General features: G+C 35.9%; 4 protein-coding genes and 1 pseudogene across 4 annotated transcripts; all 5 read right to left on the reverse strand.

Moving 5' to 3' along the window:
• Positions 1-26,414: 26,414 nt before the first annotated feature.
• Positions 26,415-28,329, reverse strand: LOC149234896 (la-related protein 1A-like). The gene is made up of 3 exons (XM_089461259.1): positions 27,293-28,329; positions 27,023-27,176; positions 26,415-26,609 (listed from the first exon to the last, which is right to left on the reverse strand). Exons 1-3 carry the CDS (start codon positions 27,378-27,380, stop codon positions 26,471-26,473), a joined length of 381 nt encoding a protein of 126 aa, XP_089317385.1. The 5' UTR covers positions 27,381-28,329; the 3' UTR covers positions 26,415-26,470.
• An 831-nt stretch (positions 28,330-29,160) lies between these two features.
• Positions 29,161-33,395, reverse strand: LOC149234897 (uncharacterized). The gene is made up of 3 exons (XM_089368405.1): positions 32,077-33,395; positions 31,281-31,678; positions 29,161-31,181 (listed from the first exon to the last, which is right to left on the reverse strand). The coding sequence occupies exons 1-3, from the start codon at positions 33,393-33,395 to the stop codon at positions 29,161-29,163; spliced, it is 3,738 nt and encodes a 1,245-aa protein (XP_089224531.1).
• Positions 33,396-34,024: 629 nt separating this feature from the next.
• Positions 34,025-34,555, reverse strand: LOC149234898 (replication protein A 70 kDa DNA-binding subunit A-like). Its single transcript, XM_089368406.1, has 2 exons — positions 34,433-34,555; positions 34,025-34,315 (listed from the first exon to the last, which is right to left on the reverse strand). Exons 1-2 carry the CDS (start codon positions 34,553-34,555, stop codon positions 34,025-34,027), a joined length of 414 nt encoding a protein of 137 aa, XP_089224532.1.
• A 24-nt stretch (positions 34,556-34,579) lies between these two features.
• On the reverse strand, positions 34,580-35,587 carry LOC149234899 (replication protein A 70 kDa DNA-binding subunit A pseudogene; annotated as a pseudogene).
• Positions 35,588-52,715: 17,128 nt separating this feature from the next.
• On the reverse strand, positions 52,716-54,093 carry LOC149234900 (zinc transporter 1-like). The gene is made up of 3 exons (XM_089461260.1): positions 53,385-54,093; positions 53,145-53,294; positions 52,716-53,046 (listed from the first exon to the last, which is right to left on the reverse strand). Exons 1-3 carry the CDS (start codon positions 54,021-54,023, stop codon positions 52,732-52,734), a joined length of 1,104 nt encoding a protein of 367 aa, XP_089317386.1. The 5' UTR covers positions 54,024-54,093; the 3' UTR covers positions 52,716-52,731.
• Between the last annotated feature and the right edge of the window lie 17,996 nt (positions 54,094-72,089).

Genomic DNA, 72,089 nt, shown 5'->3' on the forward strand with positions numbered 1-72,089 from the left:
ACAAAGGTCAGGACTTGATTTTGGTTGATGGGCATGGAAAGCTTCTTGTATTTTCTGATGGTCGATAATTGATCTTTGAGGAAAAGATAGGGTAGTAGAAGAGGACCCTTCTTGAATTTGTGCAGTCGTAATATTTTGGATTGTTGGTGACTAAGGGAGATCTATGACCCAATTTTCAGGAAAACTCAGGTCTTCCCATCTGATTGTCTGATGCTCTATTTTCTGGTTATGGGCATCAGTAATCACAAGAGTGCTTGATTTGGATTCTTGGCTTGGAGCATGTAGTATTGTCAGGTACAATGTGTTGGTGTGTCTAAAACACCCTCTAGTATGAATTGCAATATTTGTTCTTTTTCTTTTCATATCAAAACCAGTTGTTTTGATTTTCAATTGTAGGATATCTTTTATACATTCATCGAACACATATACAGAAAAGTTCAGATGACAGTCAAACCAAACAGGGCCATTTGACAAGGGAGCAACAATACCTCCAATTAATGAATTTGTATATTTGTTATGTGTGAGATCCCTAATAGTGGCCAACACATATCTATTTAACCCTTTATGAGTGAGGGAATTTGTGCTGACTCTTATACGACCAAGATGAAGATAATGATTGTCATGTCTTCTAGCTTCTTCGGGTCTAAGAGAGGAATAGTCTGGATAGACTCAACATTTTCTTGAATTTGAGACACACATTCTTTTACAGTTACTCTAGTGACTGATTTAAGATGAAAGACAGATAGATTTGAATATACAGTGGACAGATTTATAGATGGTAAATCCCAACGAGCTGAAGGCTGACTTTCAACTATTTCTAATTCTGCAGAGTTTACTTCCCTAGAAGATGCAGAATGAAAAATATTTTCCATATTAAAGTCATCTTCTTGTTGAATCTCTTTGAAAGAAACATATTTTCTTCCTGGATCCATTTTAAAAAGAGTTTTTAAGGATAAATACCTGATAGAACCAAAGTTATGGCTTTGATACCAATTTTATTTGCAGGGGATTCCTCCTCAGAGTTCTCGAAGATTGTTGATTCAAAATATCATTTCTTCTATCATGATACATGAACCTCTGTGTCGTCACGTATCAATGCTCTTAATGGCCTCCTTGCCTCAACAAGCAGACGTCTCTAGACACTTGACAAACCTCTGGCAAACTTCTCCTCACACAAAATTTAAATATTTTTTACTCAGAAACAACTCAATACTCGTAAAAAATTATTACTCAGAGTTAAGACACAAATGGGTATATCAAATGCGGAAATATCTCTTTCTATTGATTCCAAAAAATGGTTACAATTTTGAGATTTTTAACTTTTCAAACTAGAGATTGACTGTGGGGGCATTTACCAATTATATCATCTGTTAAGCAGAAATTTCTGCAGATGAGATTTGGAGGCTTCCTGGCCTGACACAGACTCTATCTTTGAAGAAGTATATGAAAACATAAAGACACTACTTATAGAGTTCAACCACTTCACGTTCTCACCAAGGTTTTTAGGCCTTGATGCGCAGGCTTCCAAACTCGACTCTAAAGAGATCTTGCTCCATGATGGAAGTAAATCAAATAGATTGTTCGCAGATGCAGAGTAGGGAGATAGCTCTCAGACTCAGAACACACAAAGCTAGAAATCTATCTAAGACTCGAACTCAACTCTCTCCAAAAATCGGGTGTCCAAATGATCCTTACTCTTCTCCTTATATAGGATGAGAAGGGGACAACTTTTTGACAACCCGGTAGACCATACTTTTTTGTACAATAATTCAGAGATGTGGATCAAATCACACCAAAAGTCAGAGAAGTGCTCCAAGTCTCGAAATACTACAGGACAACTATACAAAGTGGAGATTTAAGAGAATCCCATGAAAACTATAATTTATTTATACATATATGGGAGATTGTTTTTGGGAATCTCAAGAAAGAAAACTCGGTCTCTATCATAGTCAAGAGACAAGACTTTATTGTACATTGTGGATGCTTTATATCGAGAGCCCACGTGAACCCGTGAATATTTAATTATGTCCCTAGTGTGTTTGTACTAGGGAATCTCCCAAGTGCTGGATGATCATATGCTCCACAGGTGTCCCAAGCCTTTGAGTAAATTCTTCTAACAATCATTGGTTTGCCCAAGACAATCTGATGCTTGATTTTGGTTAACACAATCCATTGGAAGTGTCCACTCATAAAAGTCTTCATTATCTAGTCATCTGAGTATGAATTTAGACCTGTTATGGTTTTACAAGGGTAGTGGAAACAATCATGAGAATTTTGAGCACATGTCATGCAATCTCTTTGAGTATAATTTTCAAAATATCTGGGATCCATAACAGTCTTATTGACTCTGAACCACATCCACCAAGTTTTCAACCATTCTAGTTGCCATAAAAGTTGATTTACAAATGTTGGCCCAAATTTTAAAATGGTGTAGTGGATTTCTGTTTTCTCATCTCGGCATAAAATCTCCCACCATAGATTAATGTAGCCTTTGAAATTATAGATGGTAGTTGGAAATAATATTTCTGGATCTTTTTGTGGCCACATGTATTTTGAGAAAAGGTTTTGGTCTTGTGTCCTGTTTATAGTGTAATTTTTATGATAGGCCTTTGTCTTATCACTCCCTTCGGTCCAAATTACACTTATATCTTTGAAGATTTCATATAAAGCTTCTTATGCAAGATTTTCTGCTAGTATAGATCTTTTGTAGACCATGTCATGAATCCATTTACTGGATTTTGGATAAATCTTCCTTTCAGACACTAGATGTTGTAAGTCTGTGTGGGGCTACAAGTTGGCATCCATGACCTTGGTGTTTCTGAGTTGCCATGTTGGCTTCCATTGTTCTGTGTATACTGGCCAAGGAGTGTCATCTAAAATGTTTCAGAGTTCTTCTTGCTGAGTGTTTGGATTCCACTTGGTTACTATAACCATCAACTGGTCATTCTATTCCAGATATTCTCTGCTTAGGAAGTCAAGCAAGCAGTTTTGTTCTCCTTTGATATGTTCAACCTCAAAATCAAAGTTAGCAAATAGTGCCTGCCATCTGGAAAACTTGGCTTCATCAGGCTTCTTTATTTCTTTAGTTAGTACCTTTTTCAAGGCTGAAGCATCAGTTCTAAGAAAAAAAAAATTATGTACAAGGTGTATATCAAACTTGTCTATACAGTTCCAGGCAACTTTTACCTCTTTTTTGATAGTGGAGTAGTTTTTCTCTACTGGGTTCCATGTACTTGAGGCAAATTGTACAATTTTCTCAGTCCCTTCTTTGGCTTGCTTTAGTATTCCTCTCCATCCAAGGTTGCTAGCATCACTCTCAACAATTTTGGGGAGATCTTAATCTGCCAAATAGAGGATTGACAATGTATGGACTTTGCTTTTGATTTTCTGGATAGCTTTAGTGTGATCATCTATCCATGGTGATGACTCTTTTTTCAAAATTTGGTTAAGAATCTTGCAGTCTGCTGCACATCCTTTATAAAAATTACTAACATAATTCAAGAAATTGAGGAACCTCTGCAGTTGTGTTTTGTCTATGATTACATCTGGAAACTTATTAGCAAAATATAGAGCATGCTTCTACAAATTTATCTAGCCATATTCTATTGTATGTCCTAGAAACTTGATTTTGGTCTGGAACAATTCCATCTTCTTTTTGCTTAAAACTAAACCACTTCTTTTCACAACTTGAGTGAAAGTATGGACATGCCTGAAATGTTCATCTATGGTGTTGGAGAAAATTAACACATCATCTATGTACATGATTAGCCATTCAAAATAGGGCTTGAAAATTTGATCCATCACCTTTTGGAACTTAGATGGAGAATGATTTAGTCCAAAAGGCATTACATTCCATTCATAGTGCCCTGTTGGAATGCTGAAAGAAGTTTTGAATTTGTCCTCTTCCTTGATAGCAACTTTCCAAAAACCAGACTTCATGTCGAATTTTGTGAATACTTTGGCTCCTGCAATTTTTGCAATTAAGCTTCCTTTATGTGGAATAGGATAAGAATCATCTGCTAAAACAAAGTTTAGAGGTTTATAATTTATAACAAGTCTAGGCACTCCTCTAATCTGTTATGAATGCTTATTTACCTAAAATCCATAGTAGTTCCATAGACTATTGGATTCTCGAATGAGTCCTCTTTGCAAAAGACTGGAGATTTCTTTTTCACAGAGATTTCTATAGTCTATGTTCATGGGAATTTCCATACTCTTACAAGGTTTTCCTTCATATCTTTCTTTGAAAGGCAATTCTATTGTGTGTTGCTTTCTGTGCCAGAAAGCCTTTGGGTTTTCTGAACAACACTCAATCTCTAGGTGCTTTCTTAGCTCTGTAATTTTCTGTATGATTCTGGGAAGTTGGAGTTGTTCTTTGATTCTGATTGAAGATTTAAAGTCTTTAAGTTCTTCAATTTTTTTCTCAGACAGTTCTACTTCCTGCATTGTCTGTACCATTGTGGAAATCTACGAGCATAAATATATGGTAAGGTCAGTGTTTCTAGAAATCCTTTATGATTTGGGGCTGAAATGAAAAATCATGCTTTGCCATCACACAATCTGGTTGACCCATGGGGTTCCACTGCTGCTAGAAACACATTCCCCAATATGCAGTCTATGGGAATTTCTCCTACTGCAAATTTTAACTTCATACAATATTTTTCAAAAAAGATGGTGGAAATAGGAACTTCATAACTAAAAGACTCAGTTCCAACCCTAGTTACTTGTCGTGTAGTCGCCTTCCAATATTTAGCTGGGATAATATTTTTCTTAATAACATTGATGTCTGTGCCTGTGCCAATCAACTTTCTTAAAGTGAACTTTTCTCCTTGGATATCGATGGTCAACAACGCATGATGTTGTTGATATTGGATTATCATTATTTTCATTTCTCCAAATCCCATTCCAGAATAAGATTTGTCTTCATAGATCTCTACATTAGCAATCTCAATTCTGGCTCCACAATAGTGCTCAAGAATGAAGGAGGTGAGGGCTCCTATCATATTGCTTTGTGGAGTACCATCTTCATGGTATATGATATCACCTTCTTCTTCCTTAACTACTTCAGCTTCCATTTCTGTAATAAATGTAGGAGATGATTCAACATCCCACGATCTTTGCAATGTACCAGTAAAACATTGTATGATTGTTTTACAGGATTCGACTTCTGTTTTACCCCACATACACATAAGTTTATATTGAGTAAACATTTGATCAATCATTTTCCTGATTTGACCAGTGTTGAGATTGTCAATGTTCCATTCTTTATAAGAGCTAGTCTGGAAGGTATAATTTTCTGGAAGTTTACCCTTACCAATTGTAAGGACAATAATCAATTCAATTAAGAACTTTAATTGTTTTTGTTGCTCAAAAATGCATTCCATCAATTCAAGATAGCTCATGTTGCATCTTTGTTAAATCGCATGCATTTTTGTACTCTTGCTTTCATGAATTACCATATTAAAGAAAAAGTACTACACACAAAACTGTTGGCTTTTAAGGAACTCAAAGCATAATCGTAGGGCACATTGCATGCCATGGGTTTAGTCATTTCTTCTTAGCTTCATATGCCAATACTTCATTCTAGCAAAGTAAGCAATGTGAAGGGAGCATTTATTGGGCTAACACAACTCATGTTGGATTATAGAATGTGCAGGCAAGTTGGTGGCTTCAGCCTAGGCACAAGTCATTTTCCCAAAGAAAAAATGCTAATATTAATATGACCATGTCTTATTGTTCTTGTCCTCACCATCATCTTTATACTCAAGTTCTTGCCATCATATTTATACTCAAGTTCATAAAACACATAGCAGGGGATAAATTCAGCTTTTGACTTAGGCACCCTGAAAGAAAAATGAGATGGAAAATCCATCATTATCTAAACCTGAAGGGAAAAATCAACACCTGTCAGTAAGGAAAAATATTCATTCGATCATCCAAATACAACATGGATTAAATTTTTTTGTTCATTACGCGAGTAATGAATAATGGACTCAATTCTGCCACATAGAATTCTCCCAATCACTACTTCCCTCTTTGCTATTAAAAATAAAACAAAATATGCCAACACCTCGCAATCTCTCTTCACGACATTGAAGTTTTTGAACATATTAATGGTGCTTTTTTCTGGTCACTGAATAATAAAAAGAAGCTTGATGCCACCACCATAATGACCTACCAATTACATTCAGAATCAACCAACATGATTGCATCCAATCGATAAACTTGGAATTCCAATAAGTCTAATTTATTTATGAGATTGAGCATGTGACACAATTGCCAAATATAGTTCACTACTACAATCTCCCCCTCTTGGGATGGCAGGATGCCTTTCTGGCTTTCCAAATCTATTTTTTCGAACAAAAATGGTATCCACACTCACGGAGCTTCACTCTATGAACCTCTAACATATCATGGTATACTAAAGAATACCCCTAATTTTACTACATATTGGAAAATACCTCTAAAAATCACATTATTTACCCCCTACAAATATGAACTCAATACACCTTCCCAATTTGAAAAACCCTTACTTTCATTAGATATTCTAAGTACACCCCTTTATATTTTTTTATTAACTTTGAGCTCCATTTTTTTATACCTGCCTATCTAAAAACTCTTTACCCCTAATATATGCTCAATATATTATGTCATTTTTTCCTCAATACATATCCCCCAATATGAATGCACCTAGTATGGTATTGCTTCCCGGTAAATCCCCATGTCCACACTAAAATTGTGAATTCTAAAAGTATTTCTGGGACACCATTGGCAATGTTTTTTTGTTCTATGGCTTCAAAAGTATTCGCCTTTGGTTGCCTTTCTTAGTTTATTAATCAAGGGTCGATCAAGCTCATTCGCAAGAATGCAGCTAGAGATTCCATTGTGAGTTGGAGGCCTATCACTTTGCTCACATTTTCTTATCAAATTATGGCCATTGCTTCAACCAATTAGAAGATGACGATAAGAAATATGTGTGGTGGTAAAATAGGGCACGTTAACTCACTCCTTCTCCTAGCACGAGAACTTGTCAATGGATCAATACCCAATCCTAAATAGTTATAACGTATATAGAGGTTTCAGGACATGAGAGAAATCAACAATTCAGGTACAACATAGGCTTCACGTATAACCTTGAATAGTGAATGTATCCCCAAAATTCCTCTTCAGTGTAGCCCACGAACTAGCTAGCAAGGTCGAGATCATGACCAACCCAATAAGAACACTATATTTGAACCCTATATATTTCTTCTCCATGAGTATGATAACAAGCCATGGTTGACATGATAAGCTTGATTTGGGATGGAACTTACCCCTCTGTCGCTAAGTAAGTCCGATGCAAGCATTGAAGAGAGAACAAATATGTTAGAAAAATTTACGGGGGGTAGAGGAGAGGAGTCTCACTCAAAAATTCGATTGTGGCAAAGTTAACTAGCTTAGAAATAGGTTATGGCAAGGATATCGCAACCACACAAGGGCTTAATAAAATACAAAACTCATTCATGGCAAAAACAGAGTAAAACAAAGGAGGTTTCCGTAAATATACTTGCAAAGGATTAATGCCATAATGCAACTAGCCACACTTTATATTATATGTTAAAACATAAATAAATACATTCGCATGATAAATGGAGGCTGCAACTCCAAGTGAAAAACACAACAAACTTACTACGATTTACGCATCACTGGGTTGCGGAGTAAACTTCTGTAAAACTGGTTTTCACGCACCCACCAATATTTCCTCCATAATTTTCTCCTCACTACCTCACAAAATCTCGCTCCCAAACTTGCCCCAACTTACAAAATGACTTTTACATTGATATTTATCTCAACATACAAATTTGACATTAATGCATGATAGAGAAAATAATTAATGTTCAACATGGGCGAATTTAGACAGTAAATGAATTTCTGAACTTGCAAGTGTTGTGGAGTGTGGGCAACAGTTGCGGAGTGGGTGCTTACCTGTATCTATTTACCAAAATACATTAAATTCCTTAACTTTTGTGATGTGTTGCGGAATGGTCAGCAGTGTACTTCTGCTCTGACTTCACTCCTTTCACCTACAAACAAAATCGCAACCGTACATTGGTTAACTGGGCAAGCATGGTGTCTGTCAATTTGTTTAAGGCGGTGGTTGGGATTACTATTTCCAACACTCCCCCTTAATCACAACTGCTACCATTGACAATTCCCAAGCAATCTTTGAGATAAACAAAAATTTCATGTGCCAATGGCTTTGTGAAAATATCAGCAAACTGTTCCTGTGACCTACAGTGTTGCAACAAAATTTCATCATTGTTAATCAAATCTCTGATAAAATTATATTTAGCATCAATATGCTTGGTCCTCTTGTAAAAAAAAAATCTTTGACAATGCAATTGGGGATGTGTTTTCGCATAAAATAGTTGTCGTTCCCTCTTGGTTGTGACAAAGATCCCTAAATGTTCTTCTCATTCAAACTTCTTGACGTGTTGCTGTTGTTGCGATGACATAATCAGATTCTGTTTTTGACAATGACACTATTGGCTGCTTCTTCGAGGCCCATGAAATGGCTCTGGAAACCAAATGAAAAACATATCCCGATGTGCTCTTTCTGTCATCGACACTTCCTACCAAATCACTTTCGGTGTAACCAACTAGCCTGAAGTCATTTGTTGCGGTGTACAAAACACCATATTGTTTTGTCCCATTGACAGACCTTAGAATTCTTTTCGCCGCTTGCCAATGCATCTCCTTGGGTGTCTCCATGAACCTCGACACCAAACTCACTGCATACATTATATACGGCCTAGTGGCAGTCAAATATATCAAGTTGCCTATCATACTTTGTATAATGTTGGATTGACATTGCTACTGCAAAATTCTTTGCTCAACTTCAATCCCATGACTATTGGAGTTGGTGCGGGCTTGTTGTTCTGCATCTTAAACCTCTCCAAAATGTCCGCTACATACTTTTCTTGAGAAAAAAAATGTCATTTACTATTTGTTTCACTTCTATGCCCAGAAAATATCTTAACAACCCCAAGTCAGGCATTTCAAATTCATTCTTCATGACTTGTTTGAAATCAGTGATGAGGAAATCATCACTGCCCGTAAAAATTAAATCATATACATATAAGACAATAATGAGAATCTTACCATCATTCTCTCTAATGTAGAGAGTAGACTCATTGTCACATTTGTCGAAACCATTGTCCAACAAGTAGGCATCTATCTTGTTGTACCATGCACGCAGTGCTTGCTTCAGCCCATAAAGAGCTTTCCTCAACCGATACACTTTGCCTTCTTTGCCTTCTTTGCCTTCTACCTCATATCTAAGCAATTGCACAACATCCACTTCCTCTTTTAGCACTCCATTCAAGAACGTCGATTTTACGTCCATTTGATACACTTTCCATTTATATTGCGCAGCAATTGCCAAAACTGTATGTACCGTCTCCATCCTCGCGACTAGCACGAACATATCCACATAATCTCTTCCATGCTGCTGCTTATATCCTTTGACAACTAGCCTTGCTTTGTGCCTTTCAATCTTTCCCTCAATGTTGCTTTTGGTCTTATAGAGCCACTTCACTCCAATGACTTGTTTTCCTTGCAGAAGGTTCACTAACTCCCATGTGTCATTCTTTTCTATTGCTTCTATTTCTTCCTCCATTGCCGCAACCCATTTTTCTTCTTTGACTGCATTTTCAAAATGGATTGGGTCATCTACATGACAAAATAATGCAAATAAGGAATTCAGACCAGTGCTGCTATCAACCTCATCTTGCTTATAAGTTTCATTTAAATTTCTTAATTTTGGTCATCTTATGCTTCCTGAAGATGAGCTTGATATGTCACTTGGTGTTGCGCTTTGCCACATGCTTGGAGAAGCACTTTCTTGACTGCATGACACTGTCTTATTATTTTTTGATGGTGTTCCTTGATGTCTGCTTTCTTGCGCTTGAATAGGAGTAGAGGGAATCACTATTGAGGAATTGTTTGTTGCTGTCAATTCCTCTTTGTCCTCATGTGGTATACATGCTTTCACATTGATTGTCTTCTCTAAACTTCCATCCCATGCTTCCTCTTCTATGAACTGCACATCTCTGTTGATTATGACCTTCTTGGTTGATGGATTGTAGAGATTGTATGCTTTGGATTCATCACTATATCCAATAAATATACATTTCTCTCCCTTGATATCCAACTTCTTCCTCGACTCATCCGAGACATGTGCATATGCCACACAACCAAAAACTCTCCTGTGAGTGACACTATGCTTTCTTCCACTCCATGCCTCTTCAGGAACTACCTTCTGGACACTTTTGGTTGGAAATCTGTTCAAGATATATGTTGCATATGCGATAGCTTCAGCCCAATAATCATTTGGTAAATGCTTTTCCTTCAACATACTCGCCATTTCCATAATTGTCCTATTCCTTGTTTTCACCACACCATTTTGCTGAGGTGTATATCTTGTTGTAAATTTCTTGTGAATTCCATTCTCCCTACAAAATCGAAGGAAGTCCTTTGAGATGTATTCGCCACCTCTATTAGTCCTGAGGACTTTGATGTAGTGTCCACTTTGCTTCTCAACAAGAGATTTGTATTGGCAAAAGTGGTCAAACACTTCTCTTTTATGTTTGAGGAGATATAGCCATGTCTTCCTTGTGTAGTCATATATGAAGGTCAATACATAGTGCTTGCCACCAATTGATGGTGTCTGCATTGGTCCACATAAATCTGAGTGGACAATATCCAAAGGTACCTTTGCCCTTACTGACTAACCTGCTAGAAATGTCTCTCTATGTTGCTTGGCCAAGATGCATCCTTCACATAGGCTGTCCAGTTTTTCTATGAGAGGAAGTCCCTTCACCATGCTTTTTCTATGCAGCAAATTCAAACCTCCAAAGTTGAGATGTCCAAATCTCAAATGCCATAACCAGTTTTCATCGTTGACCTCTACTTGATAGTTCACTTGTGTGACAGCTACCTCTTTTCTTCCATCCTTTTGTGAGTTCATTGATAGTTGTGCTTTTGCACCTTCTACCTTCAAATCTAATCGTATCTTTAGGGGAAACATTTTGTTTCTTGTCATCTGAACCTTTGCAATCAAATTTTTGCTTGGAGGCCTATCCAAAATTGTGCACACATGATTTTTGAAGAAGACATTGTAGCCCTTTTGCATGAGCTGTCCAATGCTTATGAGGTTATGCTTCAGACCGGGGACAAAGTAAACATCTGAGATGTACTTATTCTCTCCCTTATTTGTTAACATATTAACTCTTCCTTTTCCCATGACAGTGACTTTGCTATCAGTCCCTAATGTCACTTCAGATTTCACAATTTCATCTAGATTAGAAATCATTTCCATGTTCCCTCACATGTGGTTGCTACAACCTTAATCTAAACACCATATATCACTGTGTTTTTCTTGTGCTACATTACAAGCTAAAAACATGCTATCATGGTTTTGATTTTATTTTGTGAAATTTACACTTAGTTTCTTACTAATGTCATATTGCTTCTTTCTACATTCATTTGCAAAATGACCATACTTCTTACAATAATGACCTTGGAATTGAGATTTATCATACCTCTGACCTTGTGCTTGATTTTTGCTTGGGCCTTGATGTGGATTTTGATTACTTCCCCTTCCACTTGAGCTTGAAGGGATGCTTCTTCCACCTCTGTGTGGGCTTCTTCCTCTTCCTCTAGTGATGCAGGAGCATTCAGCCCAAGGAAAATCATTGTAAATAGTAGACATAAGGGGTCATGCATTTTAGGAAATAGTTTTCCTAAGTCTCAAGTCAATGTAATATTTAGGCTTTTAAGTGTGATTAGATAATGGGAGAATATGTAAATGCTCTCAAAATGAATAAATGATAACATGAGTGGTAGAAGTCAAATCCAACTCTTAAACAGTTCCATGATTCTAGGAACAAGAGAGAGTTTTTAGGTATTAAATGGGAACTGATAAGAAGACTTTTCTATTTTAAAACAAAGGAAAAGATGGAATGGATAAAGTCTCAAGGGGACTTATTTGCCACATATGCATGCTATAGAGCTTTGGGCTTTTGTTAGAGGATCGACGAGACCCTCCAATGATCCAATCCAATGCATTCTTATAAATAAGTGAACCTGCGCGTTCAATAGGAGGAGGCCACAAGTGTTGAGAATCAATCCTATGCGAGAGCGAGGAGTCTCGGGTGTAACCTGTGTTTTTTTATATTAATATATGTAAGATTGGTTCCTATTTGTGTCAATATGCTTATGAAGTCTTTCATATGTGATTATAGTGAATTCGTAGGCTTTGTACAGGTATAGATAGAATTCTGAAGGACGTAGAGGGAGAGCATGATTCAGAAGAATCGAAATGGATCATTGAAGCCATTAGAGCTCTGCAAGAAGGACAGAGATCAAAGGAGTGTGAGGAGTTTAATCTCAGAAGGAAGAGCGAGCTGCGAATGAGCAGAGGGTTAGAACCTTTTGAAGAACCCAAAGAGCTGTAGAAACCATTGAAAATGGTGTAAATTCTAAGTAAAAGGAATTACAAAGAAGTGAAGTATTGATGCTCAGCAACCTTTGGATCTCATAGATCAACAGCTGTGATTTAATCGCATCGGCGGGAGACCATTTTAAAGTGATCAGAATGAGCCTTGGAGAATTGCAAAGAGCGAGCAGTGATTAATCATGGACTATTGGTTCATGGCCAGATCAACGATCATGATTTAATCGCATATCGGCGATCGGAGGTGCCAAGGGTCGGCATGTTATGATAATTGGTGATCGGAAATTCAGAGATCAGGAATTGGTGTTGGAAAGCGATAAGAAATGGAACCATGGATGTTTATAAACGCAGGTGTATAAATGTTGAAGTCTGATATATATATGTTTGGCGGTGTTTTCCTTTATAACCAAGATATTGAAGAATGAAGCACGATAGTGTATTTTCCCGATTTTGAAGGGAAATCACATATTTGAAGGAGGAAGGCATAAATGTATGTATGTCCAAGGGAAGAAGCGAATGCCAACTGTGATGAGGTTTAGCCTCAGAAACCGTGACAAGACTGTACGGTACGTGGAAAGGGCATGTTTGGGATTAATTCCTTTGTAATTCTTTATAAAGTGGATAAGCGTGATAGTAGGATATATATGTTAAAACATATATGAGAAGATGTGTTAAGGAGGTTCTAATTCCGAATTAAGGAAAGACTTTAGTCCAAGGTTTCAGGGTTCATATAATCCCGATAGGGGTTTCAGGTGGGGTGATTGGGTTCCTATGACAAGAACTGATGAATGGGCCACTTGACCATTTATGGTCTGAAGATTTAACTCCATTGTAGAGTTAAATACCTGGGATAGTTGTGGATGCATTCTTGAAAGAATGCATACTGTGGGTACGTGCGGGTGGTTTACCCTGGCATCAATTTGGCTAAGGATGGTTATATGCCAGGACCTGCACCATTAGTGGTGTCAAAGAAGATTTGTAATCTGTAAGGGGAACTTTTGAAGTTCTTGGAAGACTGTAGCATTCCAGCAGAGGCTTGGAATAAACATGAATAGAGGATTCCTTGAAGGAAAGAAAAAGCAAGGTTTCTTAATGCAAGTTTTGAAGTAAAGAGGACTTGAGGGACAAAATAGAGGACAATCCATTCAAAGTGCAGAAGAATGGGTGAAATAAGATCATGTTGAGATCTTGAAGTTGAGATAATATGTTCTATTTTAAATTAAGAATGTGTGTTTTTATACTAATGCACAGGTGACAACAAGAGAAGCTGTGAGAAAAGAACAGATGTGTTCTTGAAGACAGAGTAAGGAGAATACTCTAAAAGAGAAGTGGCAGTGAACCTGAAGAATCCAACAAGAGATTGGACAGAGAGGATAGCTGAAGTGTTCTCAAGAGAGAGTGAGAGATTGCAGAAGCCTAGAAGGAGAAAAGGTGTTGCTCAAGGGGAGGTTCCAGACATAGGACCCGTGCTTACCAAAAGATTGAGTGAGGAGAGATTAGTGAGGTAAGATTGCGGCCAAGAGGACTAGATGTTGCAAACACTTGTTGCAAAGGATCTCATGAAGAAAGAAAAGAAGAAGATGACTACTGATAGTCATAGCAGAGGTTGAGAGAGAAGCCACAACAGAGGATATAAGAAAGAGGATGCCAAATAAAATGGTAAGAGGATGAGTCAAGAAGAAATTGACAAAGAGGTTGCTAAATTAAAAGAACAACTCAATGCATTAAGGAGAATGCTTGAGGAAAGCCAGAGACAAGGTTGGGTCTTGAGGAAGAAGCCAGTGGAATGGCATGAGATGCAGAGAAGGCTACAACAAAAGAAAGTGAAGTGGCTAATGGGAAAACTCAAGGAAGTTGAGTTAGAAACGGAAGAATCCATTTGTGAACCAGAACAAGGAGAAATTTTGGGAGAAAGTGAAGACTACACTGAAGCTAAAGAATGGGGATCAAGTGAAGATCTCATGGACTATTGGGATAGTTCAAAACAACATGAGAAGATTTTGACTGAAGATTCTGACTTGAAGACTGAAAATTCAAGTGAGACCAAAAGGTCTGATGATTTTAAATCTAACAATTTTTGTATGTTTACAGGTGAAGGACAGTTGGCTGATATTGTCATGAAGAAGGAAAGAGACCAGTAGAATCCAAATTCTATTTTGGAAGAAGATGAGGTAGATAGATCTCATATACAGCTGGAGAAAGATGTTAAGCAACCGAGTGAAGGGTTTGAGGAGATTTAAGAAGAGACAATCAAAGAATTTCTAAATCATATGAATGATTTAGAACATCAAGGAGATATGATGGTTGAACCATCAAGTGAGACCATAGGGTCTTATATTTTTAAAACTGATAGTTTGTGTAAGATGGCAAATATTGCAGGAGAAAATCAACCATTTGAGGATATATTCAAAGAAGATAATAGCAAGGGACTGAGGCAAACTTGAGGAAGAGACTATGTTAGCTGAAAACATAGTAAAGGATCATCAATTCACTATGATGATAGGCGCAGTGGAGATAGCCATGGAAACTATTGAGACAGAAAGTAGGGAAGAAGGACATCTACTGAAAGATGTTAAGAAGGAGGAACCCTATGCAAAGGATTTAACCTTGGAAAAAGGAACAATAACAAAGGAGTGTTTTGAAGAGGATGGACAGTGTTTTGAAGATGTTGAAAGTCTGGAGGAGTACTATAGGAGAACAGAGTATAACAGAGAAGACCTCTTGAATGAGGGAAGTAGTGATTTTCTACAGCAGAAAGACCTTGAGAGTACAAGGGTCAAAGGAAGACAGTGTTTTAATACTGTAACACAACATGTAAAGGATGAAGCTAGAAGAAGAAAGCATTGTGATGAAGTCCTTGCTAAGTGTGAAGAGGAGATTAAATTGTTGGAGGATCTTATGAGAGAACCTGATGGTAGAACAGAAGTTGCAGTTACAGTTTCTGAAGAAGAAGATGTGTCTCAAGTAGCCATGGAGACAGGAAGATGTAATAATTTGTTTGCAGGTTCATTAAAAAACATGAATGAGTATGAGTATGTGATTAGAGAGATTGAGTAGAGGTTGTTTGAAGATGGTAAAGAGGCGCTAAGAATCAAACAATTTCAAAGTAAAAATAACCAGCAGTAGGTTAAAGGAGGAGAAGTTCACTACTGTGAACCCAAGTAGGAAGACATCATTAGAATAGATGGTGTGAAAAAGAGAATAACTAACAATCTCATGAACTCTCTGAGAATTCGAATCAGCATACTGATGTGCTGATAGAGGAGAAGGAGGAAACTAAGCAGCAAACTCAATTGTTGCCAAAGGAAAATAAGGCACAATAGCGTTATGTTTTTTATTCTAACAAGTGTTTGGAGTGTGCAGGGTTTGTTGCAAATTATGGAGGAGATTTGGCACAAGTGAACAGCCAAATAAAGATGGAAGAAGGAGATTTTGTGGAAGAATTCAATCCATGGAATGGAGAAATTAATTTGCTAGAAAGAATGTTGAACAGTCATGATTTAATCATGAAAGAGGGTAAGGATGATAGGGATACAACAAGTAGACCAAAGAATGAAGAAAGTAAACCAAAAGTTGGAGCAAGAAAATAAAAAGTTAGCATAGAAGACAACAACAGTAACCTGAAACAAATAAAAAGAGACAGAAATACAAAGCAAAAAATGAACCAGTTCAAAGATATGCTGGACATAGAAATTGAAGAAATGTGGGAGCTAATGATGAAGCAGACCAAATGGAGAAAAATGGTAATAGCAACAAGCAATATCAATCAGAAGTTGAACCTTATTGACAGGAAGAAGAAAATGGAGCAAAAGATAGCAGAAATGCAGCAACAACAAAGGAATAAAGCATCTAGATAGTTATAGAACAAAGTATGGATCCAGAAAGACCAAGACCAAAAGACAAATGATTAGGAGATCATGAATATCTTCCACTTTAGGAGTCTGATGCAGGAGCATTCAGCCCAAGGAAAATCATTGTAAATAGTAGACATAGGGGGTCATGTATTTTAGGAAATAGTTTTCCTAAGTCTCAAGTCAATGTAATAATTAGGCTTTTAAGTGTGATTAGATAACGGGATAATAGGTAAATGCTCTCAAAATGAATAAATGAGAACATTAGTGGTAGAAGTCAAATCCAACTCTTAAACAGTTCCATGATTCTAGGAACAAGATAGAGTTTTTAGGCATTAAATGGGAAGCTGATAAGAAGAATTTTCTATTTTAAAACAGAGAAAAAGATGGAATGGATAAAGTCTCAAAAGACTTATCTGCCACATATGCATGCATGTAGAGCTTTAGGCTTTTGTTAGAGGATTGATCGAACCCTCCAATGATCCAATCCAATGCATTCTTATAAATAAGTGAACCTGCGCGTTCAATAGGAGGAGGCCACAAGTGTTGAGAATCAGGCCTATGCAAGACCGAGGAGTCTGGGGTGTAATCTGTGTTTTTTTTGTATTAATATATGCAAGATTGGTTCCTATCTGTCTCAATATGCTTAGGAAGTATTTAATATGTGATTACAGTGAATTCGTAGGCTCTGTACAGGTACAGACAAAATTTTGAAGGACACAGAGGGAGAGCACGATTCAAAAGAATCGAAATGCATCATTGAAGCCATTAGAGCTCTACAAGAAGGACAGAGATCAAAGGAGTGTGAGGAGTTTAAGCTCAGAAGGAAGAGAAAACTGCAAATGAGCAAAGGGCCAGAACCTTTTGAAGAACTCAAAGAGCTGCAGAAACCATTGAAAATGGCGTAAATTCTAAGGAAAAGGAATTGCAGAGAAGTGAAGTATTGATGCTCAGCAACCATTGGATCTCATAGATCGACGACTGTGATTTAATCGCATCGGCGGGAGACCCTTTTAAAGTGATCAGAATGAGTCTTAGAGAATTGCAAAGAGCGAACAACAATTAATCGTGGATCGTTGGATCGTGGCCAGATCAACGGTCACAATTTAATCGCATATCGGCAATCGGAGGTGCCAAGGATCGGCGGGTTATGAATGTTGTGATATCACCGAGAGCGATATATTGGCAATTGGTTTTGGGATAATCGGCAATTGGAAGTTCGGAGATCAAGAATCGGCATTGGAAAGCGATAAGAAACGAAACCGGCGACGTTTAGGAACGCGGGTGTATAAATGTTGAAGTCTGATATATATATATGTTCGGCGATCTTTTCCTTTATAACCAGGATAGTGAAGAATTAAGCATGATAATGTATTTTCCTGGTTTTGAAAGGAAATCACATATTTGAAGGAGGAAGGCATATATGTATGTATGTCCAAGGGAAGAAGCGAATGTTGATTGTGATGAGGTTTAGCCTCGGAAACCGTGAAAATATTGTACGATAGGTGGAAAGGGCATGTTTGGTTTGTAATACTTTATAAAGTGGATAAACGCAATAGTAGGATATATACGTTAAAACGTATATGAGAAGATGCGTTAAGGAGGTTCTAATTACGAATTAAGGAAAGACTTTAATCCAAGGTTTGAGGGTTCATATAATCCCGATAGAGGCTTTAGGTGGGGTAATTGGGTTCCTACGACAGGAACTGATGAATGGGCCACTTTACCATTTATTGTCTGAAGATTTAACTCCTTTGTAGAGTTAAATACCTGGGACAATTTTGGATGCATTCTTGAAGGAATGCATACTGTGGGTATGTGTGGGTGGTTTACCCTGGCATTAGTTTGGCTAAGGATGGTTATATGCTAGGGCCTGCACCATCTAGCATATTATCTTCCCCTGCCTCGACCTTGACCAAAGGAAACTTGTGTCTTGAAGGCAAGCTCCAATGAGGAGCTTGCTGCTCTATTCTGTCTATGCTCATGAGAAATCAGTGATGCATGAAGCTCATCCACTGATAACTGTGAGAGATCCTTTGTCTCTTCTATGGCCACAACAATGGCATCAAACATTGCAGCCAAAATTCTCAAAACTTTCTCAACTATTCTTATTTTCTCAAGTGTCTCACCATGAAACCTGATTTCAGTAACCAACCCAATTACATGTGTAAAAAATGAGTCTACATTCTCAGACTCTTTCATACAAAGTGTTTCAAAATATCTTCTCAACATTTGTAGTTTCAATGTCTTGACTTTTTCCATGCCTTGGTAGGCTCTCTAGAGGGTGTCCCATGCTTTCTTAGACTTCATTGCTGCTGCAAACCTTGGGAAAATACTTTCATGAACTGCTTGGAAAATATAGAACATGGTTTTGAATCCTTCTTCCTATTATCCCTTAAAAAATCCCTTTCTGCTTGAGACAAGGCGTTGTATGATGTTGCATCTCCTGGTTCTTGAAAACCATTCTCCACCAAATCCCAAATGACTTGAGATGAAAACAGGGCCTTCATTGTAATAACCCAATAATCATATTTTTTGCCATTAAACTGAGGTATCTGAGGATTAGTCAAGCTTGTGCTTAATGTTGCCCTTTTTGAGTGTAAAAAACTTTCTACCTGCTCATAAATATACTAAAAGACAATCTGCCCTCAAACAATTTTCACTGTTATTAAAAATAGTTATTTTTACACTAATAGAGTTCAACCCGCTCTGATACCATGTTAGAAAAATTTACGGGACAGAGGAGAGGGGTCTCACTTAGAAATTTGATTGCGGCCAAGTTAACTAGCTCAGAAATAGGTTACGACAAGGATATGGCAACCACGTAGGGGCTTAATAAAATGAAAAACTCATTCAGGGCAAAAATAGAGTAAAACAAAGGAAGCTATCGTAAATCAACTACTTACTGCAATTTATGCATCACTGTCTGTAAAACTTCGGTTTTCACTAGCCCACCAATATTTTCTCCACAATTTTCTCCCCACTACCTCACATACTCTCGCTCCCTAACTTTCCCCCAACTTACAAGATGAGTTTTACATTCATATTTATCTCAACATATAAATTTGACATTAATGCATGATAGAGAAAACCCCAACTTACAAAATGACTTTTACATTCATATTTATCTCAACATACAAATGTGACATTAATGCATGATAGAGAAAATAATTAATATGCATCATGGGAAAATTTACATAATAAATAAATCTCTGAACTTGAAGGTGTTGTGGAGTGTGGGCAGCATTTGCAGAGTGAATTCTTTCCCATATCTATTTACCAAAATACATTAAATGCCTCAACTTCTATGATGTGTTGTGGAATGGTCCGTAGTGTACTCCTACTTTGACTTCACTCCTTTAGCCTATAAACAAATTCACTCCTTTAGCCTACAAACAAAATTGCAGTCACTCATTGACTCAATAAACATGGTGTTTGTCAGTTTGTTTAAAGCGGTGGTTGGGATTATTATTTCCAACATAGTAATTCTCTATTCTCTTCTATGGTTCCTATAGCAGCGCACAACCAATCCTTTTGTCTTCATTTTACCGCTTTCGGCCACATCCCTTATTTAATAATCATGCCCGACACCCCGACCCTTTAAAGAAAGTTGTTTGTACGACTGATCGGGCCCGGTAGCGATACAAATGAGAAAGAATCAGAAAAGCATCTGAGGACCTTCGGTCGATCTAGCCATGAGCAGGCCTTGGAGGACCGAATCGTAGTGCCCAAAACAGACATATATTTCCCAGATATCTTGGGGAATGTTCTTTCCCTGCTGCTCCATATCGCTAATGAGGGACTATTGTAAGGTTCGATGAATGATAACCTATATGGTGTTGAAGGCATTGAAGTGGTATTATTGTCTTCGTCCTTATGGAGCACCAAAGAACAATGGTTTCAGGATATAAACAATCTTATTAACGTGGTCCTTTTTAATTCATTGGTATAAGGCTTTAACGGTTCAAACTAACAATCCACAAGTGCTAATGCATCATTTTTCCGAATGCATACTCACGGGTAACATCCCTCAACTGATGACGTTATTCAGACATAAAAAACAAAGAATCAATGTGCACAAACAAATCATTTAAAGGTGGATTTTCACACGAAATATGATAAAGATGACCTAATAGTTGGACATCTAAAATATAATGTTTGATCATATTTTAGCAGAATATTTAAAATAGTTAACAGTCTAAAGGATCATTAGCTTGTGCTATTAATATTTTAACCGTTTCTTTATATTGTAAAGTCAATGTGCGGAGATGTGTGGATGAACAACTATTGCAGTTCAAACAACGACAGATGTGTGAAGCTTTTTGCACGGTCAAAGCTCCGCACTTACCATGCCACACCGAAAAAAAAGATTCCAAACACATTTTAGCGGAAGATTAGCTCAGAGCTTTCTAGCCATAGGTGAAAGAAATATAAAAAAATAATTGATTTATTCTTTAAAAATCAATAATAAAAAAACATGCCTATCCACAGTGGCAAACCTTGCCTTCCCATTTATATATATTTGATATAATGCATGTAAACATAATAAAATTTAAATGCATTAATCGTGAACAAACATCATACACTTACCTCGACAATTGCGAACTTTAATCTAACATTTTTATATGGATACTACAGCTCAAACAGAGACGAATGTGTGGAGCTTTTGGCATAGTCAATGCTCCGCACTTACCATATACATATACATATACATATATATATCCGTTACCATGCCAAATACATAAACCGTCTAACAAATATCATGTCGCAACCATAAACATCATAACATGTGGCGTGAATTAATACTACTCAAAGAAATCAAGGATGACCATAAAATATCACCCTGAATGTGAATGACTGACCAAAAAGAGCTATTGAGTGTGGAGGACGGTGTGGAAGGTGTGTGGAGGTGGTTGTGTGGAGAGATTATACTATGAGGAAACCTTAGTGCGTGGAGAATCAATTAATTAACTATAGATGAAGAGACTATGGTGCAACACAATTATTAATCTTGTATTATTATAATATTTTCAATTTCACTATTTCAATAAACTCAACTTTTCATAAATTAAAAATATAGAGCATATAATAATAAAACAATCTCAAATTAATAAGATACTTTATACAATTACAAATAAGTAATAAAATCATCTTAATCCAATGTTTCTATAATTCTAACATTAACATTTAATTGAATTTTTAAATATCTTCTTGAAAATATTAATGTATCTTACTATATAGCTGCATAAGATATTAAGAACATTTTATATAATATTATCATATTATTTTTATCTTTTAAAATATTTTTTTGGTAATTTAAGGGTTTTCTTATTAAGAAAAGGATTATATTATTGATGACACTTTTACAAAATTGTACCACCCTAACTCTAATTAGCTCTGTTTTTCGGTATGTGGTATATCAAAAATTTTATATCCAACAAAAGTGACAGCACTTACCAAAACCTCAGATCTCCAAAGGTCCACAAAAACAACATAAACACGTCAAAATAGAAAACCATTCTAGGAATGAGATGATGTCACACGAGGTGGATTTTCTACCCAGGTCCTTGGGGGAGTAGGGAGCTTAAACATTGAATATGTTTTTTTAGATGGGAGTTTCTAGTTTATCAAGGTTATCATGCATTCTCCACTGATTCCACTAAAGGTCATTAAGAAATGAAATTATTTAATTTTTGTCATCATATTTTTCCTTAAGAACTTGCCCCAACGTAGTCTACAAGTCCTAGTGAAGAGTAACAATGTGCATATAATGTGTTCTTCATCCTCTGTTATGCCTAGGGTCTATTTTCCATTGAGAAACTTCATTAAGAATATCAAAATCTGAAAATGTCTATCTATCCCTGCGAACATTCCTTTCTAGCCATTGAATCTCAGCCTAAGTGCTTAGCAAGGTCACTCCATAGTAAACACCAGCTACCTTCTGGGCTAGTGTCTCAGTGTGGGGCCGGTTGGTCTGACCTCTCTCCCAAGCACCACATCGGTTATGACCATGTTGACAAGGCATGATGACCTAGTCAAACCACAAAAGCCAACAAGCCCCAAGAAAGTAAGAGCCACAACTCCCCCAATGCTAATTCCAAACAACGTCATTTGATGTGGAATAAGTAATTAAATAACCGAATCGAGCTATACTCACCCCATTGAAACTTGAATATAAGAGATCCAGAGAGTGACAGTAGTACCAACGCTGGGACTACAAGAGAACCACTGACCGACATGGAAGTTGAATGACATTCAACCTAGGAGGAGAAGGAAAATTCAAACAGAAAAGAGCCCTAAATAATAATCCAGCTAAAGCAACCACCAACCCTACTAGAAGTTGAAGAAATTGACCTAAGACAAACCATGTGTCAACCTGAACATGAAGGAAAAATAGAAGGCACCAGAGTCCTCGTGTTACCTCAATTTGTCTATGAGAGAGATTTAGTGTGCCCTTCAATGGGCTAGTAGCAAAACATTTCTTCTTTATACCCCACCATGCTTATCCAAGAATCACACATTGAATATGGATTGTCGTCGACCTAGAAATCTCACTATGCCTATGATTCTCCATCCAAGTTCCCTTGCCTTGAGCTTCAGAAAATGACAAGCTATCGCTTTTGCCAAAATTAAGTAATAGATAAGACTTGGTATTTCTTCTCGAGCATAAGTTTCCAAAATTAGGTTCCCATGCTTTTAGTCCTACCCCTATAAACTTCCTTAGGCCTAGGCTTACAAGGGTGTGTGATACTCCCTCTTTTGTCTCAAATAACTTATTAACATAGTGCATCAATCCGCCAACCAACAAAAAAATCAAGACAAAAATTACTAACTCTTGGTACTCCATAATATCATATAACAAACCTCTACACATATGTACATGAACATATAGTACATGAGAAAACATATCATGCTACTCCTCATTAATGATCTCAAAAGTTGATGGGCACCCTCCGCAGCCTCCATCTCCATCATCATTTACTCCTCAATCCCATTAAAGTTTTATCTTTTATAGTATTAAAATAAACAAATATTTTATTTATTACAATATTAAAACAATCAATTCTCTATTTTGTTAATCATATAAAGAATTTTTTTTTCATATTTATTTATTTATTTTATTTTATTTCATAATTTTTTATTTATTTTATTTTATTTTATTTTAATTTATTTTATTTTATTTTATTTCATACTTTTTATTTATTTTATTTTATTTTATTTTATAGATTTCAACATTACTGATTTTTTATATTTTAATTTGTACATGCAACATAAACCATTAACATTTATTTTCTATTTAGCACTCTGTTAAATTAAAGTGAATAAATTTTTAAATTCAATAACAAGTGGCTAATTGATATTGATTGAGTAACGTGAAGTGAAATACGAGTCTGGTTATCGCTGTAATATAGCTGCACTACTTTATAGTTAATGGTTTTAACTACTCTACTATTATTATATATTAAATAGAATTTCTTTTTATTATTTTATAATGAAGCGTTTTTTCTGCTTTTTGTTATTCTTAATTTTATTTCTTTTTATATGAAAAGAGGAGAGGTTTGTTTACAAATTAATATTTTTTTTTTTTCAAATATGAAATTATAAAAATATTTATTTAACTAGCAATTGTCCCAAAAGGTACAAAGAGAGGCCGATAGGATTAGTAGAAGGAGGAAACCTATATAGATAGGCAAGCATATATAAAGCTCAGTAGTGACGAAGGCGCTAACTACAATGAGCAGCGTGTACCAGCGGAAATGTAAATTACAGTGTTTTACTTGGTAATTGAAAAGCGGGGAATTAGATTTGCAAATATTAAAACAAATCACTTACATTGGTGGTTCACACTATAACTAAAACATTAACTAATTGTAAGTTGCTTTTCATAAAATTCATTTAGTATCATTTATATAGATGAACCAAAAAATAGGTTTGTGCAATTGGATGAGAAAGCGTTCATAGAAGTCTTTTTAAAGAGAGCGAAATAACGGACAAAAAGCCCACTCATTTGATTCCAAAATCCCAACAAAAAAACGTAACAAAAACATAAGAAATAAACCCAATCAACTCGAAAAATGTGAATTTGCAGTCCTGCATCTCAAAATTGCAAGGCAGACGTTTACTTAAAGAAATACAACTGCTGATATTTACATGAACAGAGTAACAACCGCCCTTCACAAATAACTTAATAAGTTAATGGAACATTACTTAATATATACATTAAATTTGTTGACTATATAGTGTATACACAATGAATACTTAAGAAAGCACACTACAAGACTGATTCCCATTCATTGTTTACTCAACAGTATCACAGTATTTCATTTGTTCTCCGTAATTTATGTTATGACCATCAGAAAGAACAGGGAAATGCACAAACTGACTACTGATACACTCCTAGATTGACAACAGTATTAGCAGAACAATAATCAACCAACATATACAAAAAAACCAGGAAAGGGAGTGTGGCAAGTACTCTACAAAGCTTTTCTCTATGTTTCAAATCTGGGTCATAACCAACTCATCGCCAAACAATATTTCTTCAGGATTAAAAATGTTAGTTACGAGTAAGGATGAAAATGAGCTGCATCTCCAATGCAGTAAGCCCAAATCATTGTATGAAGAGGCAAAAAGAAACACTTAGATTTAGCTTCAATGACAAAAAATCCAATTCCTTCTACTGTTCTCAACGTAGGCAAGAATCTTACAAGGAATAAGTCTAGACACATTATCAGAAGTGCAATCATCATTCTGTTGGATTACCCAATGTTATATCAACAAAAATTTCAAAACCTTCAGCATAAATGCCAAAAAAAGAAGCTTTGCTTTGAGTTTCCCTTGTCCATTACATTCTCTTCATCACTCCAAAAACATTAAATGATGAATGCAAGCAAGAATTGAACCAAAGTTTAACTACAAAGAAAGTTTAAAACTGGCATGAACCAAAACCCATGAATCCTCGAAAAAGACAACAGAAACTGGCTTAAAACAAACATTTATTCGAAGTACCATCAGAATGATAACTGAAAGATTCACACCTTAGCCAATAATTAAAATATCAGTACTTGTCATGTAAACAGGAAAAGCTTGACAATGCAAAAAGTTCAAATTAATTTCAGCATGACCACCCAAATGTAATATCGAATTGAATGTATATCAGAAGATGTACTATTTAGCTCAACAATTAGCATGCATGTCATTTATTCTCAATCCTAACTCAAAATTGATTCAACCAAAGGAGTTGAAAAGTTGCACTTCCAAAACAGTAATGAGTTGTGATCTATTAATGTTGTCATTATTACATCAAAGTCATCTTCTGTCATTATTTTGACAGCAGAATGTGCAACCCAGCATGCGAAGCAGAAAATACCAGAGGTAGTTCATCCATCCGAGATAGCAAATACCAAAATAGACTTCATAGCCTTTCGATCATGAGTAATGGCCCATGATCTAAAATTATTAAGAACTTTCTTCCAAAAATGCAAATTAAGGTCTTTGCAGGTGAACTGTTAAGTTCCCAACTCTTTGCCAAACTGAAGATCACTGTAAGAAGTTTTTATGATGTTTCATTCCACATTTTGTCATGTCCCAATATATGAAATCGAAACCTTCCAGCACTCAGTTTTGCTGGAACACCACCAGATTCTTTTCATTCAGCAACCCTACAATGTACAGAAAAAAATAGTGCTTAAAAATGCAGTTCATACTGTCTCATTTATCCTGATATCAAGAATACCGTTAATGATATCCCCTTCAGGAAAAGTTCTCTTAGATATTCCATGATCTCAAGTTCTCTCCAATTCAGATGAAACTCCACTTGGAACTCCATTTTCTGTTAAGGGAGATCCAATAAGATGCCTTGACGAAACACTTGTTTGCCCCTCCAATTTAGCATCATTTTCAACATTGCCTGTTTTAACATTTATACAGGTGTCTTGTGGTTGAGTCCTTGACGTAGATTTGATAACTCCAGCAGGTAAGACCCACTTTGACCAGTCACCATGCCTCCTTATCTTGTCAGCCTGTCACAAAAGACTGCTGAACAAAAACCAGATAATCTCCTTTATGTAAACCAGAAAAGATATGAACTTATTGGGATATCAATTGTAGACAGTAGTAGGCTTTAAAAGACATTGAATAATAACAGATGAACACTTATCCAATATCTCACCAGATTAAAACCTGCAATCAATGAAATAGGCACCCAACCCCGCCCATCCATATTCATATGCAAAAAGGGATCTTTACATAAATTTACAACACTGCAGACAACAAATAAATTGTAAAGAATGTACAACACAATGGGGGTAAGAACAAACTAATTGTAAGCAGATAGAAAGTTCAAGTAAAGAGGCTTTTTATAATTAGTAATAAGTAAACATATCAATTGTTAGTCTGCATAATGTATATATTGGATAATGAGAATATAAGTTCTTTTTATGAGGGAAAAAAACATATCAATTATGCTAATGGAACAGCAATAATCAGAATAATCAGACCCCTGCGCAGGAAAACCTGGCATGGTACTCGATTGACTGTGATGGCAGTAAGCGTGAGCTATTTGTCATAGAATTAAAAAATCAAAAGAATCACATTTTGATGAATTACAAGCATACTAATTGTTTTGGTTCATGAAAATAGGCCACAAGTAATAAAAGTGTATGTCTCAGCAAACCTGAAGTAGTAGTCAATCTGTTTGACTATGCTAGCACACAACTGAGGATCAGGTGCAGAAACGAACACACCAGGAGGTTGGGGCTGCACAAAATAAGGCCTGCCTCTAACACTATCTAGGTGTGTTCTTGGTGGAAAATATAATGTTGGTATAGCTGCAAAACAAAAATTCACCCACTACAAATATGAATATTGTGACAGTAACAAGATATGAAACAACTATGAATTATTCCTGCCAAATGAATTGGAATAAGAACCACTATACAATTACCATGGAAACCAGGATTATTTGCTAAACCATAATTTGGAAGAATCAATGGGGGAAGTGGTCGATTCCTTGGTCCAACTCTTTGATACATTGCAGTATTACTGTACCATAAAGAGCTTGCTGAGAATTCCAATCATAGTTAAGCCTTCTTTGCTCGTGTATGTTGTTGGGCCTATGTCCATAGCTGCTCAAATATGGATTAGGACCACCTTGCAGCAGCTGATGTAAGTAAACCACGAGGAAATTTGATATCCAGGCACGAAAAACTTTCAGATGGCAACCAATGACACCATTTCATTTACCTTTCAGAAAGATGAACAGGACCTAAATTTATCCACATTATAAGCCAGCAGCTGTAATCTACAGTAAAGATGTCAACTGAAAAAACCTGTCCTCCAAAATGAAAATGATAGCACTTCTAAAATCCGAGTAAAGGCCCAAGAGCCATATGTAGACACAATGAAACTAAAATAACTCAACTCAGAATACTTGGCACTCTAACATGCATCACCAAGCATGTGAAGAGCCCAGAATAAAAGAAATAGTTCATTATAAAGAAAACACCTCTACTGTCAAGAACTATCCTCATCTAATATTTTAATTGCAAATATGAATCTGAAATGCATGAGACATAAAATTCCCATAAATTCCAGGGATTTGTGGTGCTGGACGTGTGTTATTTCTTAAGGAAAACCATAGTTTCTGTTTCAAAGCTGCATTGGCAGAAGGTACCAACTACTGGGCAGAGTTAAGTGCATTTTGGATACTGGAAAATGTAACAATTAAGAAAGGTACTGCTCAAATCCAGATACTGGGAGATTCAGAGCTAGTTATCAACTGGGTAAATGATAAAAAAAACAATATGCAGATTTTGACCCTATCAACAGTAATAGAAAGAATTAAAGAGCTGAATGAAAATTTCCCTAATAGGTTGTTGTAAACATCGACCTATGTAAAGTCAGAAACGTGTTTCTTTATAAAAAAAGTTGTTGGTTGAATCATGAAACCCAAAATAAAGAGCAGTGGACCACGTACTTGAATACTCTTTGTTCATACAACAGAGAACAGTTCTATTAAGATATAACTAAACATGCCAGATATAAGTAAAGATATATACAATGAAAGTTTTGTTGGCTTGTAAGCATATGTACAATAAAAGCATTATGTAGATGTGTAATTGAGAATGAGCCGCTAATCATATATGCATGATGGGGCATGGCATCGGCAACACCAGTTAGTGTTTATTGTGGTGCCATGTTGTGCGAGCTGTTCCTGCAGTTGGTGTCGCATCTGCCTGTGTGCATCCCTTTCATGGATGTGAATTGTAATCTTAAGTAGTTTCCTTATATTTTTTAACAACGCAATTGCTGGGCGCAAACGGTAAAGTGGCATGGATGGTTGTGGCAGGATCCTTGTCTGAATATCTTGTAATGTAAGTTCTTGTTGTTGGATTTCTTCGCAACAAAAAATCACATTTTTACTTAAGCTCGATTTCAATGAAAAATGCTATTTTGTCTATAAATTAAACTATAACAATTTTAATAAAAAATATATATTAAACTTTTTAACGTGACATATTATTTAACAATGTTAATTATACTTTCATATTAATAATAATTAATTGTAGTAATTTTTTTTTAAAATTACCAACTATAAATAATAACTAATTCTAACCAAAAAGGAAACACTGTAACTGAGAATGAATATGTTTGACGATTTTGTTTGAAAATTCGAAATAAATTAAACGATTGCAAATGAGTATAAAAGCATATGAAATTAAATGTAATAGCAAGAAATCTATGTGAAACTTGGTTATGTAGTGAGTGGTGTTTACCATGTGGGTAATTCTGGAAGGCAGGTTGGATGATTGGCTAAAGTGTATTATCCTGGATAGATTTTGATGCAAGGAATGATTCCTCTTGCTGTCTACGCTTAAGATATGGATTCTTGTGCATTTGTGCAATGCGGGAGAATGGGAATGCTGGATTGATGTGTATGTCCGCTAGTGACCGCACTCTTGAAATTGCAGTGAATGTTAGCCCTTGGCGTTCTCTGGTGCCGATGTCCACTGTTGCTTTGTCTAATGTCATTCCTTGTGACTTGTGTATCGTTAAAGCCCATGCCATTTGAAGTGGTATCTGACGGCGTGCACCCCTTGTGATCGGAGGAATGGGTACATATGTTGGGTGTGAAATGTCCCATGGTGTTCCGCTGTATTGTTGAAAGTCAACAACCACAAAGGATGGTAATGCTGGGGGCTTTGAGTCAGCTGAATAAAATATTGAGATGACCTTCCCAAGCACGCCATTGACAAGGCCTGCATGTACCCATAATTTGCTGGTGAGCATAACTTTTTGTTCACTGCATAAGAGCACCTTTGCAGGTAGGTGCTCATCTTCTGTTGTAGTAGGAGTTTTCTGTCTTTGTTGTTCCGCACAGCAAAGTGCTACTGGTATGTTCAATTGTTTGAGCATTTTCTTATTATGCAAGACAACTGCGTTGTTTGTTGCGAATAGGTGCATGGATTCGTCGAATGTGCATTTCTCTTCATGTGTAAGAGAGGAACTTGTTCTTGACATTAGATGTTGCCAATCTTCAAGTGTAGATATTCCATTCCTAAGATTTGCAAGTATTTGTCGGAAAGCAACCTGGGACGTGCTAGCTCCTTGTTGACGGAAAACGGTTGAAAGTGTTATGAATATGTCGAAGCTACGCCAAAGTGCAGTGCCACGCGATGTCCCAGCATATAAAGGAATGTCTTTTACAGGTGGGAGTTGGCCTAAATCTCCGACAAGGATAATTGAGCGATTACCAAATGGTGTATTCCGATGAAGGGGGAATGCCTCTCTTAGACGATCGTCAATGCGAGAAGGCATTTTTGGACCAATGAAGCTCATTTCGTCAATGAGGATGTATTCTACATGACGTAGTTGCTCTTGCAGGTGTAGGAGCGGCTGGCCTTCGAGAGGATGCATTGTCTGGATAGGGATATGAAGGGCAGAATGAATTGTGAGAGCATTTATGTTGAAAGCTGCAACGCCGGTTGGTGCAAGTAACAATAAAGGGTTTTTGTTGGCTGGCGAGTTTTCCACAAATGCCTGGTGAAGGCATTTAATCAAATGGGATTTTCCTGTGCCAGCTGTTCCTTGTACGATGATCTTCCGTGGGGATTTTGGCGAAGGGGTTTTGAAGTGTGAAAAAACAGCGGTGAAAGCTAGGCATTGGGTAGGGGATAATGTATGCTCATGGAGAAGGTTGGAAAATGAATGATGTTGGTTTTGAATGGGTGAGCAGTTGAATGAGTGTGCAATAATTTCTGCATCAGTTGAACCAATATCATCAGGGAGTGTTTGGAAGGGGAAATACAAGAGTAATTCACTCCAACAGAAGGTGGCATAAGAAGGATTAGTAGAGGAAGGAATGACATTGTAATGGGGCAAGACATGTACAATCAAGGGGGGAAATATGTGTTTCCATTGGTTGCTTCTCCGCTGGGAGGAATATGACCACGAGCGAGCAGCTTCAAGGAGGGGCAGTGTTTCTAGTGAGGCAGGCCTATTCATATATGCAACGACAAAGTTTGGTGTCGAACCAGGATTTTCAGTATCTTGCGAAACACGTTTGAAAACAGCCCTGTTGACATTCAAAGAACGGAATGTACGACTACAAAGAGAGAGAGGTAGCTTTTGTAACATATGGCATATTTCTTGTGCACCAATGTCTCTATCTGCAATGGTTTCTGTAAGGAGTTTCCGGATGACACCACTAGTAGGTGCTTCTGGAAGGGCACTTTGTGATAGTCGCGATAGCATTTGACGGTAGCTCTCAGATCTTGTCTCTGCTTTTGTTGCATATTTTGAAATATATTTCAATACAGCATGGCGAGAAAGGACTGGTTGGCAATCAACATTTGCTCTCCAAATAGAGAGTAGATCGGCGTTGTGAATATTCAATCTTTCATCATTGCGAGCAGGAAGATAGGTTTTATGACCCTTATCATCAATGAAAAGTGAAGAAGTGGACTTCAATTCCCACGGAACTCCATAGCGGCAGCTAAGCACATTGTCTTTCTTACGAAGGCAGGAAGATTCATGACACTTTGTATGACGTTGGACGCAGTTGACAAGCTCTGTGTAGTCTTCAAATTGATTGGATGCGAATATTGCTGCTGTGTCAAGGAGACACGGGTTATGAAGTGTTGACTGGTGGAGCGGAATAGTTCGGTGTTCTGCTTGACGTGGATTCCAAGCAGTTACGTAGTTGTCGAAATATTTCTGTGCATTAGCAACTTCTAATGCATTGTCCCAATCAAGTGTGTCCATGTCTGGTGCATTTTGTAGCCAAAGGAAGCCATGAATGTGTGCGGATCCTCTATGTTGCCATTCGTATCTGAATATAACATGAAGGGTACATTCAGTTAATACATGTATATGCAATGTATAAAGTTAACGTATAGGGATATGGATATTAAATAATACCTGCACCAGTAGTCGGTTGCATGGAGGCCTTTTTGAAGGATTTCTTCAAGGAAAATTGTAAATCTACAATGCATATATTGGGCTGTTAGATGTGGGTTTTTAATTATGTTTTGGATTTTCCATTGGAAGGGGTGGACTGAAGTGGGTTGAACACTTGTGGGCATGATCTTGTGCAAGTCATGCCATTTAGTATCAGCTGCACTGAGAGTAAAGAAGAATGTTGGGCTTCCTATTTGCGTGATCATGTCAGTCAGCTCAGATCGGCGTTTGTTCCAGAAAGACCGTGTTCCTCGTAGAGCTGACCCAAACCTCATTATTTGTTCTGGCAATCTTGAATCCGGAGAGTCATGAAGACACTGGCGTAGGTCTGATACCGTTGTTGGCAAGTTGTTCTCAATGTACTTCTTCACGAAGACACTGGCTGTTGCTTGGCTACGGTGGCGCATTAGAATGTTATATAGATAGTAGCGGAATCTTGGGTGTTGGCCAAACCGGTTATCATGGTAGTGAAGCAAGTGCAAAGCATATTCATGCATTTCAACTTTTGTAAGTCTTGGTTGCATGATCATTGCAATGCCTGTAGGGAAGAGTGCGGGGAATGCCATGGCAAGGAGGCCGATGGTGTTGTATTCATTTATAGCGGTTGGAGATATTGGAGGCCAATCAATAGAGCTTGTTGAACTTGGATGGGTCGAGTGCAAATAGCTGCAAATGTGGTCACGCTCGGTACATGTATTTGGGAGGACTGGAACGAAAGAAGAGGGTTGGATTTCTAATGGAGGTAGCATGACATCATCAGGATTATAAGTGGAATCAGTAGTGGTTTGATGGGGTTCAAAAGAGGAGGTGGTTACACTGTGGAGAAGAGAAGAAATGTCTGTAGGGAGATCTGGCAACGTAGAAATTGTAGATGAATTCAATTGAACATCACGGTAGTAAGGGTCATATTTTATTTTGTATTGAAGAGCTGCAAGGACACGTGATTTGCAAACGTAGAATTCGTAAGCCTTTTCAAATGGATTTTGCCTTTTCACTATGAGGATGTCTAAGTCAGAGAGCATACGGGGTAAGTATTTGGCAATACTGGTGATATCTTGAGGGAAGCTAATTGTATGGCCACTATATTTATATTGACCACCACGGGAATGAGTTACTTGTAGAATGGGGTTGACACGTGCGATGAGCATTTCTTCAACTTGGGTTAATTGGTGAAGGACATAGGGTTGTTCTCCAGGGTCCATGTTGTTCAGTTCAGAAAAACGATTGGTAGATTTAGATGATGCACAACGAAAACAAGAGAGTCTATTGTGGAAGAGCTTTGTTTTCATTCCTGGGTATGCTTCCTTGCATGATGTGCAAACATGCAAGGTAGAAAGTCCATCAATCCTTTCTCGAAAGCGACGATGTTCTTCGTTAAGGGGAGGGTTATATTGGATATGATGAACTGGTGCTGGGTTGGTTTGTATAGGTGGGAGAGCATTTGAGGCGGGAAGGGATGTAGAGGAAGTAGTAGGGTTTTTGTGCTGTTCATAAAGTAGTCGACGTCGTGCATTTATTCGATCCTTTTGTTGTGCATAAAGAATACGCCGCCGCTTGTTTTTGGCCGCAAGTTGATTGTTTGGTGGCATATCTAAACAAGTACAAGTAACAGTTGTTAGTTTTCGTAAACAAGTAGTGCATGTTTCGTATCTCATTTTATTAGGTGCACATCCATTGTGAAATTGGAACATTATATTTTGAACATAGATTTAATTTTTTTTTAGTTCAACGTCGGTGAAGATAGGTAGATTAGGTAGAATGAAAACATGCAATTAGGAAAACTATGAAATCATATGTTATTTCAGTATTGTTTCACATGTTTGAGCGATAAAATGAATAGCTTAGCAAGCAAGGGATCAATGTGTAGCATGTAGAGAACGAACGAGACACATATCCCTTTTCTTTAAAAAAAAATTGTTTCACAGGTTTGAGCGATAAAATGAATAGCTTAGCAAGCAAGGGATCAATGTGTAGCATGTAGAGAACGAACGAGACACATATGTAGTGACTCTTTACAAATGTTGATATTTATATTACGTAAAATGTAAATGGCAAACATACATATGTGGAAATTGCTGGAAGAGAATAGTTGCAATGAAAACTACAGGTTTCATCATAATAACATGGGTGTGTAATTTACAAAGATGAGACAATTAGTTGTGTGGAAATGTTTGTTTATGTACAAACAGGCGGGGTAGATGAAGCCCTAAGAAGAAGTTCACAGGCGGCGAACAATAGGTCGTTTTGAAGCAGACAGTGCTTGAATGTCATTGAGCGCTTCCTTGCATGCAGAGGCATATTGAATTTCTTCTGAATTGATCAGTATTGGTTGCAAGCGTTGAACACCGTTGAAGTAATTTGTTTTAATGGAAAGTGTTAGCTGGAAGCGGTGCCCTGAGATCCGGCCACAAATTTGTTGTAGATCAGTTGGTTCAATAGAAAGTAGGAACAGGTCTTTAGCCGTGATGCCCATGAGCTCGTTCCCTGCATCATTGAAAACTGTGACGTTCTGTAGATTCCCGGTGTGGTCATGTAGCTCAATTTTGAGTTTGTAACGGTAGTCACATTCTGGGAAGTCACCGTTACATTTTGTACAATGCCAAAGATTGTTAGAATGCTCCACAACCTTCTTCATGCATTGTTTGCCATTGAAATCCAATGGACATGCTAGAAAGTAGAAGTCATCCATATGAAGAGCAGTAATTGTTGCTCGAACTGAAACCCAGATTGCTTTATCAGAAGGCTGCATGCCAGCAATTTCATGAAATGTCTTTCATGGCAGGGCACGTTTCGAAGCAACACCATAGTTTCTACTCAAAGATGGAGAAGAAGAGCTATAGCCGGTTTCACGGAACCATGCATGTAGTTGTTGAGTTTCTTCAACCTGTGGATTTATTGTGAGAGTGCTTGTTGGTATCGTCCCTATTGTGGTGCCATTAAAATCAGACACGCGGCCTCCTTTGATTGCAAGAATTGGTGGGTTGTCAAAAGAGTAGAATTCAGAAAGATGTTGTCCGATATAGTCACAGTGGTCTCCCCATAATGTTACATCAATGCTAAAACCCGACCTGTCCTTTAGTATGAGTGTTTTCCTTAATGTCTCACTTCCATCTTTTCGTCGAATTGTTGATGCAGGTGACGTGGAAGTAACAACACCAATGACATCTACATTTGTATTTGGAGTTGCATTTTTTACTTCAGCAATATTCTTGAAGTGAAAGCTCTGGTAGGGAAACGTTGGATCATCTGTAGGACATGGATTGATAATGGAAGCAGCAGACAAGTAAATCTCCCATTTGTTCTTGAGGTGGTTGTAGTTTGGATTTGCTTCTCTCACTGTGCCATTTGATATAATGTATAGTTGCCCAACCTGAATTAGATTGTAAAGAGATTCGGCCAGTTCAGCAAATGCAGAAAGGTGGATCTCTTCCTTTTCACGGTTGATAAGGTCAAATCCGAAAACTTTTCCTGAGCCTCGCACATTGGTGTATGCCTTCAATGATGTCTTCGCAGATACTCTACCTTGGATAGACCAATACTTTCGGTAAGGGTTGAGTGCCGTGAATGGAATTGTTGTAGTTGTTGCCGTAGGTGGTGGAGTAACTAAAGAGGGCAAGGTATCTTCAGCTGACGAAGAGCTAAATTGGGCTGAACCCGCCTGTGCATGTTGCAGCGTTGATGTGTCCTTCATCAACGCTGCTGAGCGCTTCACAACTTCAAGCTCAACGACTCGGATGGACCTTATGTAAACAAGTAAGAAATGAATTAATAAAGATTCCATTTTCATTCTTTTGATGCAAAAAACGGCTAGGCGGGTAAAAGTAAAAGAGGGTGATTTCAAATGGTGGGCCTTACGAGGAGTTTTGGAGCACTGTGCAAGCTGCTTTTTTGAGCAGAATAATTGATCCAATTTGGATGTCTCCAAAGACAACTTGTGGGCCATATGCGGATGGTAGCAAAGTCTTATGTTGATGTGCTCCATCAGATAGAGTAATGTGGAAGTGCGAGGATGTTGTTTTCAATGAGGTAACGGAACCTACATCGATTATCTGAAGTAGTGGTTGAATCTCGGTGCAACCATTCAGCAATAGAGGAATGGCATTCGGTGTCAAGGTTGTCTCCATAATAGAACAAGAGGTTTCTTTTTCACGTGATAGGAGTACCTGCAATTTATCAATTTCACCACAATACAGAATTCTAGTCAAAGAAGATGTGACATGAATGCGGAATCTAATCTAAGAAGGCTAACTGTTGATGGGCAGTTTATATTTATTTACAGCTTGGCCAACCCATCTAAATGCAGCGATCTGGAGAAGAGTAAATCAATTCCCATTTTCTTTTTGTACAAAGTTAAAAAGAGGCAAATGGAGTATGATGTGAAAGGGGAGAGGATGTGGGCAGTTTCAATATAATTTTAGCCTTACTAACTTATGTAATTTCATGCACTGAAATGAAGGGCTTCCGATGACCTCGCTCTAAAAACCTACCTGAATCAATATAAATGGCTACAACTACCTGACTATGAAAACCTTAGATACCAGTTTGCTTGCTCTGCTCTGCCTCATTCATTTTATAAAACATGGTAAATATGTTATTTACAGGAGGATCAATCTAGTCCAAGCTGTGCAGGTGAGCAAAATATTGGTGTATTTTTGGTCATTCTGTAATATAAAACGCAGTTTTCACAAATGATCAAAACAATCAAAAACCAATTCCAAAACTGCATACATCTTTAAATGGCAATGATGGCTAAGGACCACTGCATGCATGGTAAAAAGTCAACAAGGTTCAAAATAATAACTGTCAGCCTCTGGTTGGTTAATATATGCAGGTTCACAAAATTGGTGCCACAATATGCTTGACTATCTATAGAATTTTCACAAACCAAACCCTTATCAAGTTTCAAAAATGACATGGTTTGTTTATAGGACTGTTCCATTCTCATTGTGGTGTAGCCCACTTAAATGGCAAGTTAAATAAAACAACAAGATCAAGTGTAAGCACTGGGGATATTTGGTGGAAGACATACCACTTAGATCAAACACGTAATCCAAGGAAAACCACGTTATGTGATGCAGCCCTCAACCCTGTGGTGTGTTTCTCAAAGCAACTTCCAGCAGAAAATGGACAGGGTTTCGTTACCCTGGTCCTTTTTGTTTTGCTACACACACATGCTCGGAGAAACTACATTATGGTTGTATCTTTTTCTCCTATGTCCCTGTTTCAAAAGCAATCCTTAAAGTTCATAAAGGTCAACTCATCAGCCGTAGATGATGGACATCCTCAACTGTTTTCAGACAAGTAACCTTTCACTTAAGAAGGCAGTGTCTACGCAAAATAGCTTCAAACGTAAATAGAACAGAAGGTGCAAATTTAGAAATGCAATACTGAGTCTGTCCTTTACATGCCTGCAAGGCGAATAGTACCAAGGTTTTCTTAATTATATCCTACATACATTAAGGGCATTTGGATTCGCTTCCAAAACCCACTTCAACAAAGATGAACATTGAAGTTGGCTAATATTGTACGAGATGTCGGCTTTATTTTATCTTGTGTTAGAACTTAGAAGCATGAATATTAGTGCTTTTGATCTCCTTTGAGAGTGTGGTGATTGAATAAGGATCATGAGTCACTGTTTGTGGTAAAGCAAATCCAGGAGAGAAAACGCATATTGTCCCAATTGAAAGCATCTGGTCTGGATCTGCAACAACCTGACTATGAAAACCTTTATTTACAGGGGGAACAATCTAGTCCAAACTACCTGACTATGAAAACCTTAGATACCAGTTTGCTTGCTCTGCTCTGCCTCATTCATTTTATAAAACATGGTAAATATGTTATTTACAGGAGGATCAATCTAGTCCAAGCTGTGCAGGTGAGCAAAATATTGGTGTATTTCTGGTCATTCTGTAATATAAAAAGCAGTTTTCACAAATGATCAAAATAATCAAAAACCAATTCCAAAACTGCATACATCTTTAAATGGCAATGATGGCTAAGGACCACTGCATGCATGGTAAAAAGTCAACAAGGTTCAAAATAATAACTGTCAGCGTCTGGTTGGTTAATATATGCAGGTTCACAAAATTGGTGCCACAATATGCTTGACTATCTATAGAATTTTCACAAACCAAACCCTTATCAAGTTTCAAAAATGACATGGTTTGTCAATAGGACTGTTCCATTCTCATTGTGGTGTAGCCCACTTAAATGGCAAGTTAAATAAAACAACAAGATCAAGTGTAAGCACTGGGGATATTTGGTGGAAGACATACCACTTAGATCAAACACGTAATCCAAGGAAAACCACGTTATGTGATGCAGCCCTCAACCCTGTGGTGTGTTTCTCAAAGCAACTTCCAGCAGAAAATGGACAGGGTTTGACACAGTAAAGGCAGCAGCCTTTAGCTGAACTCATGTTTCTCTTTTTTGACTCAACCATTTCCCTCATTCTGACCTTCAAACCAAGGTTTCGTTACCCTGGTCCTTTTTGTTTTGCTACACACACATGCTCGGAGAAACTACATTATTGTTGTATCTTTTTCTCCTATGTCCCTGTTTCAAAAGCAATCCTTAAAGTTCATAAAGGTCAACTCATCAGCCGTAGATGATGGACATAGCCTTATAGCAAACACTTCAAAGTTCAAACAATTTAGGCAGACTACGAGCACAATCGGTGTGAACAATTTTATTGCCAACTTAGGAATAACCTGGCATAAAAACACAGTGGAGAAAAATCTGGAAGAAACAATGGAGAAAGTAAGCAAGAATGGCCTATTCTGAAGATTTATAGACAGACCAGTGAGCCCTATGGGTCAAAGTGTCAAATATTTAAAGGGGTGTCGTCTAATTGCATAGCAACCCAACCTCTCCATCCGGTAACTTGACGAAATCCGATAACGAAAAAACTTCAATTTTAGTAATGAAAAACTGTTTTTTTTGGTGCAATTTTTGAAATTACAGATCGCTTTGTTGCTCTCCATTTCCATTTTCGCGTCTCAATATTGCAATTTCTGCAATTCCAAAATTCAGGCAAAATTCTTGCCCGTTTTATATAAAAAAATCAGCAGAAAGGCTTCCATTTGCTATGCGATTAGCTTATTCCCTCAGCGGGTCTGAGTTCGACCCATGAAGACCTGCAGGGCAACCTCGTTCCCGGAAAATCGTCATTGAACTGTTTTAGCTGTTTGCCAGGTCCGAGCCCCGAGTCTATGTCAAACAAGGCAATTCCCGTAACGCTGGTTTAAATATGGTAAGCAAGATAAATAATAATTTTCACATTTTTATTTTAGTAGCCAAACAAATGCAGACACAGAGACATGAACATCTCCCTGTAGAGCACACGTGACTTCTCTGAGTGAGAGTAATTTTAGTTGAAAGACGTGACGATACAGAGAAGGGGTTGAAGGTTGTATGGGATAATAGAAGTCACTAACTGTTAATTGATTTCTGTAAATACGATCTTAAGCCATTAAAGAGCAGTAGTATGTACTCTGTCCAATGAAGCTGAGAGTGGGCGTCTAATTTTAGGCAACCAGAACTTTAAAATATTTCAGCTGGGAGTAAAAACGGAAAAACACTAAGAAAACACAGGCACAGCATTTGCGCTTGAGAGCACTAACCTGCAACGTGAACGGAAGAATTCTGAGAACCTGGGCGAACAATTGTTGTGAATCTGGAAACAGCTCTGTCCCTGCCAGAGAACACTAAGAAAACAGTCGAATAACAGATCTCTGAGAAACTGGGAACCTGGGCGAACAATTTCTGAACCTGAAAACAGCGCAGTGAATAACAGAACAGATAAGACAGCAAAACCTGGACAGATAACACATTAAAAACTGCAGACATTATTGCAGCAGTGAGTGGAATTGAAACTTGTCGTTGAACGCGGTGTTTTTTGTTCCGCCGGGCGCGGGCGCAACGTCCAGCTATGCCAACGCTCAGTCAGTGAGGCGGCATCCATGAATACCTCCGCCCCTGAGGCCGATATGCAGGTAATGGTGTCGTGAATACCTCCGCCCCTGAGGCCGATATGCGGGTAATGGTGTCGTAAAAACCCTAAGTCGTTTCCTGCCCACTCCGCCAGGTGTCAGATGTGCATCAAACCTGAACGAAGACGAAGCTAATTGTCAGTTCGCCAAGTGTCAGCGTCAGAATGAGTAGGACGACGAAAGGTCCCTTTCAAAGGAAGGCCTATCGGCCTAATTATAAAGATTTTTTAATTATATATGAAATATCGGAATTTAATGATATAATTTTAAGTAATTTTAAATAAGATTGTAATTTTTTTGTTGTTGTTGAAGATATATTGTTTAATGCATAAATAGCTTTAATATCATGAAAAACTTTTAGAATAGATGAATGTTTACAAAATAATTACCTAAATTTAAATTTTTACAAAAAAAAAATTCCAAATTTTAATTAAAATTAACTATACTCCAAAAAAAACCATTTTATTTATCAATTAAATTAAATATCCTATATATATATATATTATTTAAAAAATATATATTTATTTAAGAAATTTAAAAGATATGTAATTAATTATAAGAGATTTTTTAATCATTTGTATTTTAATATTAAATTATAATTTTTGAATTCATATAGTGTTTTATATTTTATATAAATATTTTTTTAAATTTTATGGAGAGGAAGACAAACAATAGACCTCCAAAAATTACTCAAGAGAGCTAGATTCAAATCCCCTGTTCGCCACCCAGTTTATGGAGAGGAAAACAAAAACAAAAAACTCCAAAAATTTACTAGTAATTACGTGTGTTGTTTAAATTTGAAAAATAAATATATTAATAAAAGTGTTGATAAAATCAAAATTTAATGTTTCAAAATTTTGAATAAGAAAGATTTTGTTTCATTTTTGAAATAAATAATGTATTAATTTATAAAAAACAACATATTGAGTAAGTGTAAAAATACATAGATGCAAATAATAAGAGAGATTTATTAATTAATGAATCAAACTCATACTTAAAAGTTAAACTCTTTTCAAATGAATTTTTTTAAGATTCTTATATAATATTTTTAAACAAATTTAATATTTAATAATTTATTAATCAAAGTCATACTCATAGTTAAACTTTTTCCAAATGAATTTTCTTTGGAAAGACTATAGTGTCATTGTAAAATATTTTCATATAATGTTTTCAAACATTTGCTTTTAAGTTGGTTTTGGATCTTTTTATTTTATTTTTAAAAAAAATATTATATATGCCAGTTCAAAAAACAAATTAGATGATATCAACTTACTTATAAGCCAACTAGGTTTATTGATTATATGCTAGTCTTATCCAGACCAAAAAAATAAAAGCCTGGATGTCTAAAATTGTTAAAAACATTGCATTATCATGCTAACCTCTAACCCTACCTTGATTATGCCCAAGAATTGCTGACTGGAAATAAAAGAGACTAATCATCAAATAATCCAATAGGGGTTGGATCATTTGTCGTGGATCGTGGATCCTAACTGGGCTGATAGTGAGATATAAGGGATGTGTGCCTCGATTCTTGCTAATCTCCCAATCACTTGATTTAGACCAAACTTCACTTGTTGAACGTCCTAACGAAGGATGACCAATTCTCCCTGAGACTACCCTGGTTCCTTTGTATATGTTGTCATGGTTGTGGTCAACAATGTCTTCATTCTCCAATATAGGAGCAGAGTATGCTTATACAGGTTCTGTCTCCCTCTATTTATCTTGGGTCAATTATAATGTTGCCCCAATCTCAAGCTAGCTCTGCCCTGCTCGGTTCCAGGCCCAACTTCAACTCATTCTCCCATTCTTCCAATCTAGGGCCAACAATGGATGGAGACAAGGCTCCATCTCAAGATGGGACCCACCTCTGCAACCCCTCCCTCTGCCAACTTGGCGCTGCCCACGACCACGACTACCACAGTTTTCCTCGCGACCTCGACCTCTTCTACCATTAATTGGCTCACAACTCCGACTTGGCGTGGTAGTGGCTCGATATCTTAGGCCCACTCGAGCCATCTCCTCTTGAATTATGTCATGCCCGAAATACTTCAAATTCGAGCTTAAGGCCTGACTCTAAGGGTTTATGATATTGTTTACTCTGAGTGTTGTTCCCTTAGACAACATGTTATCAAGACGACATTTTAATTAGCACTAAAACTTCTATGATGCAAGATCCCATGACCCAAACATAATCTACAAGCTGGTCCGTGAACCATAAATATTATGGCATGGATGTTAACAATTCGATGATTAAAAGAGTTACAAGTTGGAAGGTGAATGAGGGTGACCTCCCCCTATGGTTCTTAGCTCTTGGCTGGGTGTCGTGAGCCATTCCTTCAACACAAAAGGCTTCCTTTGCCATATATTTCTCAAAATCAAGGGCTATGGTTTTTAAAACCCCCACATCTATGTAGGAGAGATCCCAAGGGCAACCCACCTGGTGAGTTAGGGAAGTGAAGTTTCCACTACAAGCCGCAGGCCTTTCATCGGGCACAACAATTCATCCAAAACCGAAGACCATTGGGATCCATAGAGTAGAAAAAACCATGGCTATAAGCCCCATTCCAAACATACTCCAAAATCGGTTGCAGGTTCTTAGACTAGCCAGTGTGCCATTCCCAAGATTTGCCATTCTTCATATAAGCCATGTGCATCAAAGGGAGGGGCGAAAGAAACATGACATACTTGCAAACCTGCCTTCCTTATAGCCTGACCCTGGTTTCTCCCTTTCATATTGACGTCTCATCCTTCCCTGGTCCCTGTGAGCCACAGATGCCTCTTCTCACTATGATGGAGATAGCTATTCCAAGATTGTCCCAAAAATAATACTTGTGTACTAAAAGTTGTGACCTTCCTATCTTTCGACTCACGTAAAATATTCTTTTCCTTGGATCGACGTACCTCTCTTGGGCCTTACACATGCAAGTGCATGTGTGGGGTGGCCACGCCACCCCTTGGACCTTATTACCTTGAAGCTTGCGACCATGACAGCACAATACCTGCAGTTCGGTTTGATCTCGCTCGCACCCCGATCAGGGAAATGTTTTAAACACTTTCAACATTGAATAAGAAACATAAAAAGTTTTTAGGTTAATTAGAGGGTGACGTTTTCACTAAGTTCAATTTCTATGTTTTTATTTTTCTTTAAAATACTTATCATTTATATTAAAATAATAGTAAAATTTTATAACAAAATTCTTTAACACAAGTAGAATTCAAATTTCTAATATAATATTTATTTTGAAATATAAAAAAATTGGAAAATCTTATTAATGTGTAATGTGCAAACTGTAAAGTGTTTGTAAATAATTTTGTAAAAAAATTCAAATTTCTAATGATTTTTATATTTAGCTTCTATAAAATTTTGACTATTTTTAAGGTAACTTAATTTTCTCCTATAAAATTTTGGCCAATTATTTCTAGAAAAAATGACGGTGAAATTTTCTTTTAGAAAAAATATGGAAAATAAGCCATCCCCTAAATTTAATAGATGAAAATTGGTGAATATTTTTTAAGGAAAAATATGGAAAATTATCCCATCTGCTAAATTGAGCCCCTAAAGTTTTCCTTGAAAGCAGGAAAATAAAGAGTTTGAGTACTCCTTATCTTAGACTAGACGTTCCAAAGGTTTGATACATTAACATTTAAATACTAGAATTCAAAATATTTAGTATGTTAATATTTATTATTTTAAATGTAAATTTGTGTAATCAATTGGGGTATAAAGGAGGAGAGCATTTCGAACATAAAATTAAGATTAAAAGTATTATTACATCAAAATTTGAGGAGAAGTTCTTGGGTCATAAAGAGTTAGAGGGAAAAAGAAAACTAGAAAATTATAATGAGTTGATCAACCCTAATTTTCAAAAAAAAATAAAAATATATCTTTGTCTTGATTAATGTTAAGGAAAAAATAAGCATTTCTAAAATGAGAACAAATTCTCATAAACTTCATAGTAAAAGTAAGTATTCATTAGTTCCCAAAACACTATGGGGTGAAAGATCCTTCCACTAGGGTTGGTAAGAGGGGAGGGGTGTCCTATGGCCCTAAGGAAGTTAAAGTGGCACAATATTTATGGGGCTTACGATGCATGACAAACAACCAAGCTTAAGCTTATGCACTCTACCAGGGGGTTCAATTAGCAAAAGAAAACCAGGTAGCTTCTTTCACTATTTTGGGAGACTCTCCCCTTATATAACATTGGGTGAGGAGCTATTTTGAGAGAGACAAATATTAGGAAGTATTATGTAAAAAATTGGTAAAATAGCAAAAGGGTTGTCTTTCATAACATATTACTATGTTCTTAGTATCTCAATAAAGATGAAGACTTATGTGCTAATGAAGGGTGTAAATTAAGATTAGGAGATTTAAATATCAATGGCCGAATCAGGCCTCTCCTATTCCTTAGAGTTGAATTGCACAATTATGAAGGATTGTATTATCAATCACTTAGTATGACATGCAATATTTTTTTGTGAGTCAAGTTTGTAATGTATATACTTACAAAACCCCACTTTTTTGTTGTCTAGTTAAGAGTCCCTCTACAAAAAATTGTAGTTTTGTTGAATAAGAGGGCTCAAGAATTTTCTTGGAAGAAATAGCTATGTACTGCTTGATGTATTCACACTAATTGAGGCCCAAACTTTCATGTAAATACAAAATTCTCATTTTGATTTAAAAAAAAAAGTTTTCCACCTTTGTGACACTAAGAGAGTTGAAGATAAAAAACATGTTATCTTAAATTGTTCATATTATATTCAAATCCCTTCTAAGTTTCAAAACTCACTTTTAACCAAAATCCTACATTTGGATTTACATGTTTGAGCTGTGAAATATACATAATTTAAATATTAGGATTTTTTAGTGTGTTAAATCTATTTATGCATTTAAAAAATATTTTAAATAAATTTAAAAAAAAAATATAATCTTACAAAAAAAATAGTATTACCAAATTCAAGTTAAAAAAAAACCTAAATATAAAAAAATTGAACTACACATTTTCAAAATATAGTTATTATACTGTAAATCTTCTTTATCTTTTAAATCAATATAACTATCATATTGGAAAACTAATTTTAATATTTTTTACCTAAAAATTAAATATTAAAAAATTAAAGATAGTATTTTATTTTTTTTAAAATGGAACGAACAATATTATTTTTAATAAACATTAATCATTATCAATTATATGTTCTATAAATAGTTATAAACTAAAAATAGAATAAATTTGTGATAATAGAAAGTATATTTATAAACTAAAAATGAGAATAAGTTTGTGATAATAGAAAGTAGTTTTATAAACTAAAAATGAGAATAAATTTGTGATAATAGAAAGTGGTTTTATAAACGAAAAATGAGAATAAATTTGTGATAATAGAAAGTGGTGTATAAATAGTGGCTCACGACCTATGATTTGAAATATCATATGCCATATCCAAGATGGAATAACATTCGCATCATGAATAGTTCATGGATGTTATTGTACTGAGCTCTGCAACCCTCGGCCCTGCAAAATGAGATCCGCATCCTCCGCGAGTTGCAGACAGCGAGCCCCCGCCCTCTGCTGGTCCGGCTCCTGCGAACCCGTCCGCTTGTGAGCTCACTGCTCGCTGCGGTCTGCCTTTCATGGATCGTGCAATAGACTGACAGATCCACTCTCAGAGATTATGACCATGGAGGGGTTGGGCACTCCTCAAGCGCCTCTTCCACCTCCTCCTTCGACCTCACCTTCTGAGGCTTTTAACAGGCTTTTGGCAAGACTGCCAAAGAAGAAAAATACTGAAGCTGCAAAGTTTGTTAAGAGATTGGACAATATTCCGGTGATCTCCCTCCCTCCAGAAACCCCGATCCAAGTTGCCCTATCACTGGCTGAAAGGGCTCTCATCGGTCAGCTCACTGGGCTATGGCCATCACCAAAAACCACAGAAAACTGGGTTAACAGAAATTGGGCACCACTGGTCAAAGAAAGCGTCACCTCTTACTTTCTGAGGAGAGGTTATTTCCTCCTCGAATTCACATCAAAAGAAGACAAAGACCTGATCTTCCAAAATGGCCCCTACTTCATGGGCCCTCAGGGTCTATATTTGAACAAATGGACCCTGGACTTCGATTCGGCAGTAGATGTGACCAAAGCAGTCCCGGTGTGGGTCAGGCTCCCGAATCTCCCAATGCACTGCTGGAACTGGGATTCACTGAGACACATTGGAAATGCCCTGGGAAAATTCATAGATCGTGCGAACAACAAGGATTAGTACGACTATGCCAGGATTTGTGTAGAAGTAGATATGGATGTGGGACTACCAGAGGCCATCACAATAAAGGTCGGAAGCTGGAAGCACATGCAGAAACTAGACTATGAGCAGCTGCCCTTCAAATGCTGAAAATGTCATGTTTATGGACATTTCGCCAGAGGCTGCCCGACCAACAATGAGGCTGTGCAGGGGAAAGAGGATGGATGGAATCAAGTCAAGCGATCCAAACACTATCCCAAGAATCAGAAGCAAGGAAGACCTAATGGCAAAGGAACCCAACAGACCACTGCTCAGCAGATCCCCATCAAATCCATTCCTGAAAACAAGTATGATCCCTTGAGTTCGCAACCAGAGAGCACACAAGAGGGCGAGGTTCAAAAGGAGGCAGAAGCTACACAGGAGACCGAGGCTCAAAAAACAGCTCCCACAAGCAAAGGTACTCCCTTAGCCTCCCACAAAGGAACAAGTGTTGAAGATCCAAAAGGCATGATCATAGAAGATGAAGAAGAAGAGCAGGAAATAGAAGAATCAGAAGAGGAAGGAGAAATAGGAGAGTCCCATACCTCGGTAAGAAGATCAACAAGAGGCCAGAAAACCGATAGGGAAAAAAGGGAGCAGGAGACTTACAAAGAGAAACTTCAGGGCAGTCAACCAACCTTGGAGAAAATGCTAGCCTCAAAGCCTAAGATATTGAAAAATATGCCCCAAGGCTCCAAGGGAGCCCACCAAAAGCATAAATAATGAAGGTCATCTCCTGGAATTGCAGAGGTATGGGGAGCAAAGCTAAAGAAGAAGCCATCAGAAGTCTAATCAGGACAGAAACCCCAGATTTACTTATCGTCCAGGAGACAAAGCTGGAATACATAGTCTTCCTTCAAGCAAGCAAGAAACATTGGAATAAAAGCAAAGCAAGAGCAATCTCTGCCCGGGGTGCCTCAGGAGGGATAGGCACTCTTTGGAACACCAATAAATTTACAGTCCTATTCGAGGCTAGGAATATCCATTGGTTGTTTCTGAAAATGCAGAACCTAGACACTAAGGAAACGTTTTGTCTATTCAATGTTTACTCTCCAGTCAACGTTGGAGAAAAAAAGACTGTTGGGACTCTATAAGACACTAAGCAGATTTTACAAACCTGGAAAATATAATAATTGTTGGCGACCTCAACCTCACCCTGCATCCATCAGAAAAAGGGGAGGCAGCGTAGTTAGAGATCTGGCTAGAGAATGGGTGGAGGACATAGTGCAAGATTGGGATTTGCTGGATATCAAACCCTCTTCAGGTAAGTACTCTTGGTCTAATAAAAGAGTGGGACCTGGACACATTGCTGCCAGGCTAGATAGATTTATCATTCAAAGTTCCTATTTGCTGCTAGGATTAAAGCCGAGAATGCACATTCTTGCCAACAACATCTCTGATCATAAGCCCATAAAGCTATAACTCTTAGCTCATCATGATTTGGGCCCTATTCCATTTAGATTCAGCCCTCTTTGGGTAAAGGAGCTCGATTTCATGCAAACTGTCAAGGAATGTTGGAACCAGCCAGTTAAAGGATCGCCATTCTATATTTGGGAGGAAAAGCTCAGAAGGGTGAAAGGAGCTCTAAAAATATGGGCCAAAACGTTGTCCAATCGGGCCACAGTAAGGAAAACCATTAAAGTTGCTCTTGTTTCTCATCAAAATGGTATGGAAAAAGCAATGCCCACAAAGGATTTATTAGATCAAGAAACCCAGTTGCAACAACGATACCACAAAGCCTGCTTAGCTGAAGAAGAGTATTGGAGATTGAAATCCCGGAACCTCTGGCTTAAAGCAGGGGATAGGAACACTGCTTGTTTTCACAAACAAGCCCAGGCAAGGAAATGTTTCAACACCATCTCAGAGATTAAAGAAGAGGGAGATATCCATAAGGATTTTGATCACATAAAGAAAGCAACTTTTTCTTATTTCCATAACTTATATACAGAAGACAGGGATCCAAGCCACTATCCAGATCTGTTAGATAATATACCCTCTGTAATTTCTCAGCGAATTAATGAATCTCTTGAGGCCAAAGTCACTAAGGATGAAGTGAAAAAGGCTCTCTTTGATATGGACCCGGATAAGGCCCCTCGGCTAGACGGTTTCTCTGCTAGATTCCTTCAAACTTGCTGGCCGATTGTTGAAAAAGACCTTCAAAAAATGGTACAAAATCCCAAAATACTCAGAAAATAGGAGGCAATACTAATTCTGCGTTTTTAGCACTCATACCCAAGGAAAAAGGTGCCAATAACTTCAGCAGATTCCGGCCGATTTCCCTATGTAATACAGGGTACAAATTAATCACCAAAGTAATTGCAAATAGATTGAAGTTTATTCTCCCCAAAATAATTCCAGAGAATGAAGGAGGCTTCATCCAAGGTAGGCAGATCATGGACAACTTCTTACTGGTTGAAGAGGCAATTCACTCAAGTCTCCTTCGAAAAGAGCAAGGTATGGTGATTAAACTTGATTTAGCAAATGCTTTTGATCGAGTAAATCATAGCTTTCTTTTAAATGCTATGTGTAATTTTGGTTTTGGAGCAAATTTCATTAAATCGATCTGGGCATGCATCTCAGAGCCATGGATTGCTCCTCTTGTTAATGGAAGAGCCACAGACTTTTTTAAAGCCTCGATAGGACTTAGGCAGGGGTGTCCTCTATCCCCCCTGCTCTTTGTCATCCAAGCCTCAACCCTTATCTTCCTGCTAGACAAAAGGTTGCAAGACCAAGAAATCAATGGACTGTGTATTGCAAGAGGGACCAAAAATATTAACCATGCCTTGTTTGTGGATGACACTTTGCTGTTGGGTCCTGCCTCTATTTCCTTTGCCTCCAAATTCAAATCGGTTCTGGATGATTTTAGTGAAGCTTCATGCAACGTTGTTAACAAGAGCAAATGCCATATTTTCAGTTGGAATACTACGCCTAGACTGCTATCTGCCATCTCCAGATGTTTGGGCTTTGAAGCTTCCACCTCTTGGTCTTCTTTTAAATACCTGGGCCTCCCAATATCTCACAAGAGACCTACAAGCAAAGAATGGCTCCCACAGCTGGAAAAATTCAAGGCAAAGATTCAAGCCTGGGGATATTCCTGGCTGAATACTGCTGGCAAAACAGTCTTAATTAAATCAGTTCTCACCAGCTTGCCTCTATTTCAATTCGTTGGGCTTCTCGCTCCGACATCCATTCTAAAAAAATGGAGGAATACATAAGGAGGTTCTTCTGGAAGGGAGGGAAATAGAATGAAAAAAGATCCCTCTTATCAGCTGGGATATCATCTCCAAGCCATTGTGGGAAGGTGGCCTAAATTTCAAAAATCTTCATCAACAGAATGTGGCAATGGCTGCAAAAATCATTTGGAGAATCATTGCGCCCAATCTTGGCTTGGCCCAAAAGGTGCTCTGGAAAAAATATTTTAGAGGTCCAAGATCCAGATGCTTAGAAAATGTGATCCGTTTTCCAAATTCGTCATTCCTCAAAATTTATGACAGAGTTGCATCTCTCATCACCGCCCATTCTTACTGGATACCAGGCAACGGGAAAAAATCAATCTCTGGTCGGACAGAATCATGAATAAGGAGCCAATAGAAGTCAGAGCCTCCATTAGTTCGCCGCATTGCTAGATGAACAAAGAAGGACTGCGAACGCTGTTGGATATCTCATGCTGGAACGATTCGATATGGGCAGGCTAGAAACATTTAAAGGTGCCAGATAACCTGAACTTCGAGTGGATCACGCTGCTCGACTCCCTTCACAGATTAGCGCCCATGCACTCGAGGAAAAGAGATGCGATGGGCTAGGGGCCGAAAGCCAGAGGATATGCAGTCTCCTTGGGGTATGCAAAATTGAACGAGAGACCATACGTTCCCCTGATCCAGCTCCTTGGAAAGGTGTCTGGCAGCTGTCTTCATGGCCCAAGGTTGATTTCTTTGCTTGGGTTTACTGCCATGGCAAAATCTTAACTTATGACAACTTGCAGAAGAAAGGATTCCACAGCCCATCCATCTGTTCACTGTGCAATGAAAATGCTGAGACAACAGTTCATCTAATTCTAGAATGCAGCTTCTCTAGGCAAATTTGGTCCTTCTTTACTCATGATCTGGATCCTAACTTCACTATCCCTTGCTCCACTTTTGAACTTTTCTCTGAATGGACAAACAGATATCCAGGTTCACCTCCTAAAAACCTGATTATTAAAGCAACATGGGATGTTCTCCCAAAGATTATCTGTTGGCAGTTATGGATAGAGCGTAACAGAAGAATTTTTAGAAATACAAAACAGAGCCACAAAGTCTTAGAAGCCAAGATTAAATGTCACATAAAGGAGTGCTTGACTGATATAAAAGACGACTCCAATCTTAGTCAACAGGTCATTGCATGGGGATCAACGCTAGAACTTCAATTTCATCCAGCAGCTAGAGAAGCCCCCACTATCAAAGAATGGAAAATAAGGAAACCTGAGAATGACTTTCAAGATTGGCTTAAATCGCAAGCAAGGCACTTCCTCTTTTTTGATGGAGTAGCAAAGGGAAATCCGGGCAAAGCTAGTGCAGGAGGTGTTGTTCTAAATCAAATTGGGGAAAAAATTCTCTCCTACGCTTGGGGACTTGGATATACTACCAGCATTCAAGCTGAGGCCTTGGCCCTCTTCCAAGGACTCAAGACCCTTAAAGATCTGGACATAAATGAAGCAATTGTTATAGGCGATTCTCAGGTCATTATAAATGCAATGGTTTCCAATACTCCAGTATCGGACCTGAATCTAGCAAGGCTGATTACTAGGATCAAAGGTTTGGGAAACAATTTTCAGAACTTGAAGTACTATCATGTGTTGAGAACTCACAACAAAAAAGCGGACATCGAAGCCAATAAAGTTGCCCTACTCTCTGCCGGGGTCAAGCTGAAAGAGGAAGAAGAATCATGGGAACCCATTCCATAAATAGATTGCTGCCATGTTCTACTGCTTGTTATTAAAAAAAATTGTTTGTATATTCAAGTGGGGGAAAATCTCTGAAATCAACTCATTAGGTGTCTATCCAAGGAAGAAATCTGCAAGCTTCAGCTGCATCCTAAGCAGAGAAATGCATCAGGACAAAGAAGCTCGTAATGTAATCAGATTTTCGGCATTTAGCCCAAGATTAATATAAAAGCTCCATAACTATTTCTATAAAAAAAAACATTGACATCAGCCCAAGATTAATATAAAAGCTCCATAACCATTTCTGTAAAAAAAAAAAAACATTGGCATTATAAATGGAGTAGATGGTTGACTTCGGTTATAATTTTTGTTTTTTTTTTTAAATTAATATATAATCCTACATTAAGATTCTAATCACATTGGCCCATTTGGTTATGCAAAATCTCCTCGGCCGAGATCGTTGGACTCTTTATAGAGCGCATGTGCATGCAAGTGGCAATGCCGTACTGTTGTAATAAAACCAAGAGCAAAATCCCTATCTCAAATCTCTTATAGATTCCTCGGCCGAGATCGTTGGAATTCTTTTGGAATACATTTGTATGCAAGTGGCAATGTCGTACCATCATTCTTAAAACAGATTTCGTGTCAACATGATTATGCTAACAAAAATGCAATTACCTTACGAAGTATATTAATAAGATGCGAAATAGAGTAGAGTATATAAATGATTGCCCAATTACGTTACAACGTATATAAATAACGTGCAAAATAGTGTAGAGTATCACTGTTAGATAATTTTTTGTTTTTTTTTTTAAATAACATGCAAAATAGTGCAGGAAATGATTGTTTTTTTGGCCGTATCAAATGGTATTAATGTTAATTGCAATAGGGTTTATATGGCTTATAGAGTTGGTCATTTTCACATATAAGAAACATAATTATATAGTAGATTCTATGTTCAAAGAAAGATGCAACAGGTCTCATATATTTCTCTGCATTTTTCAATAGATTTAGTCATAATTCTAGGAGTTCTAGGAGATCTAGTCATAGTTTGAGGAGCATAAACATTACCTAGGCAGTTTGTATTTATTTTTATGATTAAGCCGCAATTATGTAGTTTTATCTATAAATTAGGTTTTTTTAAGAGAACTTTTATCTATAAAATAATACTAAAAATATGAAAGTCTGATTTGGGTAAGGGATTGAAAGTAGAATGAAATATTTTATGTAAGAAGTTAAAGATCCATGAACAAGATATATAGTTTAGACAACATAATGATGGCTAGTTTTTTCAAAAAAGTATGATTCCAAAAAAAGGAAAGATATTAATTATCACATATATATAAACAACGTTTATCTGATATCAAACCTTTTTTTATTGAAAAAAAAAATGAAATGATTTTTTTGAGTATTTTTCTTTATTTATTTTGTTGAAAATTAGATAAGAATTTTAAAAATCATAAGTTATTTAATTCTTCACATGTGGCCTTTCAATGTTTAGGTCATATATAGAAACTGAATCCATTTGGCAATGTACATGCCAGAGAAAATTCAATCCATTGTCATTGTCACAAATTGAAGGATATGTGTATATACAGAAAAGTGGATAATTCACAAGTTGGCTTTCAATGTTTAGGTCATAAATTGAAGGATATGTGTATATACAGAAACGTTGATACAATCAACAAAGAGATATAGGAGAGAGATATAGGAGATTCTGAAGGAAAAATATATGGTAAAATTTCAAGCCCATTTGGCGATCAAAGACATGGCCCCTATACCTAACAAGAGAGCGATGTATGAGCACAGCTGGAGTGTCCCATTCTGTTTCATCCGAGTGGAATTGATAAAATCTGCAGCAAGAAGATCGACCAGAGCCATGTATATCAGAATTCCAGAAGACGCCGCATTAAATACTCCTTCAACGATCAGTGCCGTGGGGCTGTTCTCGTTGTAAGCCGACGAGATCCCAATTCCCAATGCAATACCAAAGGGCGTTGTCACAGCAAAGAAGAACGTCATCAGGATAACTGCTGCCGACTTATTCTTGAAACCAGCCTGCTCCCTCAAAAAGCACAAATTTCAGTCGATATTATCAATGTAAATATTCCTGCCTATATTATTGAATTTTTTAAGATTTAAGGGACAAAAATTACCTGAACAATACATCCACCAAGGCCCATTCCTTCAAAAAATTGGTGAAATGATAAGGCTGCCACTAAAGGCCTAATTGTGCATGGACTTTCAGAAGCACCCAATGAGATTCCAATAATAACGGAGTGAGCAACGATACCCAACTCTAACACCTGACATTAACCATGTTCCATTCATGGTGTTAAATTTAATAATATAGTTATTGAAAGCTATAGTTCAGAGTTTGAAGTTTAGATTTTTACCTGAGCAATGACACGATGCCTAATAGTGGAATCTTCTTCTATAGTATTGGATCCATGGGCGTGCCCATGTGTAGCATGTGAGTGTGTATGAACATGATTCTCATGCTCTAAGCCATTGCCATTACCAAGATCTGTACCGTCATTAACTTGATTACCTTTGTTTTGGTTTCTAAAGTGGGAACGCTCGTAGTAACCAGTGGCTAGAGCATCCACCATGAGAGTACAAACTGCGGCCATCATTGCTATAAACCCAGCAAAGGGGAAGTTGCCCCATGGATTCGGATTTAAGCATTCACTGGTAAGAAATGCGAAGGCATCAGGAAGAACATGGACGAAACCAGTAGCAAGAATCACACCGGCAGCAAAAGCCTTAATGACAAAGAATATATTCCTATCAGGACTTAATGCAGGGAAAGTCCTGCCCAGAACAGGCAAACATACCCCAATAGTGCCTGCCACAAGAATAGAAGCTAGTGCCCCAATCCTCAGATGGAGAGCTTCAGTCTTATTCCTGCATGAATCTTCACTGTTCTCATTAGAGCAAGAACTGTTATCTGCTGCCACAAAATTGACCATGAAACATAAAGCTATGGCCAAACCAGCTGTGAAATATTTCATGGCTGCTGATGAATTTGCCATTCCTCACAACTAATTGTTACTTGAAAAGACTCCAGGTATCTGGTTTGGTCTGCCACGATCGCTCCATAAATATCTTTATCTTCCCTCTCAGAAACTTCCATTATTATTTTTTTCCGAACAGGTGGAGTATTCCTCCAGAAAAAGTAGGAAGGCGAAGGCGCATCCATTACCTAGCAAGTCCACAGAATGTCCTCATCATAACGCCACTTGCAGTCTTAACCATTTCTTCTCTGCACGTTCATTGCCATAAATCGCGGTGACCAAGGATGGCTCGCAGTGTTGTGCCGCTTTTGGAAGTAAACAAAACAGATTGAATTTAAAATGAAATATTATGTCGACATACCTACAGCTGTTGTGATCATGCTTATTGGCGCACAGAACAGCGCGACCGCGTTTCATGCACAGCCAACTGTGTTCGCCATTTTAACTGTCCACCCTTACTTTAAATTGTACTTTAATTTTTGTTAGTGTGCGGGAGCCTGACAATATTCTGTGAGAGGATTTCCCCACTGCTACAGCCAGCATTTGGTTGATCCAGGCCATAAGTTTGACTCGAAAAGAGTCATTCTTTTTCTCTGAGAGGATTTCCCCACTGCTACAGTCAGCATTTGGTTGATCAGGCCATACGTGTGACTCGAAAATAGGCAGTTTTTTTCCCTTTTTTAAGGGAGGGAGAAATCAGTGATAATTTTTTTTTATATTTTTATTTTTGGAAAATTGTAGTTTTAGGTTACTTAAAATGTATTTTCGAATGAAAAAATAGATTCATATCTAGAAAAGTTTTAGTAATATTTTAAATTAACTTTAAATTAGGTAGATTTCATAATTTAAATATGTGTTTTGTAAGATGTAAAGTTGAATAGAAAATATGTTTAAAAAAGCCAAAACTCAAAAGATTTAGAGTATTGTGAAGATATTATTTTATTTCTAAAAGTTATTGGTATATTTTTTATTTTTAAATTTATTAATTATATTTATAGATATATCTGTTTTGTAATATGGCTTCTAAAATTTTAATTTAATTATCAATAATTAAGTAGATGGTAGAGATTTAACTTTCTCCAAATATTTTAGGATAATTTTAGTAGTAGTGGCAAATCAAAAACTGAAATTTATTCAATGTCATTTCTATCTTTTTAGTTAAATTGATTAATTAGAAGAAATGTGAAATGAATATATCTTCGTCTTCATTGTGGTTGAAATGTGATTGTATTTTTTGTCTCCAATTTCCACATATTTTGTATTTTATGCATAAATAAAAAATCAATAATTAACAAATCTAAAATCTCAAGGAATTTAACATTCATATGTAGATTGTCCTTTATTTTATTAGAATTGATGTGATGAACTTTTAGAGTGGAATATTAACATTATTTTATAGATCATATTAGTATTAGAGTAGATTTCATTGGGGAATCTCATGGGAGGTCGTCGGAGATCCAAGAAGTAGTTTAAGTAGATCACGGGCCATTTATAAGTGTTAACTTGGACTAAGACTAAGTAATTAAATAACTGAATAGCTATACTCACCCCATTTCACCAGACCAAAAGTATATAATAACCAACAATTCGTTGACACTTGAATATAAGAGAACCAGAGATTGACAGTAGTACCAACACCAATAGTACAAGAGAACCACTAACTGACAGGGAAGCTGAATGGAATTCAACCTAGGAGGAGAAGGAAAATTCAAACAGAAAAGAGCCCTAACTAATAATCTAGCTAGAGCAACCACCAACTCTACTAGAAGTTGAAGAAATTGACCCAAGACAAACAAGGTGTCAACCTAAACATGAAGGAAAAGTACAAGGCACCAAAGTCCTAGGGTTACCTGAATTTGTCTGAGATAGATTTGACGTGCCCTTCAATGGGCTAGCACCAAAACATTTCTTCTTTATACCCCACCATGCTTATCCAAGAATCACACAGTGAATATGGACTGTCTTCGACCTAGAAATCTCACTATGCCTGTCATTCTCCATCCAAGTGCCCTTGCATCAAGCTTCAAAAAACAACAAGCTACCGCTTTTGCCAAAATTAAGTAATATATAAGACTTGGTATTTCTTCTTCAGCATAAGTTTCCAAAGTCAAGTTCCCAGGCTTTTAGTCCTACCGCTATAAAATTCCTTAGACCTAGGCTGGCAAGGGTGTTTGATACTCCCTATTTTGTCCCAAATAACCTGTTAACATAGTGCATTAGTGCACCAAACAACAAAAATATCAAAACAAAAATTACTCTCTTAATACTCCATGATATCATATAACAACCATTACTCCTCCTGAGCGATCTCAAAAATCGATGAGATAACAAACACCACTCCCCCTACGTCCAACTCCCTTATCATTTACTCTTCAACCTCATTAGAGTTTTATCTTTCAAAATATTAAAATAATACAATTTTTTTTATTTATTACATTATTAAAACAATCAATTCTCTAAAAAAAAATTAATATAATATTTTATTTCATAATTTTTATAAATTTCAACCTTACTAATTTTTTTATATTTTGTTTTCTGCATATAACATAAACCATTAACTTTTATTTTCTACTTTGCACTTTGTTAAATTAAATAAATTTTTAAATTCAATATATTTATTTTGTACATACCACATAAACCATTAACTTTTATTTTCTACTTTGCACTTGGTTAATTTGAAGTGAATAAATTTTTAAATTCAATAACAAGTGCCTAATTGATATTGATTGACTAACAAGAAGTGAAATACGAGTCTGGTTATCAGTGCAAATATAGTTGACAGCTCGTTATATCGCACCTACTTTATAGTTAATGGTTTTAACTACTCTACTATTATTATTTAATCTATTATTATATATTAAATAGACTTTTATTATTATTATTATATTTGTCTAAGTTAAGATATAGCCGGTTTAGTTTTCCATTGACTTATTATTAGTTTTGCTTTGACTAAAAAATTAAAATATATTTCAAATTTAGCATTATGAAATTAAATTTATTATTGTTAAATAAAATTCATTTTTATTTATCTCAAATATGATTGGTTGAATTGTGTAATGATGACAAGAATTGACTTTTGTGTCTTTATTATTAATTACTATGTACTATATCACTAATTACTATGTACAATAAATATAAATAATTTGAAAAATAACATTATATATTAATTATTATGTACCATAAACACAAATAGTTTGTAATTAAATTCAAAAATTTCATTTTCCCATGGTTGGAAAGTATTGGATAAACCATTTTTATGGGTTTTATTTTTTAATTTACGAAAAATTAATTTAAAAAATATAAATTTGAAAAAATATGTAAAAATAACATGTGTACAATTTGTACAACTCTCATTATATCAATCTATACTCTAATGACATAACAATTGTACTATAATATGACAATTATATAAAAAAATTGCCATCATTCAATATTAAATAAATAATTATTAAGTTGTTATCATTCTCTTCAATATCAATTTTATATATATATAAAACCTTTATCTAGCAAAAATATGTTTAATTATATTTTAAAAATTAATAAAAAAAAGTTTAAACAAATATTCATATAATTGATTTTATAATTTTATTAGTGTTTAGAGTACATATAACACATCATGACATTAAAATATTTTATTAAACTTAGTCTAGCAATGGGGCTTTGTTTTGTAATGGAACGATTTTGCTGCCTTTTATTATTATTACATTTTATCTCTTTTCATATGAAAATATGAGAGGCTCGTTAAGAAATTAAATAATTTTTTTCTCGTATAACTGATTTTATAATTTTATTAGTGTTTAGAGTACATATAACACCATGACATTAAAATATTTTATTAAACTTATTATTACATTTTATCTCTTTTCATATGAAAATATGAGATATTATTACATTTTATCTCTTTTCATACGAATCTCTTTTCATATGAAAATATGAGAGGCTCGTTAAGAAATTAAATAATTTTTTTCTCATATAACTGATTTTATAATTTTATTAGTGTTTAGAGTACATATAACACATCATGACATTAAAATATTTTATATTTTATTAAACTTAGCCTAGCGATGGGGCCTTGTTTTGTAATGAAACGATTTTGAGGCTCGTTAAGAAATTAAATAATTTTTTTCTCAAATTTGAAAATATTTATTTAATTATGAAGATAATTTAAACACCCACAAGGATTTGAACCCATGACATATCACAAGGAGTGCTTTAACCGTGCACCCATTCACCATCAATCCAAAGCACATGGGCTTATTATGAAGATTTTTTAATTATACATATAAAATGGTTTTTTATGGAAATTTAATGATATAATTTTAAGTAACATTGTAAATTTTTTGTTATTTAAGATACATTGTTTAATGCATAAATGGATTCAACACCATGAAAAACTTTTGAGGTAGACGAATGTTTATAAAATAAACAACTTAAACTCAAGTTTTTAAAATTCATTGTCAAATTTTGATTAAAGTTAACCAAGAAAAATACTAAAAAAAACCATTTTATCTATTAAACTCTATATATATAATAAGGAAAATTTAAAAATATATATTTATTTAAGAAATTTAAAAAATATGTATTTAATTATAAGAAAATTTTCTATCATTTGTATTTTAACATTAAATTATAATTTTTGAATTCATATATATTTTTATATTTTATATAAATATATTCTAATGTTATATAAAAAATTATATATATATATATATATATATATATATATATATATATATATATATATAATCTAATTTTAAAGTCACGGCCAAGCCAGACACCAAATTGGTGTATGAGACACCTTGTTTGTGAGAAAGGACCCACCTCCCCACAGTTATTTGGCTGCTAATTTGATATCTAAGTCTACGAACACATACATACTCTACTGCCCTCCCGTTTTGAACCTGTAGCTTTTTAGGAGGAAACACATGCTCTTAACCATTAAGCCCACTCAAACTCTCTCTCTCTCTCTCTCTCTCTCTCTCTCTCTCTATATATATATATATATATATATATAGATATATAAGCCCCAAGGGTTAGCCTCAACTGGTCAAATAAGTGCCTTGTCGTTCGAGAGGTCACTGGGGCAATTCTCACTAAAGCCCTTGGAGTTAGGCCTAGCTATTGGTCATGGGGCTTGATACCCTCAGATATTTCCATGGGGCTTGATCTGAGATATGTGGAATCATTGAAACTCAAGAGACCTAGGCTTGATTTGAGACATGTGAAATCATTGAAACTCAAGAAACCTAGGTTCGACTTAGTTTATGGAGAGGAAGATAAATCGTAGACCTCCAAAAAATTACTAGTAATTATGTGTGTAGTTTAAACATAGAAATTGAATATATTAATAAGGTTGTTAATAAAATCAAAATTTAATATTTGAAGATTTTGAATAAGAAAGATTGTGCTTCATTTTTGAAATAAATAATGTATTAATTTATAAAAAAACAACATATTGAGTAATTGTAAAAACACATACATGCAAATAAGAGACGTTTATTAATCAAATTAACAACTTATGAATCAAACTCATACTTAGAGTAAAATCTTTTCAAATGAATTTTCTTTAAGATTTTTATATAATATTTTTAAACAATTTTAATATTTAATAATTTATCCGTCAACTTCATATGCATAGTTAAACTTTTTCCAAATGAATTTTCTTTGCAAAGACTGTAGTGTCATTGTAAAATATTTTCATATAATGTTTTTAAACATTTTTTTAAAGTTGGTTTTGGATCTTTTTATTTCATTTTCAAAATGAATATTATATATACAAGTTTAAAAAACAAACTAGATGATCTCAATTTGCCTATAGGGAAACTAGGTTTGTTGATCATCTAGTGGAGTCATATCTAGACCAAAATTCAAAAGCCTTGATCAAGTCTAATATTTCTAAAAACACTTTAGTATCATGATAACCTCTAAGACTACCTAGATTATGCCCAAAAGTTGTTGACTGAAAATAAAAGAGACTAATCATCAGATGATTGAATAGGGGTTGGATCCTTTTTCGTGGATCCTCGTTGGGCTGACAGTGAGATACAATGGATGTGTGCCCCGATTCTTGTCAATCTCCCAATCACTTGATTTAGGCCAAATTTCACTTGTTGAACGTCCTAACGAAGCATGACCAATTCTCCTTGAGACTGCCATGGTTCCTTTAGATCTGTTGTCATGGCTTTGGTCAACAATGTCTTCATTCTCCAGTATAAGAGCAGAGTCTGCATATACAGGTTCTGTCTCCCTCTAGTTTTTCCTGGGTCAATTATAATGTTACCCCAATCCCGAGCTAGCTCTGCCCTGCTCGGTTCTAGGCCCAAATTCAACTCATTCTCCCATTATTCCAATCTAGCACTGACAATGCATGGAGATGAGGATCTGTAAATATATACAACCTCCATCTCAAGTCGGGACCCACCTCTACAACCCCTCCCTCTTCCAGCTTAGCACTGCCCACAACCACGGCTACCACTGTTTGGCTCACAACCTTGGCCTCTTCTACCATTAAGTGGGTTACGACTCCGGCTTGGCATGGTAGTGGCCTGATGTCTTAGGCCCACTTGAGCCATCTTCTCTTGAATTTTTTCGTGCTTGTAATACTTCAAATTTGAGCTTAATGCTTGACTATTAGGGTTTATGATATTGTTTGCAATGGGTGTTGTTATTGTAGGGAACATGTTAACAAGACGAAACACAACAATTTTAATTAGCACTAAAACCTCCATGATTCAAACATAATCTGCAAGCTGCTCCATAAACCATAAATATTATGGCATGCATGTTAACAATTCGATGATTAAAAGAGTTACAGGTTGGAAGGTGATTGAAGGTGACCTCCCCCTATGCTTCTTAGCTCTTGGCTGGGTGTCGTGAGTTATTCCTCCAACACAAAAAGGCTTCCTTTGCTATATATTTCTCAAAATCAAGGGTTGTGGTTTTTAGAACCCCCTCGTCTCTGTAGCAGAGATCCCAATGTGAGGAAGGGAATTAAAGTTTCCATTGTAGGCCTTTCACCGGGCACAACAAGTCATCTAAAGCTGAAGACCATTGGGATCCATCGAGTACAAAAAACCATGGCTATAGGCCCCATTCCAAACATACTCCAAAAGTGGTCACTGGTGCTTAGACCAACCAATCTACCATTACTAAGATTTTCTATTCTCTAGACAACCCATGTGCATCAAAGGGAGGGGACAAAGAAACATGACATACCTACAGATGTGCCTTCCTTGGAGCCTAACCCTGGTTGCTCCCTTGCATATTGACATCTCATCCTTCACAGGTCCCTCTTCTCACTATGATGGAGATAACAATTCCTAGATTGTCCCAAAAATAATATTTGTTTCCTAGAATATGTCAGCTTCCTATCTCTCGACTCATGTAAAATCTTCCTTAACTTGGATTGACATACACCTCTTGGGCCTTACACATGTAAGTGCATGTGTGGGGTGGCCATACGACCCCTTGGCCTTTATTACCTTGAAGCTTGTGACCATGATGGTGCAATACGTGCAATCCGTTTTGATCTTGCCTGCACCCCAATCAGGGGAATGTTTTTAAACACTTTCAACATTGAATAAGAAACATAAAAAGTTTTTAGGTTAATTACAGAGTTATATTAAAATAATAGTAAAATTTTATAACGAAATTCTTTAACACAAGTAGAATTCAAATTTCTAATATAATATTATGTAGATTTAAAACCAAAATGAAATTTATGTTCAAATATAAAAATCTTTGGAAATCTTATTAAGGTGTAATATACAAACTATAAAATGATTGTAAATAATTTTGTAAAAAAAAAAAAAATTCTAATAATTTTATATTTAGCCTCTATAAAATTTTGGCTATTTTTAAGGTAACATAATTTTCTCCTATAAAATTTTAGCCAATTATTTTTAGGAAAAATGTCTATTGGTGAACTTTTCTTTTAGAAAAAACATGGAAAATAACCCATCGGCTAAATTTAACAAATGAAAATTGGTGAATCTTTTTTAAGGAAAAACATGGAAAATTATCCCATTTGCTAAATTTAGCCCCTAAAGTTTTATTTACCTTGAAAAGAGGAAAATAAAGATTTTGAGTACCCCTTATCTTACACTAGATGTTCCAAAGGTTTGACACATTAACATTTAAATACTAGAATTTCAAATATTTAGTATGTTAATGTTTATTACTTTAAATGTAAATTTGTGTAATCAATTGGGGTATAAAGGAGGAGATCGTTTTGACCATAAAATTAAGATTAAAAGTATTATTACATCAAAATTTGAGGAGAAGTTCTGGGGGCATAAAGAGTTAGATGGAAAATGAAAACTAAAATATTATAACGAGTTGATCAACCTAATTTCCAAAATAAAAATATCTTTGTCTTCATTAATGTTAAGGAAAAAATAAACATTGCTAAAATGAGAACAAATTCTCTTAAACTTTATAGTAAAACTAATAACTGATTAGTTCCCAAAACACTATGGGATGAAAGAGCTTTCCACTAGGGTCAGTAAGAGGGGAGGGGTGTCGTATGGCCCTGAGGAAGTTAAAGTTGCAAAATATTTATGGGTCTTACGATGCATGACAAACAACCAAGCTTAAGCTTATGCACTCTACCAAGGGGTTGAATTAGCCAAAGAAAAACATGTAGATTCTTTCACTAATTTCGGAAACTCCCTCCTTCTTATATAGCATTTGGTGAAGAGCTACTTTGAGAGGGACAAATATTAGAAAGTATCATGTAAAAAATTATTAAAATAGAAAAAGGGTTGTCTTTAATAACATATTTCTATATTCTTAGTATCTCAATAAAGATGAAGACTTATGTTCTAATTAAGGGTGTAAATTAAGATTAGGATATTTAAATATCAATGGCTCTCCTATTCCTTGAATCTGAATTGCACAATTATGGAGGATTGTATTATCAATCGCTTAGTATGACATAGAATTTTCTTTTGTGAGTGAAGTTTTTAATGTATATACTTACAAAACCCCACTTTTTTGATGTCTAGTTTGGAGTCCTTATAGAAAAATTTGTAGTTTTGTTAAAAAAGAGGGCTCAAGAATGTTCTTGGAAGAAATAGCTATGTATTACTTGATGTATTCACCCTGATCTAAGCACAAACTTGAATGTAAATAGAAAATTTTCATTTTGGTTAAAAATGAGATCTAGGACTTGCACGTAAATACAAACTTCTCATTTTGGTTTTAAAAAAAAGAAGATAAAGAGTTTTCCACCTTTATGACACTAGGAGAGTTGAAGATGAAAAACAATTAATCTTAAATTGTGCATGTTATACTCACACCCGATCTAAGTTTCAAAACTCACTTTTAACCAAAATCCTACATTTGGATTCACGTGTTTGAGTTGTGAAATCTACATAATTTGAGTGCTAGGGTTTTTTAAAAGGTTGAATCCATTTATGCATTTGAAAACTTATTTAAAATAAAAAATACTAAGAACTTACCAAAAATTGTATTACCAAATTCAAATTTAAAAAATCCAAAATATAAAAAAATTAAACTACACATTTTCAAAATATTTATCATATTCTTAATCTTCTTCATCTTTTAAATCAATATAACTATGATATTGGAAAACTATTTTTAATGTTTTTTAAACATAAAAATAAGATGTTATTAGATATAATCTCTTATTTTTTAAGATCCAACAAACTGTATTATTTTTAATAACCATTAAGCATCATGATAAATAATATGGTCTATAAATAATTATAAACTAAAAATAAGAATAAATTTGTGATAATAGAAAGTGTATTTATAAATTAAAATAAAATAAAATAAAAAGAATAAATTTGTGATAATAGAAAGTGTATTTATAAGCTAAAATGAAAGTAAATTTGTGATAATAGAAAATGGTGTATCAATATTGTTATTGTTGATGTCATCTTAATCCTATGGTCAATTTAGTGGCTCACGACCAGTGTTCAAATTTGAACACATCATATCCCTTCTGAAGCCTTCTGGCACGTCAGAGAAGTGCTTAGCGAAATTTACTAGTCAAAAGAAAATTAAATTTTGATTTTTTCACGTTTTTAAAAAAATTCAAATAATATTATAAAATGTCATATGAAGGACTACCTGTCTGTAGGACATTTCAGAAAAATCCAGTTCTCTGACTTATGTGACACTCTAAAGTTTGTAGGAGGTTCTGGCAACACTCACGAAAGTGCAATAGGACGTAATGGATGTATTGGAGGTTGTTCATCCATTCCCATGCCATCAGTCATAATGGAAGCACTCATAGAGTTAGTAGTTATGATATGAGGTTTATGTTTGCATTCATTGATAATAGAGGTTTCTTTTCACATTCATTTATAACACAGGAGAAGTAGCTATGAATTGGTGTCTGTGAACAGCAAACATTTTGAAGGTATTGGAGATTTAGAAGAAACAAATGACAAAAGACAGAATTATAACGATGACTGGGGTAGAGCCTGTGAATCTTTCCTGCATTGATTTTTCCAGTCCCAACCTTACGGTGAGTGCGGCACAAGTTCGCAAGGTATTTTTAACTCTCCGTTTTAATTTCAACTTTCATTTCCCTGACCTTTCATTCAGTTCACTAATTTAGGCGGAACCGATTAAAATTATTATGTATGGAATGGTTTATTGATCTTTATATAGTCATGTGTAGGCTATGGAATTTTTTTATATCGTCCATCATGTCATCGATGAAGATTTTTTGGAATGTCGACGAATTTTTTCCCTTCTTGAGGAGAAAATGATGAAATTGTGACGGAATGAGAACCATCAAGGCTACACTCCGTATCAAACAGAGTCTCTTAATATTTCCATTCAACCCGAAGGTTTGATGCGGATTTGTGTCTCCTTATATTTACTTCTGCTTGTAATTACATCTTGCTCCTCTCAACTTTGAAAAATCAATCCATTGAAGTATATCACTTCATATTTTTTCATATTTTTGTTTTTCCAGGGGATTGGAAGGGGAGTTATGAAGCTTCTGAAGCGTCAATAAAGGCAAGCGATTTCATGGTCCCAATCAATGGGCTTCAACAAGTATGCAATTCAACATCTGAAACGATATTTTTCATACTTTTCCAATGCTTAAAAATAGATTAAAGTGATAGTATTGATATTTTTACATCATAACCACATACTACATTTTCTGTAATGTCTCCATTTTCCTTCCCTAATTTGTAAAATTTTATTCTTTTTTGCCAACCCACCATTAACACAATATTGTTCCATTACGAAATTACCCCATTAGATGGTGATAACTACGTTGGTGATAACTATGCTTATTGATTCAAAAACCTTTTTTTTCATCTTGTAAATAACTACTACCATCTACTACATCTTGGAGGATGTTGAATATATTCGAGTACTATCACGCTGAATATATTCGAGTATTGATCATCCTTCCGCTATGAAAACATCTTCCATCCTACCTTTTATAATGACATATTCATGACATCACTTTGATGTTCCACATAGATATCTTGACATAGTATAATAAGGCCGATAGGGTTCCTTACATTTTCCATGAAGAGATCATTACTTTGAAACTTTGATGTTCGACATGGAAATCTTGAGATAGCATAACAAGACCGATAGGGGTTTTTCTTTAGGGTTCCTTTTTAGCTTAGTATATAGACAAAGTAATCTCTTTATTGATTTGAATCTTTATTTTATAAAAATAAATGAATGCATTCCCATTTTATAATAATAAATGAATAATTTTTCATTTTATAGTAATAAATGAAATAAATTAGTTAAAGATGTAATTTTATCGTGTTTAAAAATAGATTGAAGTGATAATATTGATATTTTTGCATCATAACCATATTTTATGTTGTATCTTCATTTTCATTCTTAATTTGCAAAATTTTCTTTCTTTCTTGTCAACCAACTATTCAGACAAGATTGTTTAATTTTGACAACCATTTAGATAAGATTGTTCAATTATGAAATTACACCATTAGATGGTGGTAAATAACTACTACCATCTCTTTTCTATTTTTAGATGATTCCATGAACCATAATGCTTACAAAATCCTAGCATTATTGCCATTTGAACTTACTGTAATCAAGCTTACTAATAAGCCTAGCATTTGTAAAATCAAACTTTATTTAAAACCCTGTATTTCTTCTCTTATCTTAAAAAACAATTTTCTTTATTAACTCTCTAGTTTTTGAAAACATAGAAATTATTGCTATAAAAAAAGTTGAGAAATAATAAGTGTGCTTCCCATAAAATTATGTAGAGTTTTGAACTGGGGATAAGTGTTGAAATGAAACTCCAGGGCTCCATTAATAACCACACAACCGAAGATTGGTCTGCCTACATGGCTACAACTTAATTTTATTTTTGCGGTCAATCTTCCCAAAAGATATAGAACGCCAATAGCTATCCATACAACTACTATTGTGTCTCCTGCTTCATTCTCTCCATTTGGCATCTAGGAACTAAGTTGTGTGTGTGGGTATCCATGTAGCTGCTGTTATGAAGGGGCTTTTAAGGAGATGTTGAAATCATAGAAAAATTAAAAGATATTGTTCATTAAAAAAACCCATATTATTAGAAAAAGACATCAATGAAAAGAACCCGCATTATTAGAAAAAGATATCATCCAAACTTGAATTCATTGTAAGGACCAACCAAGCCATACAACAACAACACTGTAGATGTGTATTAGATATTACAATATTCCCTATTAAATATGGAAAGCTTTCCTTTTAATTACATAAATTTTTGAATCTATAGAGCTTGAAGTTTTTAGTGGAGATGAACGTCTATTGATAGTGTTCTTTGATTGAGCAATCTTAAGAGAAAAGTTCAATTCCCTTGGTTGTTGAAGGTATATATTTCATTTTTTGGTTTTCTTTAAATTGTTTCAAGCTGAACAAAACATATAGTATAAATTAGAAACAAATGAAAACTAAAAAAACTTTTTCCATTGTGCAAATAGATTTATATTTTCAATGATGTAAATTCAAATACTTTTGAAGATTATCTAATGAATAGAAGAAACATATGTTTATTTTTTTTAATAGAATTTAAGAAAAATGTTTGCCTATATACTGAATTCTATTGAGATTTTATAGTGTTTTAATGTAGCCACTTTTTAAATTTTAAAGATTTAGAAAGACACCATTTTATTTTGGCATTTTTTTTATAAAAAAATTATTTAATATACACTTGTTAATAAAAGTATAATTTTTTTTATAACTTTTCATCTTTGAAAAGTTAGATAAATATATGCCCTTCCAAATAAAATTAAGACCAGCCCTTTAAATTTAATCATGGCTCACAACCCATGATATACTACGTGCCATATCCACATGGCATAACATTAACTCACAAAAGGCTCACAACCCATGATATACTACGTGCCATATCCACATGGCATAACATTAACTCACAAAAGGAGTATTAGATTGGCTTTGGTTTTAATATATATAGATCCTAATCACATTGGGCCATTTGGTAATGCTAAATCTCTAAAATCTCCTCGGCCGAGATCGTTGGACTCTTTATAGAGCACGTGTGCATGCAAGTGGCAACGCCGTACTCTTGTAATAAAACCAATAGCAAGATTCCTATTTGTCGACTAATGAAATCTCTCATCTCTCCTTGTCCGAGATCGTTGGAATCTTTTTAGAATACATTTGTATGCAAGTGGCAATGTCGTACAATGCATTTTTATATAAATAGTATGCAAAATAGTGTAGAGTATCATCGTTAGATAAAATTTTTTTTGGGCGGCATCAAATGGTGTTAATGTCAATGGCAATGTAATTTATATTGTTTTGAATCTTAGAGGTTTTAATATTTTTGAATAAATTGGGGGGTTTTATTTTGTGTGAGGTGATTTTGAATTGTTTCTTTATCATTATAGATTGAGTATTGAAGAGATCAAATTTTGTATCACTGACACTCATAATATCATTGATAAAAAAAAATTAGAGTTTGTTATTTTCACATATCTACAGGTAATATAATTACATATTTTCATATATTTCTCTGCATTTTTCAATCAATCTAGCCATGATTCTAGGAGCATGAACATTGCTTAGGCAATTTGTGTTTATTTTCTATGATTAAGCAACAATTATGTCGTTTTATCTACAAATAAAGTTTTTTTGAAGAGAATTTTTACTTACAAAGATTATACAGAAAATATGAAAGTCGGATTTGGGTGAGGGACTCAAAATAGAATAAAATATTTTATGTAAGAAGTTAAAGATCCATGAACAAGATATAGTTTAGACAACAAAATTTTGCTCGGTCTTTTCACAAAAAGTGGGTTTCCACAAAATGAGGAAGATATTGATTGGCAAGTATATATAAACAAATTTTATCTAATATAAAGCTTGTTGAAGCTTGTTGGTTTTTTTTTTTTTTTGAAAAGAAGAAGAAAAACAAAAGATAAAATGATTTTTTTGAATATTTTTCCTAGTTTATTTTGTTGAAAATGTTAAACACACATGGGCAGCAAGAGAAAATATGAAAGATAAAACATGCAGTACAATTTTTATTGACAAATGATATACATTTATAGTACATTGTTTGACCGTTGGGTTTCACATCCCAAGGTCTCTTGGACTACTTAGTCTATTCAGCTTCCACACTAACCCATTTAGGATTAGGTGTCCAACATTCCCCCCCTTAATCCGAAGGGTTATGTATGAGTCCAAGAAGAGAGCTGTAATACAAAATGTGCAAAAAATGCATGGCAGCACTAGGCTGAATGTGCTCTATGAAATGTTGGTATAAAGGGTAGTGGTTTAAGGATGACCACCAACACTGGAATGCTTAGTGCAGTTCCCGGAACTCTTCCAAAACTGGCAACAAGCTGAAGTCTTTTGCTAGAGGAAGTGCTCCTATTGATTTGAAGAGGGAAACCTTCAACCATGAAAGGGAGGTCTCACCCCGCATAAAAGGGAGAACTTCAACCTGAAAAGGGAAGTCTCAACTTGTGATGGTTTAAGGATGACCAACAACTCTGGAATGCTTAATGCAATTCCTGGAACTCTTCCAAAAACTGGCAAGAAGCTGGAGTCTTCTGCTAGAGGAAGTGTTCTCAATTTTGTTTCTGGAATTCTTCCAAAACTGGCAAGAAGCTGAAGTCTTTTGCTAGAGGAAGTGTCCCAGATTGCCAACTGAAGGCATGTTCAGGGGCATCTTTGTCTCTGGCTACAACTCTGAAACTGGTGTGGCAGGTTGTGGCTCAGGCTCGCTTGATGTGACTTCGAAGCTTGTAGATGACCATCATTTCCCCCCCTCTCAGATACAAGGTGAGATGATGGAGAAAACTCAACTGCAAGATTGTTCAATACTCTGGAACAAGTTCTAACATGTGTTTGGAATATCTTCTTGGTTGTTGATGCCCATTGCCAAGAAGCGATCCATCCAAGATGAATCTTTGTTCTTGCAGGACGTTTGTTTCTGAAGCATCTATGTGAAGAATGGTTGGTTTTATGACAGTGCTTACATGGATGAAGATCAAAACAATGATCTTTCAGATGGCCAACTCGATCACAATGTTGGCATTTTACAATCTGTTGTTGTTGTTGCGGTGGAAGAGGAGTAGAATCTGGAATAGCTGGAGGTGAATTGTCATGAGGAGCAGGTGAACTGTCATGAATAAATCCAGCACTCTGAAACTAAATGGGATTTGAGTAGTCTGGAATATGAAAGGACAAGTCCTTGTCATATCCAAGACCAGTTCTGTGCTTGTTGTGGACAAGCTATTCCCAAGGTCTGATGATGGGCTTGGGAAGTGTAGACTGAGTTTCTGCATCTGCATTTACAATTGCTGCTTTATTTGAATGAATTGTAACATTATTGACTTGCTGCTGATGGGTGGTTGTCTCATTGTTTTGAACAAAAACAGGTTCAGAATGATGTCTATTTTGATGTATCTCTTCTTGCTGTAGCTGTGATTCAAGCTGCAAAAAATCAATCTTTTCCTGTGCATTTTGTAGACAGACCTGAATATCTGTGAGAAAAACTTTTCTGACTTTTAATATATCATGAGTAGTAGAAGACATTAGAGTTTTGAGGAACTCTAATACTTCATTGATTCTAGCCATTTTTTTTCTTCAATGTCAGATTTACACCTTACAACTACTACTCAGTGTAGAAAAGTAATACCTACTCACAGTACACAGCAATATCCTTTATACATGTGCAACAAATGATCAGAGTTCAACTAGCAAGCACCGATTATAATACATTACATGAAAATAAGAGTTTACTCATGACCAGCATTATGTTCTGAAAAAACAACCGACAAAACTTTTCTCCATAAAAGATTACAATCAACCCACCAAACTCTTTATGCAGCAGTTGAAGCAAGGAATTAATGCACTATAATGAATTTTAAATACAAAGCCATACTGGGGCAGCAGCAACTACAAACTTGCTTGAATCCTTCAAATACTCCTTCACTTTCTCGGCCAGTGGAAAAGAATAGTCAAGTTCAATAGCGACTGTAACCATTCATGATAACATGTGGAACAACTACAATTGTGGGATTACAGATTCCCAGAGAAAGAATTGTACATAATCTCATAATCTTATGTGGAACAATGCAGATATATAAACTAAGTCAACATTGAAATTTCAAGGGTTTCATAGTAGCACATGCATATGAACATGCATCTCGACCTATGCTCAATCAATATCTCAATGTCTGGCAAATTTCTACCACTAGCAATCTCAATTAATATGTGGAAGCTTACCTTTCAATTCCTGGCAAATTCACATTTTATCATTTGCATGCGGAAGCTTATCAAACACCTGTTCACATATTTCATGGTTCATGAAAACTCAATAAAAATCAATCACTGTAAGTGAAGTTTCCTTCATCCTCATTCATATTTTAACTATCAATCCCATCAACTTCGAATGCTCTCATAATTCAGATTCATTACCACAATTACATTCACATATGCTGGATTCAATCAAAAGCTTGGCATTTCACTCACTCTGGGCCATTATCTATATGGTTTCCATTTCACATTAAATTTCACAAAGTTTTGTCTCAACCAAACCTCAATACAATAGCCCTTTTAATTCTGGTTTTAAGCCCAAAATCTTCTTCTTGAATCATTTCCACAATCATTTATATATGGGTTTCAGTATCTGATTTCATATACTCAGAAGTCAATGAGACAATGCCCCATCATTTAATTTTAACATTATTTTAAATGAACCAATATCAAATATATAAGTGCGCCCTTCCCATTCATATAAAGAAGCAAAGCTTAATTACAAAGGCCAAGAATATTTGCATTAAAAATGCACTTATGCATGCTGTAATCCATTTGTCACTTCCACTCATGCAAGATCACATATTCAGTGCTACAAATCTTTCTACCGCTAAGCCAGCAAGAGCAATAATAGTCCATCTTAAAAACTCAGTTGGGAAGATTAACAGAATCGAAGCTGGAATGAAGATAAACAGAGAATATCCATAAAGACACCACAGCTGCACCAAGGGTGTTGATATGCCCAAGTAACGGAGGAGGAAATAAAATCCGAGGGGTACCAAACAGATGTATCCATAAATCAAGCACGCAGCCCAGCTCATATAATTAATGTCATAATGCCAGTCAATTTTATCTTCACTCTTTATGGAAGACAAATAGGAAGCATAATTTCCCAGTGCCGTTACCGCAAATACAAGAGTTGTGGAAATCCAAAGAGGCCCATACCTGTATCACATGTCAGGATTATGTTGAACCTTTTCACAAAAGTCTCCACGGTGGGGATATAATGTGCACATACTTCTGTCTATACCATGTTAATTCAACGCATATGCAAGCGCTGTATACCAAAGCTCATTAGACAGCGCATATCAAAACGCATTCAATATTCCCACTCAAACGCTGTGTCAAACGACAACACGGCAGTTTAATACCATATATACGCTGGACCAAACAACGTTAATAAGCTGAACTCTTGCACACTTACGGTGTATACCATTCAACGTTCAATAAGCCAAACGATTTATACCACTGGACTCCATTCAATATATACAGCGTTAAAACAATGTTCAAATGATTCAGCCACAACGTTATACCATTCAACGTTCAAGC

This window comes from Pinus tabuliformis, chromosome 8, assembly GCF_031772625.1.
Source record: "Pinus tabuliformis cultivar Carrire ecotype Pingquan chromosome 8, CPIR1, whole genome shotgun sequence".
Classification (NCBI taxonomy): domain Eukaryota; kingdom Viridiplantae; phylum Streptophyta; class Pinopsida; order Pinales; family Pinaceae; genus Pinus; species Pinus tabuliformis.

Bases quoted from the DNA above. Each gene is read 5' to 3' on its own strand.
- LOC149234898 (XM_089368406.1), bottom strand. From the start codon at position 34,555: ATGCAGCCTTCTGATAAAGCAATCTGGGTTTCAGTTCGAGCAACAATT. The intron at 34,316-34,432 runs GTTGTGGAGCAT...GGGAATCTACAG, and splicing joins GCAAACAATGCATGAAGAAG to AACGTCACAGTTTTCAATGA.
- LOC149234900 (XM_089461260.1), bottom strand. From the start codon at position 54,023: ATGGCAAATTCATCAGCAGCCATGAAATATTTCACAGCTGGTTTGGCC. The intron at 53,295-53,384 runs GTAAAAATCTAA...GGTTAATGTCAG, and splicing joins GGCATCGTGTCATTGCTCAG to GTGTTAGAGTTGGGTATCGT. The intron at 53,047-53,144 runs GTAATTTTTGTC...TTGAGGGAGCAG, and splicing joins TTGGTGGATGTATTGTTCAG to GCTGGTTTCAAGAATAAGTC.
- LOC149234896 (XM_089461259.1), bottom strand. From the start codon at position 27,380: ATGTATCAAAGAGTTGGACCAAGGAATCGACCACTTCCCCCATTGATT. The intron at 27,177-27,292 runs GTAATTGTATAG...TTTGTTTTGCAG, and splicing joins AAATAATCCTGGTTTCCATG to CTATACCAACATTATATTTT. The intron at 26,610-27,022 runs GTTTGCTGAGAC...TGTTGTCTGCAG, and splicing joins CAGATTGACTACTACTTCAG to TGTTGTAAATTTATGTAAAG.
- LOC149234897 (XM_089368405.1), bottom strand. From the start codon at position 33,395: ATGCCACCAAACAATCAACTTGCGGCCAAAAACAAGCGGCGGCGTATT. The intron at 31,679-32,076 runs GTTTGGGTCAGC...TGTTATATTCAG, and splicing joins TTGCCAGAACAAATAATGAG to ATACGAATGGCAACATAGAG. The intron at 31,182-31,280 runs GTCATAAAACCT...ATTGCCAACCAG, and splicing joins ACTTTTCATTGATGATAAGG to TCCTTTCTCGCCATGCTGTA.